We start from the raw sequence: 57,500 nt of genomic DNA, 5'->3' as shown, positions 1-57,500 counted from the left end.
ACCACTACCTACTTGAAAAGAGACACCAGGAACTTGAGTCTACTGTCAACACTTCCGACAGATAATTTATTTAAGATATTCAGAGCCAAAATTGGAAAGTAGATGTTTGTCTTTAACCAATGCTGACAGATGACCTGAGGTCCTCATTTTGATGACATCTCCCAACACCCTAAGTTTGAGCCAAGCTATGCGATTTTTTGAATACCAAATAATCCTGGAAACCACACGCAACCCTGTTTAGGCAATATTGGGCTAGAAGCAGGGCCTCCTACCTGATGGGAATTACACAGTCCTTAGGGTTTCATAATAGGTGAACTCTACCCTCACCTACAAAACCAATCTCCAGGTTGATTACTCTCCTAAGTGTATTCATATAGATATACCATTTTCAATGAGTTTTTTCTATTAATATTATGTACACTTGTCAATCCTATTAACATCTTGTTCTACTGGTCTAGCAATGGAGCTACCATGAATCCAAAGGTTAGCAGTGATAGCTGGATGTATGTAAAAACAAATGACTCAAGTAACATCCATAATGTTACAGGTTTTAAGATTAAGCTCATGCTTCTGCAAATTTTGCATAAAAGTAAAGACACAATCAAATGGTCACAAGAAATTGGGAACCGCTCGTGGACAACAGAATACAAGGAAACTAAGAAATTCTATGCAAGCAAGGTGTAGAAATTGCAAAAATTGTTAATGTTACCCACCCCCCATAGTAGTCAATATGAAGGTTGGTTTTCCAGGAGAAGGTTGAGTTCACCTAATACTATGCCTAATAGCATAGAAATTCAAAAATCATGGTAAGACTTCCCTTTGTCTTTTTCCCTATGTCGCCTCTGGTTTCCCTCGAAGATGTGGTATTCAAAAAAGCACATGATTGGGGTGAAGCTTAGGGTGCCCATAGATTTCACCTGCAACCAAACCTAGGCTCTCCAGTTAATAGGTCAGCACATTACCAATGGTACTACAATACCAATTGATGCAACAAAACTCGTGAAAAAATGATTTTCTTCGGTTTGTGTAAGTCCAACAAGCAATGTGAGAGTCAACAGCTATTCCAAGGAATGGAAATGAGTTGAATTAAAAAAATATAATCTATACTTTATTCATTGTGATAAATAGTACAACCATATTAATTACATTCTTAGACATGATTGCCACAAAAGAATTCATCAATTGAGTCAAGTGGGTTAGCAAGTAAACAGGTATATAGCCTCCTCTTGAAATTCAGGATACAATTCGATTTCCAAGCAGCCAGTTATCCCATTGAATGTTCACATTATAATATAAGTTGAGGACAGTCTACAATGCGTAGTATTCAAATTTGCTTTACCTCAATGGATGTGACATCTTAATTGGTAAGATTCGAGATTAACTTTCGCATGAATCGAAGTCTTAAAGATATATACACTAAATACAGCCATAATTCCATGCCTAATAAAAAAGGCTTGCGGGTATCACATAGGTGATAATAAGCAATAGTGTGAATAGCTCTCTTTTGGAGTTACAAGATAAAATTTTTTTTATAATGTATTCATTTGTCTGGAGATTTGGTGCATATTCACACACACACAAATATGGGACACGTAAGATAAAAACTATATGTTTAACACGTGGGAAATGACCCCATTACTCAACACCATAAGTCACATGACACCGAAAGGAGGCATAGTAAAGTGTTAAATGATACTCATTTGAAATGGGAAAGTTGAACTTTCTTAACATATAAGGAGTTTCACTCAGTTTATTACAGATCTGACTGATATAGGTCTACTAGTTGAGTTTAGTATCAGTATAATTTTCCTAGCATTTTAGCAGTTCCAATTACAGGTATTTTTTATCTAAGACTGCATATAATATGCTGGTTTTTTTCAGCATTAAAATGTAAATAATTACTAACAAATCCCTTTCATAGCCTGTCTTTTGGCAATAAAATATGGATGGCGCAAAAACTTGTTTTTGGGCTACCCCACAATTTAAACATTTAATTTAAACATCTCAGTAAAATATGCTGATTGCATATTTTTACTGGTAATATAACCTGCTTTTATTAAAAACGGATACCATTATCTAATTTTTTATTCATTATCTAAAGTTTCATTAAATAATTTGTGGTTGTTCGAGATTTAAAACTTCAATTTTCCCTTGTTATATCCACAGATACTTGCTATGTGTACAGAAGTGGGTGAAGGTTAATGTTCACCAAACAGGGTAATCTTCAATTGAAGAAAGTGTGGGTACAAACTTGGCCAGCAACTTCATGCATTCTAATATAATTGCACAATATGAATTTAAAAGTATAAATGCTTGAAATTAACATCGTGCTTAGATGTGCTAAAATATGATACCATATATCATCCGTTGATCAGTAACACAAAAACTTGATTAATCAAAATTTATTCAAGCCCAAACTATGTTTAACTTTGGGCATAACATAGCAGTTGTATCAACCGCACAAATTCATTTGCGCCAACAGCGCAACAGGGGAATCAATTCGGGTAATGTGGGAACTAGAAAAAAAAGAAGGCTGAAAGGAAACCACCAAAATACAGATGATAATAGAACCCGCAATAATTTTATCAACTCTACAATATATAGGTCAACGAAACAGTTTGTTCACCACCCTACAAAATAAAGAGTTTGAAACCCATTGAAATATAACTACCACGCTTGGTAATTGATATCGCCTTATTGCAATAAACACCAATTGATTTCAATTTCTACAATCTCTTTAATTTTCATATTCTTTATCTTGCTCACGTTGCATTGGTGTGACGAGGTACTATAAAATCAAAAGAAAGATAACACCGGGGAAACTAGATAAGGGGTAGATAATATATGTTGGGAGATTTTATTTGAAAATACATTATATAAAGATGCCAACCAATAGTAACTCCACAATTAAGGAATAAAAGCGTGTATACACAGTTTCAACTCACTTGATTAAGTTTTCCAACAGCAATCTGATTCCACCACACAATAATAGAAGAAACCCCCAATTGATGAAGCCAGTAAAATTATCAAACCCCGATGACCAAGAAAACAAAGAATCCCTGGGTTTATGGCATCTATAGGAATAACAGAAAATTAATAAGTTAGGGATGAACGAACGAATCTGTGCAAGACTAAATCAGAAATTGGCGATTAAATTACTCACGGTTTATCCGGCTGCGACTTCCTCACGCGAGCTTCTTGTGTTGTTATTTCTTCAGCGCGGGTAACACTTTTGCATCTTCTAAGACGAACTCTATTTTCTTCAGCATAAGTCGACATCCTCAGGCTAATAAGAATTTAAGGCCACTATTTTGTGCCGTCTCTAATCGAATGAAGAAAAAAATAACCCGCCACCCTTGACCTAAGTAATTCTCCATAGACAAACACCACCGCAATGAAACACAAACGCAGCACTGCGTAAGACGTCAGTAGCACATTCTCTAAAGCAAGAGAAATTGCGTCACGTGTGTCTCGGCCGTCTCGGAACTGTTTCTACTCCCGTATCTTTCTGCTTTCACTGAGTTCCAGCCGGTCAGTGGGTAACTTCCCTTTGCGTTTTTTCAATTGAATCACGCTCAAGATCTGCGGTTGGGTAACATGTTATGTAAGCCATGATTCGTCATTTTACTAAAAACTACCAAATTTACAGATTTCACTAATTCTGCAAATTCAAATATTGAATATGTAAGGCTCATAAACACCAAAACAAAATCTCGTAGCGAACAGCGCTTTGACGGCTAACCATAATTCAATTGGCGCGCAAACCAAATGACTCAGGTCTCGCATTTCATTGTGTGGCAAAAGACTTTTCCAAAATTTCACCCTACTTTGAGTTAAATTCTCAAGCAGAAATATCTTTCTTAAAAATTTACCCCGAATGATCTTTAATGAAGGTGAAAGATGATGATTCCTTCTCTGGAAACAAGAGTATGATAATATGTGATATTTACCAATGACATATACCACTCATTTTGAACCCTCCTATTACCGATTTATTTTTTAATTTATCTTGGTTCTTAAATTGAATCATCCCTCATCACTTCATGCACCACTGAAACTGGGCTTACTTAAGTTTTGGTTTTCTGCATGCATGCATGGCCTAAGACTGAACACAAAAATGGTCGCCCAAGAAGCAAAAAGCCTTAACAGGATTTTCAGAGCAGCATATCATATTCCTGATTAATTGAATATATTCAGGCCATTTCACAATTATTTGGTCACCCTGATAACAACATATCTGCAGGCGTACAATTCGAAGTGGATATCAATGAAAAATAATGGGCATTCAATCAAGTTTTGGAGTAATGTTTTTATCCTTGAGAATTCTTGAAATAACCAGTTTTCATCAATTTTAATTAAAATGTTTTAATCAATTTGATTGCATGCTTTGAGGTAAAAATTTCACATTGATTTTAGTCTTCTAGTTGAAAATGTCTCACATCATCTCCCAGTCCCTAAGGTACCAGTTTTAATGGAAACTTGTGATTCTAAGTGATTTACGAACTTTCATAAAAAACTGATTAACATACTTTCAAAGCAGTACAAAGATATAGCAATTACTTGAGCTACAAAATCCGTTAGTATTCTACTTAAAACTGAAGTATCAATGTCTGCAGATCTCTCAATATTATAATGAGACTTAACATTGAAGACAAAATGTCACTGCAAATGTGACAATTGGTTTAGAAGGGAACCAGGGTCTACAGGATATCAAATACCACTATTCTGATATTTTCAAGTCTAAAATGTGTTGTTGTTTCATATTGTATAACAGATAAACATTGCAACTATATGAATGAAAACCTTGGCATAAGTCTATTCAACAACAGTCATCCATGACTCATTTGGTCTACCCTTTCCACTCAAACCTATACTCTAGTCAAATATATGTTAAGTGATTTGATTCTCATTCTCTCAATGAACTCAACCAGTCAAGTAGGAAACTTCTTCCATACTTGTCTAATACTAAGTTTATCTGGAACAGATTTCCTTTCAAACCCATTCCGGTTTCTCTCTCCCATTTTTACCACTGCTGATCACGCAATCCTCCATTTCATTGACATATATAAATGTTTACACTGGCATATCCAAGCTTCACTCTCAGAAAATCTGGACAGGGGTAACTTTTACACATGCACTGATATATTTGCTTCTACAGGAAAACATTCATTTTCTGATATTTAAGCACGCATGCTTACCTACCACATGCTAGCAATAACATTTTTGCTGGTATTCACCGGTTTTTAAATATCTTCTTAAGTCAAAACTCTTCTCTTTATTTATATATTATATCTAAGAGTAATTTTTTACTCTATGATAACACACGAAAAAACAAAAGAAAATTATTACCATCAAAACCAGAATATTTCAACCTCTCTCATGTAGTAAACTCATACAGCACACTACTGTCATCATTCTTTCAAAGTTGACATTTTACTTTCGCTCAAGGATTAAATTGAAATTGTTTTATAACTACAATTTTTACTAAGAAACAAACTTCTTCTGAAATTATTCATTCTCAAAATTTGTATGAATAAAGTAACAATTTTTAACCAACACAGAAATGACTTATGTTATTCAAGATTTTTCTTGGCAACTTCTTTTGCATCAGTAATAAAGGTGATGGAACAACAATACCAAAGTGACAACATGGTGATATATTACATTATAACTTAAATAAGCATTTTTAACCTTATTTCAATGAAAGGGTTCATATATAGAAAGGCTATTGATGGATAAATATCATAGCTTTGAATTTGGACAAAAATAGCAATTTAAATTATAATGAACAAGCCCATTCTCGCAACAATATTTTAAATATAAGAATTCATGAGAATTTTCTGTTGGTGAGCCAATTTGTTTCCCAGAAAAAATATAAAGCCAAAAAGAATCATAAGCTAAAAGAGGGCTGAGCTGCAGGGATCAATCTCTTCAAAATGAAATCATATTGAAATAGCTGTAAAATAAACTTTCGGAAGAATTCCTTTCCAAAGACAAATCTAAAAACACTATCTTCAAGAGACAATTGTGGTTACCATATTCTTTTTCATTAAATTACCATTCCCACCAAATTCTCTCAGTAATTTTTACAAATAAAAAACAGTTATGCATTTTTTCTATTTTTATTAAAAAACTGGCATCACAACTTTACTTTACACAACTTTTCTTTTTACAAAACAACTCATGTACATACGTACATAATTTATACTGGCATGTGGCTTGATTATGATGAAAAATGCACAGCATTTCCTTCATCACTATACGTAGATTTCTGGCCACAGAAACAGGCCATTAACTCATTACTCAAGATCAAGGTAAAACATATACATTCATAAATCAGCTAAACAGTAAATAATTTTAAATACATTTTACAGTTAGCTCATTTATAAAGGAATGTTTACTTGTCATGGTCTGAGCAAATTTTTCCTTCCATGATGGCTGTGCGAAACAATGCAACCTTCTGAACCAGCCAGAAGATATAAATAGCAGACTCTCAGAGGTGACAAGCCAATAAGTATACAATACATGACCTTGACATAAAACACATTTTGAGGGCATAAACCTCAAAATTTATCATAGGCAAATTCCACTATAACAATTATATCTTCAGTTACAAGGCAGAGTACAGTGCAAAAACAGGCTGAATTAATTTGCAAAAATATTATCACTTCAATTTTGATTACAATTTTACTTTGATTTCTGGGTTAGTTACTACTCTAAAATCACATTTATGCTATCTTAATTTAATTTTATACACTATTACAATTTATGCCAAAAAATAATGCTTGGTACTACTTTCATGTGAGCAAATTCATATCAACCATTAATATACAATAAGCAGCAGGAAGGTAGTATTGTATCTGCCCATAATAATAAAATACTTATTAGTCAGTTCATCTTTGGTCTTCCAAAATGATATTTGAACTAATGCACTTCAAAGACAAAAATAAGAACTGAGCAAGAAAGCAAGATTTAAAATCGTAAAACATCATGTAATTAGGGAATAGGAACTATTTACAACAATTTTCAGTGACAAGTTTCACACCATAACACATGAGTGTAAAAATGATACAGTGAGTTTTATTTTAAATAATATTTATTTCGAAATGAAAAATGTTGCAAAACAAATAGTGATTGAATTGGGAAGAAACAGAAGGAATGTTATGCTCAGCTGAGAAGTGTCTTAGTGAAAATTGGTTCCTAATTAATTGCTAATGCTAAAATTTTGGTAGACTTTGCCCTCCACCTGACCCAAGACTATGCAGGTCATCAAATGATTTTTTGGCCGCTGATGTAATGTCATCAATAGAACGACGTGTATTCATCAATAACTCATCAGTACTACGAGCAGCAGAACTTGCAATTCCTTTCACCTCAGAATCCAGCTTGCTGATGACCCATTCTATAGCTTGACGACCCTAAGAAGGCAAAAATGACACATATTATATAGCAATGATAAAAGGCATTTTTCAACATTCATACTAAGTATTTCTACCAGAAATTAGCTCAAATAATTTAGCAACGGGCAAATAATTTAAACAATATCATTTAGAAGTTTTAATCTGCATAAGCAAGTAAATTTATCAAGCAAAACTTAGTGGAACTGCTCAATGATGAAATGAACACACTCACTTTTTGAGTTTTATATTTAAAGTCATATATATGTTCCACTGGCATTGAACATCAAAAATTTTGTTTTAGCTTGAGCTAACATCTGACCAAAGGTCCTCAAAAATATAGGATAACTTTCATAAATCAGACCACACAATGAAGCCTTATGGGATTTTGGTAAATAAAACACTGCCATTATGAAATGTGGCACTTATTAACACTGATGCATAGGGCCATCATCAGATTCAAGGAACATTTGACAAACTTAAGGCTTTATTCCTGATCATTGAAATTTATTAAAACAGACTGAAAACTCTTGTTTTTTAAAAACCTGTTATGACCAAAAGCCTACACATACACACAAAAAAGGCAAAATTATAAGTATCTAAAATGATATTATAACTGATGCACTTTTTGATTTCACATCACAATAAAACAAGGCATAAAAACTCAAAAATGGCTTATCATTGGTGGATACCCTTTCCCTGCATTCCCATTCACTGGAATTCCTCGCCCACCATTCTTCCTTCTTAACAAATCATTTCACTTATTTCTTTCACTCTCAGAACTTAAAGCACTCACCATAAACTGGATATTATAAACTGATATTATACCCTTCCTACTAGGAGAACTCTAGAATTTTTTTACAAGTTGATGTCCAATTTGCTGATTAGAGTATGGCTTGTGAAATTTGTGTCCTTCTGTATCCTATTGACTGCAAGAACCTCTTTCAGTTGATAATAACCACAATAATTGATACAAGGGTTGCTTTGATAGAGCTCACCTTGTACCAAGCACAATGCCATACAAAATTGATGCATTAAGGTAGGGGGACCAGTTCCTCCCTGTGCTACCAGTGGTTTCCCCGTAAGATTTGGTACTCAAAAAAATTAGTATTTTAACCTGTCATACAGCTTGGATGAAGCTGAGGAAACCCAGAGGTGTCCCTGGGAATCAAACCCAGACCATCAAGTCTGTAGCCAAGTTCTCACCCACTGCTCTATAAAGCCTACATCCAGTAATACTCAATGGCTAATTTATCATTGCTGTTATACATTTTCATATCAAAATACGAAGTTTTGAGGAAAAGAGTTTAAAAGAGATGGGGAAATTCTATCCTTCAATTTCCATGTCATATAATTCAAGATTAGGAAGTACACATGATATTTGAAAAAATTTGACAAAAAGATACCTTTCCTGCATTGCATGAAATGCTGTTTGTTAAGAGATCCTCCATGTAATTTGTTAAAGGAACACCTTGAACTGTAACTACTGCTTCTTGTTTCAGCAATGTTCTTTCTGGATCACTTGGATGTGGGGAGTATGTGAGTGTTTCATCCCAGGCAATGTAACGGCAAAAAGTGAGCTAGAAAATAAAGAGAAATATATAGTTTTCATATATATGTTAAAGACATTAGGTATTGTTGAAGACATCAGAAATTAGATGAACATATGAAAAAAGTAATTGATAACTGTACGCACGAAGAAAATCACATAAAAAAATAAACTCGAACACATCTCATTCTCTTATTGGCCAATAATTGTGATGACTTACATACTGTTGGACTGGCATAAAGCAGTGTACAAAAACTCTTATGTAGATTGCATGAAAAGTTTCCAGCTATTAACTCTAGATGTTATCTTCTCAAGCAAAAGATTTTTATTACAATTTACTGCGACAGCATGCAAGCATCATAATATAGAGAATGACCTTAATTATCAGGTAAGTAAATAAAAGCTTTTGCTTTTTATTTTAACATGCATACATATACCTATAGCATTAAATCTGAAAATAACCACTAAATGTCTGAAATAACCTGACCAAGTAAAAATTTAACTTTATAAAACAATAAGGAAACAGATTATCCCTTAAAATCATTACACAAAAATTATTTAATATTTGAAATGACTGCTTTTGGGTATATGATATGCAGTTCAACAGCCTTTCAAAGGCAAAAACAAATTTTATCTACTCAAGCATGATGCAATGAAACTTAAGTTGCATTATAACTTCTGCCAGATACCCATACAATTAATTGACACAGTGAAATACTTATTAACACAACATACATGTATTTAGCCCAGTTTTATGAAAACACACTTCAAAATATTTTTCCTTTATTTTTTTTAAAAAAGGCCTAACTGACCTAAATATTAATGCAAATTCTCTTTAAGATCAATGATCTTAACTATAAACATGAAAATAATTGAGAATTAGTTTTCAAAACTTGCATTCATGTCTATTTATCCAATAAAATAAATATTCTACCCAATGAGATCACCTATTATGACTTTGCTGCATGGTGGATCATTGAGAGTCATTAATTTCTTACTACGAAGTACTAAATAAGAGCGTACAGTTCATATGAAAGTGTGATCATACAAGAAATTCACACATGAACTTACATTTCGTGTCTTTAATGTCATTTGGCGTGATCCTGGATCTACTTCTGAGTGTTCACTGGCATAGCAGACATTGGCAGTGCCTATGAGCTGTTGGAAAAGAGAAAAATTTTACTACATATAAAGCGACTAAAAACTTAAATTTCTATCAATAGTAGGGGCAAGGCTGATGACTAACATATTTTAGTAATTACAATGAAAGAGTAATATTATGTATGATACACTATGTAGTTGGAATTAATGAAAATTTATACCCTGATCAGGTTTGAGAAAGTTCATTTCCTGAATAATAAGTAAATTTAACATCGATAAAAGATGAGTAATTTGGTTCTCAGCTACTTAAAAAAAACTTATGGAAATAAAATTTGGCAAAAAATAAATAAAACTTGGCATCTTATGATTATTACCTTGATTTGTTAACCCTAAGTTCGAAGATTAAGAATATAATAATGTTCTACAGTGGGAATTAAACGGGTGATATGATTTAAATAAATAAGTAAAATAGTTATTGGATCTTTGTCCCAAATTCTCCACCAAGTCTCTTTCTGAAAGAGAGACTAATATGTCGTATGTTGTATCTTAAAATAGTCTGAGAAAAAGTACAAAATCTTTTTAAAGTGAATTTAAAATACTTCCATGAAGCGATACCAGAAGCCATAGAGTATATTAGAGAGAAAAAGACATTTTAACCTAGTTGCAGATTAATGAATGTTTGAAACTGCTTTCTCAAATCCTACTTGGAGATGACAAACTTTTGGTAGTATTAATTTTGGGAGGCCAATACATAAATGCAAAAAAGTATAACAAATATGAATAAAAATATCATACTAAGTTTTTACTAATATAAATATAAATTGTGCTTTTTAACATTTTTATTAACCACTGTTTTCATATTTTATGCTCATTCTCAAGACATTCTACAGAAAATTTGAATGAGGATTACCACAAGACAAATGGATGTGGTAGGAAAGGAGAAGAGTGGGGCAGGGAAGTCTTTTGAGGATTAATGTTGATTGAGAGTCAAACACAAATCAAGGTCTATAGGTGGTCAATAGAGAATTAACTACTGCCAAGGCCTGGTGAACTGTTAAGTGGGAAGGCGGAAAATGGGGCTAAATGTAAAAGAGACCTTGTCATTTTTAATGAAATACTTGTAATGTTACATACTATTCACAAATTCAAGAGGCTGCATTAAAATTGAACTTACTCAGGCCCATACTCAAATGGATATTGTATCGAGCTAATAAATCATGAACAAATGCAGCATTTGCCATGCATCAGCCATCTATTCGACATGGTAAATTCTCAATCAAAGACTATAAGTTTCTACCAGCAAACCTTTTGCATTAATTTATTTGGTTAGACATATTTTAACGACATGCGGTGGCATTACGTCAAGTTAGAGATGTGGTCGATATACATCGGAGCGTACTCTTCTTTGTCTACGGTTAAGATGAGTTCGCTGCACAGCGGGGAAGGGAAGTCTACCTTCGCATGATTCGAATAGCAACGTAGGTCAATAAGTCAAACGTAACTAATGCTACATGACGTTAATTCATACTAAAGGGGCGGGTTCGCAGCTATTTAAAAGGGGCATTAGACACATTCACTATTTGTGCAGTTGTTCATCATTTTGAGCAATACGATTCCCACAGATTTGACGCGGAATCGAAATGATATACGCGACGGATATGTGCCCAAATCGCCACAAAATTTAAAAAAATGTAAACGCTTAACTACATGATTGTGCTATCTGAGCTTTCACGCTAGTATTTGAGTGAGTAAAATTTTTCGTAAGGCAACATCGAAACTAGGGACTAATACTGCCAAAATAAGGAAGTAAATTGTCAACCAGGCGCGCGGTGAGGCATTTTTCCAGAGATCAGAGAGCCATTTAAGTCGCTGATCTCGGTGGCTCAATCACAGAGAAAAATCAAGAAAGGCCGAATGCGATTCTAAGAGGCACGAGGAAGCATCTATGACGCTCGAAAGAGCGGGAAATGAAAATGACCCAAGTCGTCGACGCACCTGGAAATAAAATCAAAAAGCGAGAAACCGGATTGGCGCCACCTGATAAACTCTGAGGACTACTGTTTTGGATAGAGGATCGATAGCAGGAAGGCTGCACGATAAGAATTCAAGATAATAAAACGAAAAAAATTGAGCTTAATCAACGAGGGCATGAGGTTAAAAAGAAAGAGCACGGTATTGTACTGAAAGTCTCGGAAATGGACTAAAACGATATTCCACGTTAAATGATATGACAACTCTCTGGGTATTCTATATTTAATGGTATGCTCACACTCAGGGTTAGACCAAAATCAGGAAACCAACGAAGAACTACAAATACGTCGAAAACTGCGCTTTTAAGCAGGCGTTTAAGGCATAAATTTTCCAATATTGCACTACATTTCGAAAGCAACCTTTCATATAACGTGATCTTAATTCACATCGCAGCTACACGGATGAAGTTGCTAAAAAAATTAAGTTTATAATAAGTTAACCTACCGGTTAAGGTAGGTTTTTGGATGGACATAATTACTAATTAAATAATTTGTGACCCCTAGCAAAACACAACATCCTACTCTACTTCAGATCCCTCTTCAGCTCTGAGTACTTTCTTCCTCCCTTCATCCCGTCCAACATCCCTATCTTGTTCCTTCCCTTTCCTCGTTTGCCTAACATTCTCCCCTCTATTACAGTCTTCAACATCCCACAGCCGGTCAATACCCCCTTCAGCCACTTTTCCTGCCTCCATAGGATTGCTCCCAAAAAACCCCTCTCTTCGCCCACCATACCAAGTACTTCCTCGTTTGATTTCTTCTCTGTCCATTTAACCTTCTCCATTCTTCTCCACACCCACATTTCAAAAGCCTCCAGTCTACGTCTATCCTCCTGCTTCAGTGACCACTTTTCCGCACCGTATATAGCTACGCTCCATATCAAAGTTTTTACGAGTCTTTTCTTAACATCCACACTCAACGTCCCTGTCATAAACTCCCTCCTCTTTGTAAAAGCCTCTTTGCCTGGCGCAATTCTTCTCCTTACGTCCCTATTACTTTGACCGTGTGGGTCCAAAACACTTCCGAGATAGGTAAACTGTTCTACCTGCTCTAATTTTTGCCCTCCTATTTCAAAAAGAATTAAGTAAAGAAGCAAGGAAATTAAGAAAAGAATGTACACGTTCAAGCGTTGATTCACTTCGATAGCCAAATTCTAAAAGTATTTAAGCATTTTAAGTGAGTGACAAGACTAAAATTATCAATAACATGTGTATAAGGCAGGTAGTTAACGTAAACCTAGGATAACCACTGATTCACGTGAGGAGTTACTGCGTCAAACAGGGTTATATAGAAGGACTACTTTATTTTTTTACAGTATAACTAAAATCTTAAGTGTGAGTGACGCATATTAGGGCAACGGAGTAAGACCCACTTGCGACTGGTTATTACATTTCCAATGATAGAATATGAACAACAATACGCCAAAATAAAATGAAGTTTTCACACAGAAGAAAAAAAAGTCGAAAAGGTTTTTGTGAACTGCGACTTGCTTACGGAGCTAACAGCGCACAAAATAATGATTCATGGTAATAAAAACTTTAGGGCCCAAAGTCCACGCCTTTATCTTCTCCGTCTTGAAAAGGGGAGATAAGCGAATTCATGGATTTTGAATGGGGTTAACTTAGGTGCGCCAGAGATCCGGTGCTTAAGTGTTAACACATACGAATTGGGTAGTTTACAATTATCTCACAAAGTGAGACAATTTGAAACTACCCAAAAACGTGATAGGTGGGCAAGGTAATAATAATAATGCATGTTTTTCCCGAGAACATATCGATCGTTGACATGAGGGTAATGACACTTGAAGAAAGTAATACCATACATTAATTCCGGCCCCGGCGGCGGGGTAACGTCCTCGCCTACCAACCCAGAGGTCGCGAGTTCGATTCCAGCCGAAGTGGATTTTCCTACATCAATTTGATGGTTATAAGTAATTATCTTCAAAGTAATGTCTGTAATGTACGGGTTAGGCGGAAGAAGGAACCATAGGTTTCAACCTCGCCCAATTAAGTCAATCAATAAATACATGTTATAAAAATTGCATCAATCATCTTTGTTCAATGTAAAAGCAAAGGTACGGAGGCTGGACTGTTTCACCAATATGAAAAATTACTGTGAGAGTTACCTTATGGCATGGAGAAACATTTTACCTGAAAATACACACACGGGAAGGAATAAAATATCTTGGTCTCGAAATGATCTTACATTGCGTTGGTTGATTACGTAGATCGACACTTGCGAAGCGGGATCAAAATTATTGTAGTACTGAATACATGCTAAAAACTACTTATGAGACTTAGCAAACACGAGGTTTGAAACTCATGAGAGTAATGGATTATCTAGTAAAACAGTCAAATATTTCCAGGAATGACGCAAGAAAAAATATTAATTCCTCGTCAACAATTATCTCCTATTGACGCGATAGAAAGGCCTGCGTGTGCTGATGATCTCCAGAACAGCACTGGCGGGAATAGTTATATTTAGTCTTCATTGGGTCACACTTCAGACGGATGTATAATAGCCAGACGAAAGGTTGTACACGCAGCATTCGTTCCACTGCGAAGTGGTTGCTAAGATTTTCGACCCCGCTCGGGAGGTATTCTAAAATGATGCTGCACCGTTGAAAACTAAATTGAGGAAGGCAACCGGAAATCACCTCAAGTATTTATTCAATGAAAAAATGAGGACAAATATACGATAATGATATTCCCGGAAACTGCAGCATTCGGACTTGTGTCGTGCCCGGCAGCGAGAGCGGTAAGTCTTACGGGGTCGTCATCACACGAAATTATTTCACAGCCAAGTTGAGCAGCCGAACGGAAGAAGAGGACCGCCATCACAGAATAGGGACAAGGAACATTACGTAGATCGATGTCTAAGGCTGGGGGAATCAGAAAAAAGCAAAAGAGGGCAAGATATTAGTTAGAAAGTAAGCAGTAATTACTTAAGAGCAATTGCGGAGTAAAAGAGATCCGTGAGGTGGTATTACACACAAATGTATACAAACTTTGTTTTTATTCAGGCTTATAAACCGACAAGCAGTGAAAAGGAGAAAAATTTATGTCTACGATGAACCGGATGAAATGATTGGGAGTATTCACGAAATAAAGAGAAATAAAGGATTAGAATTCGGAGGCGGGCAAAAAAAGACATGGAATAATATGATCTACGACCTAGCAATGCCCGCGGGGAGAAAAAAATATGAATTTTTGCATGACAAAAAGGACTGGCACATTAACGCCTGCTTTAAAATCACAACTCACTAAGGTACACACGGAAACTGCCGAGTGATTCAGGGAGAGAGAAGATTGTCACGACTAGGCAAAGATTTAAAAACATATTCATCAATTCCCATTGCTTCCCGGGAGCAGATACGGATCCCGATCATACTTCAGTGTTCATTATGTGCCGTGTTAAAAAAGGGGAGGGATACGTAATCAGTATGAGTATCAACATTTGTATGCAAGGATGATAATTCAACATACAACAGCCCGAATGGTCTGAACTCCCATTTCTCGCGCATTTTACAAAGGCAAATGCACCATACCATAAATATTCGGATCGATAACCACCGATCGTTCTGCAGAGATACCCCGTTTCGCAGTTCTCCTTCCCCCTAAATATTATGGCACGAAATAATCCTCAACGACTGTTTCAGTCTCCATATTAAGGTATACACCTTGCTCATCCATGCTCCACCTATCGAGATCCGAATCCTGATACTTGTCACCATTTTTGCTTTTCCAGGTTTTCAACAATCCCCGCGATTAGTATCACACGTATGCTGAAATTGGAGCGAAGGAATCACGTAGTACCAGGTTAAAAATTTCAGAATTAAGCTGCGTTAAACGAGTTTCTAACCAGTTAGGAGATGCGTTCGCCTCCTAACTCGGTATAAACGGTAAAAACTTTGGTCACCTACCGCAGAATTAAGTAGCCGTACTCTCGAACATGCAACCTGGTATCACACAATTTATAAATTCTCATCATTCCATTTACAGCACTCTTTCTAATTTTAATTTAGTTACTCCGTCGACTTCCGTCTATCTCATGACTCATTCACCACTCACCACCTTCAATTACTTACCCCGTACCCTCACTCCCAATTACTTATACCCCCACATTCCCCGGACTTCGACCAAGACCGAGAGGGAAAAAATTTCTTCCTCTCTTTCCCTGGCCTACCCGAAATCCCCTCGGTGCACCCTCATCGCCTTTAACTTTATCACATTCACCGTCCAAGGTCCTTCGTGACCCATGCTCCCTCTTTTTCTCCGCCAGACTTACAAGACAAGGGCAAGGAATCCCAAAAAATCTAATCCCTCCCCCATCACTTCTCCAAGGGCACATGGTCAGCCACTGCTTAATGCTAGCAGTCACGAAGACATCTCAACAGCAAGAAAAATCACAACGCAAAATTCTGGCGTTTAGTCTTTGTGTTTTTCTTATTTTCCCAGTTATCATGTGTACACACGCTGTTTGTACATTCATGTACGCACATTTAGAATGATATCCCCGTAATCCGGCTGGTGATATCATAAAGCTGAATTTGCCTTGGTATCTATTTCGTTGAATGACAACAACCGTATAGTAATTAATTTTATGGTAACCACTATAGCAATATATATAATGGTCAGTCACCTTATTAATTCGAAGGATATGGTAATTTCTCCCTTAAATAATAAGAAGGTTATTCGAAGTTATTTCAATGGCTTCAATTTACATTTTGCTCCCGCAGATTGGGTCTAAATTTTCATCTTCATTATTATTCCGAGTTCAAATCGACCAGAAACTTTTTGTGTACTACGCAGGTTAATAAATTCACTTTATACCGTCAAAACTATGTATTTCTGGAGTTTTTCCGAATATAAATTATGCTTGAAAGAGTTTTCGATAGTATTGGATAATCTAATAATATTTTAGTGCCTACCTTGATTTGAGCAGATATTTTGGGAACAACAAGTTGAAAAACACCCGACTTAGTTATCAGAATTCGCCATCTGCTTATGTACATTATTGATAACCATAAAAGTAGATCAAACTAAATCGTGATACATTAAAAATTGTGAGATGACGGATGAGAAATGCACAGTCCTAATAAAGTGTATGATGCATTGGTAGAGAATTCTACTAACTACGGCGAAAACCGGAACATGCATTTGATTTGGTGTATTTCCAAGAGGCTTGTGCCGTCAACTGGCGAGTCTTAAGTCCTGTCGAACGAAAGAAAACTTCTTATATGTTTTTCACGCATGAAAAAAAACTAGTGTAAATCGCAAAATAGGATTAAATAAGTCTGGAGAATACTGATCGTCACAAGTAAAGCAGGTGACCGAACAAATTACTTTACAGTCAAAAACATTTTAGCACGCATGACAACGGGTCATTCGCCGCAAATACATCTGGAGAAATTGTGCCAGTATATTAGCGGCAGGACTACTCATCAGGAAGGCACTGAAAACTAAAGTCGAGTTAATTCGCTAACCGTGGCACTCAATCTTTACAACGGGCAGTAAATGGTCGAGGTCCGCAGATAAGCCGTAGGATTTTTATAGATAGTCTTCAACTCGAATGGTTTCAATAACGAAGATAATGTTGTAAGTTAACCGCCAGGCTACGTGGATTTAGGCAAAAAAACTTAAAAATTGAATCTATTTTGTAATAACTAAAAATGAGATTCTAAATAACTAATTACCCGTCTTATCCTACAAACACGCCACCATGACAATCGCATTATTTGGAATATCGAGTTATACCCGCAGTCAAAAACCTATATTATTGTTTTAAATAAAAACTGAGTCGATGAATCAGATTGGACATACATTTAGTAAGTTAAAACGCAGATAAATACATAGCATTATTATCGGAAAGCAGACTAGACACAAAAAAAACTTCATAAACAACACGTGAGAACTCAAGTGTCACGGATTGGCAACGTTCTCACCTGAAGATGAGCTAATTACATAAATAGATACATCATGTGCCTCTTGGTAAATGCGACATTTCTCTAGCTGATTGCCGAAGCCTTATTAAATACGATTGTTTGAAAGTACCTTTCCATTAGAGAAACAAATAAACAACTAAAATTGGTATGAACAAAATATTTGCATCAACATAAGCAAATTGGCATTAAGGCGATAAAAACAGAGAAGTTAAAAGACCAATGTTTAACTTATCAACGGGATTCTAAGACTTGAAACCTTTTCAATGATTCCCGCATAGTTCAATTGTTCGTAAGTGGCAAGGGATTTATCACAATTTACCCACAAATTATAAAGTATAAGGTACCACCTACTAACAATTTTCGGCTCCATAACAACGTGCTACTCGAAGGCAGTATATGTGGAAGGTAGTTAGAAGAATAGGAGGAGCACTAGTTAGACGTATCATAAGACACGATAGCTCACTGAATATCAAACTTGAAGGACACAGAGAGGGGATGAATGAAGGAAGCCGGTAATGAAAGACGCGAGCGAAGGTAACCATGGAGGAATAGATCCAAGAAAAGATGACTGAAAAAGTAAAAGGATGACTTAGAGAACTGCCACAAATCATTACTCTGATAGCCCACGATAAAGATTAGTCCACCCACTATGAATTCAACACATTGTGATAATCTGTAAGAGGGTAAACAGAGGGACGCGAAATCCCGATGGAATAATAAAACATCAATAGTTTCGGTACCTACCTTTTTTATTCTTCGAAACTACGCCCATGCCTTACGAAAAACTGCGGGTAAACAATATTACATCGAGTCAGAAGGAGCATTAAAAAATTAAGTAATTGCCATAATCGTAAATCGCAAACCTAGATTATGGCAAGTCTGCATGCATGGTTTCTAATTCGACTAACGAAAGTACGATTATACTTTACGATTAAGCTACCACTCTCAACGTCTCGGCTTACAACAACATTATACATTACCGTATCTCGATATTCTTATCACAGGAAGCCATCCTGCCTAGGAATCAGAGAAATGCAACGATCTCATATTCCATTACGTAATGAAACACTAGACTATTCAACTTAACCGGTAAAGGAAAACTCTCAAATTTCACATAGGGCACTAAGAAAACAACATGTATTAGCAGCAAACTGGCTTCATATACTGATAAACGGTACCCGTAGAAATTAGGATGCATACAGCTAACATGAACAATTATCTATTTCTTTCTTTGAATAGAGGTTTTGAATAACTTATGTTCAATCTCATTGCTCTCACCTGCAATATTTAATTTCGCAAATTGTCACACGAATGCATTTTTTTACGATTTTCATGATAAACACAGCATTCTATCATATTTTTCCTCGCTGAAAAATTAACATCAATATTCCAAGATGGCGACGCTTCAAAAAAATGTCACTGCCCAAAACCGGTTACATTAATAAAACTCAATGTAACCCAATGAGTGAACCTCTTTAAAAATACAACTTTTTTTCACTTTTTGGGTTTGTTTTACTCGTATTAATAAAGCTACGATTTAAAATAAATTCTTGTACAAAATTCGTTCCCTATTAAAAGGAATATGTCACTAGTTATACGTGGGGAGTAGAACAAAGAGCAAATATAATTCGGGGTTTTAATGGATGTCAGACCGAGAGAAAACCTAACGCCCCAAGTCATACTATGGACAGTTTCAATCGCCACAAGATTAAGTTGAAATGTTGCTGATAAGCAGGCATTTAAGCATGGCTGGCTAACAAGGAGGATTTGAATTAAATGGAACGGGCATCACAGCTGGAAGTACATGTCTGGAATGCCACAGAAAGAAACAACAATTTGACAACGGATTTCAGATGCACACAAGTATTGGAGTTACACATTAAAGTTATGATCAATACTTGGTGGCCGGTCTTCCCACGTTATTCCGTTGATACCGCGACCGCTATGACGCAGTAAGATAACGACAACGACACCTATCGCAACCAGCGAAATAATAACAGGCATTTAAAAGCAGTAATCCTAGCATGCCAACATTTCACCAATAACAAGTGATTAAGCAAATAGAAACTGAAAAGTGCCCCAAAAGGAAATAAATGCAATTCTTTACCAAAATTACTTCACGTAATTCAAATAACTGAAAATCGCATTCCAAAAATCATTGCTAGCATATGGATTCGAATGCACTCCATGGAATTAAATATAAATAAATGAAGATCCAGCTGCAAGCCAATACTTTCATGACTAGCCAGCAACAGTTGTGCAATCGAAGGACGTGAAGCCTAAAACTAAGTTATTTCCATTGGTGATGGGGTAACAGTAAGTAGGGGAAGTTTTTAGATCGGGAAAGAGGTATACTACCTTGATCAAAAAGTTCCCGGAATAACCACCGTGTGGCGCTCCCATCGTTCCGATTTGAGTTCTGTTTTTTTTGTTAAATTGGTACATCTGTTGTTGATATTCCCTTTAAATCTTAGTGTCATAACTTGACATTTGCAAAAGTTACGTAGCCAAGAGTACATCTATCTCTGTGTGTGTTGGCGATTTTTTACAATTTCAGAAATGGATTTAAATTTGCAACAACGAACTTGTATTAAATTTTGCGTAAAAAACGGATTTAGTGGCGCACGGACGTTGGAAATGTTGGAAAAGTGTTTCGGCAACGATTCTCTAAAAAAAACGGTCGTTTACCAGTGGCACGAGCGGTTCAGAAGTGGTCGTGAGTCAATCGAAGATGATGAACGCAGTGGCAGACCATCGACATCGAAAGTCGGTGAAAAAATTGATAAAGTAAAAGAAATGTTGGTCAATAACCGCAAATTAACCATCAGAGAAATAGCGGAGGACTTGAACATTGCCTATGGATCCGCCCAAGACATTGTGGTTAATGATTTGGGTTTCCGTCGTGTAGCAGCAAAGTTGGTGCCAAAATACCTCAATTTCATGCAAAAAAGAGACCGTGTTGACGTCGCAAAAGACATGATTTGCGAGGCTGAATCCGATCCCACATTCATCAAAAGGATCATTACTGGAGACGAGACGTGGGTTTATGAGTACGACACGCAATCCAGACATCAGGCAAGTGAATGGCGTTCACCAAATGAGCCGAGACCAAAAAAACCACGTCGTTTTCAGTCAAAAAAGAAGGCAATGCTGACGGTTTTCATGGATTACAACGGTGTAGTGCATCATGAATTTTTTCCAGAAGGCCAGACAGTAAACAAAGAGCGTTTTTGGGCGTTATGAGACGTTTGCGTGAAGCAATTCGCCGAAAGAGACCAGAAATGTGGGCAGAAAACTCGTGGATTTTGCACCATGATAACGCACCGTCGCACAGTGCTATCATTATTCGTAATTTTTTGACGAAAAATGCAACAAATACCATCCAACAGCCACCGAATTCACCTGATTTGGCTCCCTGTGACTTCTTTCTGTTCAATCGAGTTAAAAAACCATTACGGGGAACGCGTTTTAGCAGCCGAGAGGAAGTAATGGAAAAATCGCAGGAAGCACTGATGGACATACCGAAAACCGAATATAAAAAATGTTTCGAGGATTGGATCAAGCGCTGGCATAAGTGTGTTGCAGTCGATGGGGATTACTTTGAAGGGGACAATATAGATTTAGATGAATAAACTTGTATTTTTAATTTTCTGAATAAATTCCGGGAAATTTTTGATCAAGGTAGTATAATCCCCACTAAGGCCACGGAATGCTCACAGAATACATTAAAGCATTCAACACGGCTAATAAGCGTTATGACGTCGAATCGGAATCAAAACAAATGGAATACGATTATGTGATGAAATGATTGGAAATCGAATTAAAATTAACAATATTTGAGTAAATAGAATCGAAATCGCTCATAATCACCAGCATTAACATAGGAATTGCGTATTGTCAGGTGCGACAGGGAGGAATTTGAACTAAGTAAGAACCAAATAGTAGAAGTTTTTTAGTTGCTAAAACATTTTATTGGTCGATGTACTGAACCATTTCCGGGTAGATGATTCAGTACATCGAAACCTAGTCCGTCATAAACTTTTAACAACGGAAAAGTGTTACTGTTTGTCCATTAATGCGTAACTTAGTCCCGGCACAGCCTCTTTCTGTGACTGCCCTCATGACCTTCAATGCTTCGCCTACGTTTTCGTAGCATATGGATGATCTCCTGCCAGAAGTACAAACGTGGGACGTGCGTAACCACACAACGACAATCTGTTACGGGGGACCCAACTGATAACTGAAAAAGTGCATTAGCGGTTGGGTTTCTGACATTTGGTATCAGTTGCCGTCAAACAATAGCGCTACTTTGTTACTGAGACGCTGGCCGACATTAAAGCCAAGTTATCGATTTATTTCCCGACTTGAGCACTTTTCTGGCTTTCTATTATCATCCGAGTTCATTGAGAAATATAATTTTTGCGCAAGCAATTCTTTCACTTTCGCATTATTAATAATTCTGAGATATGAAATGAACAAACAGACTATCGACACAATGCTAGATCAAATGTAAAACATTAGAACGACAGTGCTCCTAAGGACTAGACAAGGGAGAGGCGCACAACCTCTACACGAAAAAATTAAGTCAACATTGAACAAAATCTGTCACGGCCGCAATCAGCATGCAGGCAGTTAAATTCTCCGGGCATGGCCATTTCAGTTGAAAATAATTAATTATGAATAAATATTTACTTCTGTTTCACTAGACTAACACACATTCTTCGACGTGTTCCGGAATTTCTTCCACGAAAGTCGAACAAGATACAAAGAAACCCCATTTGAAAAAAAAATCAGGGAATTTGAATCTTCAAAACCACTGACGCCTCCGTAAATTATGATGACTATTATGTCATTACACCGTCTTCAAAGAAAGTAAGCTCCTAAGGAGCACCGTGAAATATTTCAATAGAGACAGCTAAACCACCTGAAACGAGGGCTTGAACCAATATTTCAGGATATGTGCTGTGCTCCTCAATCAAGACATTTTAAAAATAGACAAGAGTCAGTTCCTTGAAACTCGCGTTCCCACGCACTGGCGGTGGATGCTACGACACTGAATCAATAGCACCGCGTCAAAGCAGACCCACGCCGAGGACGACTACAGGTATTACGGCTTACTTTTTCCTTTTAAATTACAGGCATCTAAACTGAACAGGGCACGGGGTTGAATGTGTCGCGTGACTTTACTTACATAAGCATTCATCCCCACATGATCACATAAAGTCAACTGTTGGCTACCTCACGGGATGAACGGTTAATACTTAAATAATATTACAGCATCATTACGCAAGACCAGAAGAAATGATGATAAGGAATATTTTTTCCATGACCTATTTATTTTAGGGACAGTGAAGTCCGTAAGCTATGACTGTTCGGTAAATTCTGTACACATGCGGCTAATTAATGTACAAAGTAAATTAATATGACGTTCTATTAAATCGTTTGTTTAGGCGTTCTTATGAAAGGTAGATAGGCCAAAAATGAGAAAAAATAGCGCATATTCTGGGTCCTGTTTAGTAATGTTAAGTATATTCTAATGGATTTTTTTTATTTTTAGGTTCATATTTAAGCGAATACAATTAAATATCTCTCCAGATTTAAAACACGTCGCGATCCAATGAGATACTCTGCCCTTCCTCATACATGATGTGGAGACGCTCAGATGGCTGCCTGAGGCTTCCGTAGTGGCTTTGCACGTCATTGATCTACTAAAAACATGACAGCATGGAGTATATCTTGTTACTTAGCTTCAATTATCAGTTCTCAAAGGTCTCTAGTGAAGTGAAAGAGGTAACGTTTCTTTAGCGGGGACCTCAGTGATGACGCATTCTCTTTGTCGCAAAGAAAACAACTTAAACTGGCCTACCGATGAAGTCTTGAAAGAATCAACCAACGAGTTACTCCACGGCATTACGCAATCTCCTTTTAACTCGAGTTGAAACAGAATGGCCACACGTAAGTACCAACAGAAGGAAACAAAGTCACGATTTTTTAAATTTTCATTTATAAATAAATACCCTGCAAGCCACCGCCAGGGTGTGTGGCAGGGGATGAATACACACCGGAATAATTTTACCCGAACATGACCCTACCGCGGTCGAACAATGTTATCGTTCGTGGAAAAAATGACATCTTTAATCTGTTCTACACTTAATCTCTCTAATTTTACCAGCATGACCTATCCTACCGGAGTACGCTGGGGTAACAATACAATTTCAAATTCACTGCTAAAGAAACCTTCCACTTTATGCAAGAGCTTCAATTTAAATGATAAATTATTATTCTATAAAAAACCATTGAAATAGTAATCAACGAGTTCGGCTTGGTAGGCGATGGTAGAGTTCACCCAGTACTAAGCCCTTTACTGCGTGTAAAATTCACACATAAGGGTAGGGGGGCCAGATCCTTTCCCTGTGCCGGTTATGGTTTCCCAGGAAGATCTGGTACCCAAAAAAGTACAAAACTTGGGTGAAACTGAGGGTGCCTCGTGAGGCTTCGGTGGAGCTGCAGGTGCCCAGAGAGGCATTGCCCGGGAATTGACCCCGGGACGGCCGGGGAGTAGCCCAACGCTCTACCCCTGGACTACCGCGACCCACATTGTAATATAGAGCACAAGTCATTTTAAGTAAACCCTAAGTAAGTCCAACAGCGGTGTCTAATAACATTTACGACAGGCCGATATTTCATCACTCGGTTAATGATATCAAACCAATCCATTAAGCCATCACAAATATAAAATCGGCATGATATAATACTACACCGCAACGCGGGCTCTATTACGCGTTATGTTCAAGCTTCGGCCCACATAAGTTTTATCTTCGGTGGAAGTCAAAACGTTTTTTTTAATGACCCGAAAAAGAGAATTCCATTTATTTAACTCCCACTATTACAGATTCAACATACATATATAACATCCCTTGAGTACATAAATACGAAACGGGGGTCAAATTCTGAACTATGACATTAAAATATGTACTTATGACGCATTCGTGCTAAAATATGCGGAATCTTTATCTTAAAAATACATCAGCGAGATTCCACTAAGATACGGCTGCTATCTAGCTATTACAACATTGACAAACTCTTCTTAGTTTTCAAGGGCAAGACTTGGAAGTTGGACTAACACGTGGTAAAGTCGAATTACAATCAACATTAAAAAAGACATGGCTAAAGACGCGGTTGTACTGTTTTAGATAATTTAAATTCTCAGCACCTCACTCCAACATTCATCATCGGCTGATAATTTTCATCGAAATAGGTCATTTAGAAGACAGTAACGAGTAGCCTCAAAACCTCACTCTAATACATTGCACTCGTACCCCTATGAGATCGTTCCGAAAGCTAATCGAAATATTAAGCTAATAAAGCCAATAATGGCTAATACGAATAAACAACCGGATCATTTAGGGTTAAAAAAATTAAATTCATTCGTCTAAAAATTTGGTAATAATTACCTTAACTATACACACTCGATGTAGGAAGCACAGCTTAGCACATGTGTCCTCGAAAACAAGAACTAAAACACAGTATAAATGAGCATTTTCTAAGAAAAAATTCAAACAGACAATTAAATACAACAAAAAAGTTGAGCTTAATTATGAGGACAAATACATTGAAGTTTACTTCTATATATGGTGAATACAGATGAAGAGGGACTTGTGGCAGTGTTGGATGTTGGGTTGAGTTTTGCTAGACGAAACAAAATATTTATTTGGTACTTGTGACCATCAAAAACCTACCTTCACCGGTAGATTGCCTAATAAATAGATGGTGTATAATTACCCGTGACCATACACCCTAGCGGTGGCTCGTAGGGTGCCATGTACGATATGGGTTGAAACGTTTAGATAAAAACAGAATTCACTCGGAGTTCTGAATTCACCAAGACCGAATTATAAATGGTAGGAGGGATCATAAATATGAAATCATTGGTGATATATGGGGTGTGTGTGTATATATATGTGTATATATATATATGTGTATATATATATATATATATATATATATATATATATATATATATATATATATATATATATATATATATATATATGTATATATACACACACACATACACATTTTTCGGTTTGCATGACACACAAAGATGGTTGCATGTTCTTCTTACTCGCACCGAGATTAAATTGCTAAATGTCAATGGTTGAATCCACGGTACACTAAAATTTTATACTAAGTTCCTTTCTACTGAGTTAGTCGGTGAAAAGCATTACATCATTTTAATTATAAAGAATTTTTTTCAAATAATGCCCTAATATTGCTGTAACTCGTCGGTTCTCTCTTTGTCATCTTACAGAAGTTCAAAGTTCAGTATATGAACAACTCCTAAGTCTGCCTTAGTTCACAATCGTAATGAGAAGGGAGGGATGATTAGCCTATAGCTAATCATCTCACACTCTTCTTCCGCAAATATGGAATCCTCATTTCTCAAACTTATCCATTTGGTACACACGATGGGATGGCAAGGGGGTACAAGGGTCATGTTGCGCATCCACAGAATTCCGCGTGGGTCGCTGAAAGCTTACTAAACGAAAGGGGACGCCCAATAAGTCGGTCGTCTCGTATCACCGGAGCCGCTCCATGATATCGGTGAGCACTACAGCCCCCATTAATGATCGTCATCACGAGGGAGTTCTTAAAATATGACAATTTGGAGACTACCCGACCTGGGAGACGACCTATAATCCGAACAGACATCAAAATATCCAGACTATGTGAAACCACTCCGGGCATTTCCCCAAACACGACCGCAATTATACACCACATCCTGTAAACAGATTTCACAAACACCTATTTCGTCGAGGTTTTGTGTAAGCCTGCGGTATATTTTTAGTAAAATGCCGAGCAGTTGTGCCCTGATTAATAATGTTTGTAGACAATAAAGGATAAATATTAACATAGGGATGATATAAAATGTGCTAAATACTGATTCAGCTACCTTGAATATCTGAAATTCAATTTAGAAACGAACTACAAAAAAACTTCATCCCTGAAGTTTCATTAAAACCATAAGCAAATTGAATCTGAGCAGGATCTTTAAGGAACTAGAGAGCGAGGAAATGGGGACCTCTAGCCGTCAAAACTCTAGGACCCAATAGAGAATAATGATGCCATACCTACGAATGCACACCACTTGGATAGCAATCAAGTAAGCATGTCACATGTACACTGAAGCGATAAACGGGGGGTGCAAGAAGAATTGAGGGGCAACGTGAGAAGGTCAAGTCTAGAGTACACGAATGACCTAGACACAGTTAAGGGAAAAAACGAAGGAGAAACAGAGAAAGGCAAGGCACACTCTTGTAAGAGATAGGAGTTCTCTATGGTTGGAAAAGGAGGAAGTAAACATCGGTGATGCAGTTACTTCCTTCTTTCGTTTCGGATGAACTGACATTTTCTTAAGCGCCAACCGGAAACTTGGCGCGAATAGCTTTAAGGCCAGTACGGCAATTGGCAGGAAGACAAAACGATTGGTATTTTCAAACGCGCTATTCAAATAGCATTAGATACACGTTGGATGCAACATAAATAGGGATAATCTGTAAAAAAAAATGCATTGGGACAGTCGCTAATTTTACGCGAATACTAAGAACGGCTTATTTAGCACAACTATTCTCGTTGTCACAAACATTTCAATGCTTGGGAAGGGTTGACGCCCCCCAGACTGGCGGAAGAAAGAACTAATGACATTAAGGTGGCAGCATCCTCCACCAGCACTATATTATATCATCTTAGCGGGGCTAGCATGCGGTAATACTAGAACTAATCCTAGCATTACCGCATCGAAGCCCAGAAAGACGCCACAACTTCCAAGAAGGGCTTCCTTGAAATTAAACGGAGTAGCACCAAAAGAGCAATTCCTACGAAGCCAAGTTCACTGTTGTTATGGTATGATGCAAGAACTGAGGCTCCAATGATTACAAAAAAAGGGATGGCTTTTTTCGAAAATTTATTTGCGTATAAGGTAGCTGATTTTCAGTCGATGAATAACCGCACATGACAATGAATTATTATAGCATTAGACATGATTGTAAAATAAAGCTCCAACTAATACACGTTACGAAATCGTTGCCTCCGAATAAAACGAAAGGCAGCATTGTAATATACATGTATCCACCAAAACAATTATTAATATTACATTTCACGAGGCCGACTGAAGGGCGCCCCCTCCCAATCTCAAACCAATTCCAACCAACCTAAGACTGCGCTCAAGCTTAAAATAACACGCAAGGTCGAACCGACACTGGCAACCGTACATACAAGAATAATGAACGAAATGATTCTGAGTAATAAAGCATTTCCACCCGCATCGAATTTATTTTACAACCACCACCATTATCACGGACACAGCGGATAAAATCACCTCGCGGAAGCGACTGATAGATTACTTATGTAGTTACGCGGAACGAGAAGATTATGCTAAAATGTTTTCATAGTTCATCGAGCACGCATGATTACTGAAACAAAAACAATTATATTAAAAAGAGTAACAGGAATATTCCCCGTTAACTCAGGGAATTTGGAATTCACGAGATTTCGTGAGCCAGAAACGCCTGTAAATGCAAGGGATAATAATTTTGAGAGAACTTTGCGACACGCCATTTACTGAGCCAAAAAAACGCAGGAATGTGGCATTTCAACACCAAGTTAAAAATGGAGGTGGTAGCTCAGAAGTAGGTCGGTCAGCTGAAAGGAACTTACTTTCCCTTTTACAACTCCTTAATGCAACTTCTCACTCCGGAGGAAAAGGATGGCATGGGAGTCTCACACCCGTCAGCGCGAAGGAGAAAGTGCGGAACCATCTCTTTTACAAGTATGTAACGGCAACCCGCACGTAAGGCTGACCAAATACGCGCTTCGGACTGAAAACCAATGGAAATGGCAATTTATTATGAGGGAAAGACTTCCTGGCAGATGAAATTCATTTCCACTTCCCCTCTTTCACTCACGCTGATTTCAGCGGGAAATGAGATGGTGGCAAGGCGAACAAAGGGCGAATCGATTACAGATCCGAGTTTGAGAATAAGGCGTTACATCAAGGGCGAACTAAATCAAGGCTAACCTTGATGAATCGCTCGACTCACCTCTATCAGGCATAAATAGTATTGATACCGCGATACGAGAGGACAGAAAACGCGGACTGCAGTATTAAGATTTTGGCTAAACTAAGGAAGCAAAACCTTGTCAGTGGTGGCGGCCAAGTAATGACAAGAGCACATAACTGAACGTCACGACTCCTAAATTCGTTCCATCGAAACACTTTTCTTCATTCAAGGTCAGCTCACTCTCATCCTGTTATGTAGCAGGCCAGGCGAGTTCTATGGGCTTGAAAACGAAGGTCATTACGGAGAAAGTTGTACCGCCGGAGCCGATTATTCAGATCAACTCTCACCAAATCCTAGCCTCTGTTAGACTATTAAGCTATCAGTACTTTCTGAATGAATAAAAATTGAATGAATCACTCAGACGTCTCCCAAGACGAAAATACATGCCACACAAAACAAAAAGCATGAAAATGTTTGCATTTGAACTCCTGACAATAAAACTCAATGAAGGTGTACTGAGAGGATTTCTCTAGTTCAACCAATGACATATAACTTAACATTTTATGGTTCTATACAGTATGAAAGCTTTGGCATGCATTCATAAAATCTGCCAAGATTAAATGAACAACATTTACAACATAAATTGATACCAAGGAAATCTTCATGATACATCACTTTCATGACAATTTTGGAACCCAAAACAATGACAATGCGTGTAAATCTATAATTATGGAAGGAAGGTCGTAGCATCACATCATGATCAAGTTAGGACTATCAAGAAAAATATGTAGACGACAACACAAGAGAGGAGAGTTACCATCAGAAGTGGACACAGAATACTGTTTAAAAATCTGACGAATGAACAATAATACAGGTACAATGGTGACGACAACTGAATAATAATACCTGTACATAAATCATGACAAGTTTTTAACTAAACATAACAGTTTCAGGCTTAACTTTGTGGAATTCCTTCATGATGAGGGTAGAAAAAGAAACTTTGCAGTTCCACATAAATAAGTGGAAGTGTGTGGAAGTGCAAAGTTTCTTTTTCTACCCTCATCAAATTTTTAACTATGCGAAGAAAACTTTGTCTAAATATCATGATAGTTCATTGCAATAAAACCCATTTTTCATATGATTATCAGCTTTTGTGATGACATATGAGAGTTATGATCTCCATTTAATGATTAATTTATGATTTCCAGTTAATAATCCATTATTAAAAAACAAGTTTTCACAAAATAATGTTTTGCTCAAAATGATGTGCTCACTACCTATTTGTGCTAAATTTCAGTTCATAAGCCCTGAGTTGACTCAGTAATAACAATTAACTGTAATGATAGTCATCTGAGTGGGGAATTATATATTATCTCAGTCAGCTGTAAAGCATCCTTTGCTGCTATCCTTTCTTATCTCCACCTCAGTATACAACCTTATAAATAAATCCTCCCAAAATTCGTACGAATTTTGTTTGAACAGATTTATCATTATTAGAAGGCTTCGTATGAGTATTTTAAAAGATTAATATACTGACAAATATTTAAGAAATGGATCCCACCTTCAATAATAACTCTACATGGCTCCGCACCAAAATGAATACCAATTTGAAATTGACTAGCTGTAGAGCCAACCCTTCATCCATCTCACTATTATATTTAGCTTGAAAATCAATCAACAAACATATGGCAACACATAGTTTTAAGGAGGAGAGGGGTGGAGTGATAGATAGGCACTTCATAGTGCCACTGAGAAAGGTGCTAGAAAACACTAAACTGCTGTATCAAAGAGCTACTAAATAGAAATTTGAATATATGTATTGTTTTCCATTCCATATTAAAAATTTATAGAAAATTAGAATCAAATTAAAATGGATAATCAAGAAGAAAATTTTCAGAAATGAATTAATTCATGTGTTTTGTGTTCAGGGTTAAGTAGGAAATAATTGATTAAGTAATGCATCTTGGGATATCAATTACTAAAAACAAAAGTGGAAGCTATGTGCCAAATTTTGAGTCAGACATTAATTAAGATCTATGGGATTGAAAATCACAAAATACATTATAGCAGCAAAGATTCCCCCTCCAAACTTTTTTCCTTAACAACACTTCACTTTCATTTTTTTCTGTTGGTTCTTGCACCCTTCGCTATAGATACACCATGGATGGATTAGTGAGTGTAAAGATGGATGGAAACAGCATTGACAGAACTGATTCCAAAGTTATGTGATCAAAATATAAAAGATTCAAAGACCAAAAAATATGAACATTCATTTTAAAATAGTCATCAAACAGGAAGTTTAACAAAGAGTTGCTATATTTCTTTGACTCTTAAATGTATATAACCCAAGTGTAGGTCAAAAACATCATGACACACCTTCACATGTTTTGGAGGAGGGGTTTAATACCAAGAGGAGTGACTAATTTCAATTTTTCTTAAAGCTACTCTGTGCTTATGAGTATTAAATATTGGTGGTATTATATCACAAGAAGTTGAAATGGCATCCCCCTTCCCATGGCGACCTTCATGTTTAGTTTTTATGCAGTCCATCTATTGCAAGGCAAGCCAGATGACCAGATGTACCAGATGACAGTGTGAATTGCTGTATTCTTCGTCCATTTAACACGGTAATAACACTGACATTTAATTTACATAGTATAAAATATTTTAAACTATTACTACGGTAATTACTATTTCATTGCCAATAAAATATCATTTATATCGAACGACGTAATGGCCTCCCCGATTTTAGAGCTTCAAAAATAGTAATAACTACTTTTTGCATTGCAAACAAAGTGCATGATACATCTGAAATTACTAAATAGAAAACTATTTCAGCGAGTAAGCAATGCTAGTTAGGGCATCGTCTTAGCTCAGCACGGATATCTTCAACTATATTAACGTGGAACTTCATTTTAAAAAAGGTTTACAGTTCGCTTCACTAGTCTACTCGCCCATTACAGCAAGTTAATAATCTTTAAATTGTCTAATCGGCTTAACGCCGGAATCATATTATACTCACTGACTGGGCCCACTTTGGAAAACCCCATTTTGAGCTGACAAGCCGATGAGTGAGAAGAACACCATCCTCCACCTTTCGCTCAACTACATCGGTTCCAATGACAGCTGGATTCATTGGATTGGGATACTTCCTCCAAGCAGCTTGAACCACAGTTTCCCATGGATGGCTATTAAATAAAAATGGTTATACGTGAGAATATCCTCAAAACGTTGTTGTATAATAAAAGAGAATTCAACAAGGGTGAAATATAGAGACATTAGAAAAATTGCCATTAAACTCATAAATTATACACATTTGTGCTGAAGACCTTGGCATTACCAATTTACAACATAGTGCAATGTGACACATACAGTCATTTGCAATTATTAATATAACTTTTTACGATATTGAAGTACAGGCGAAGTGAAACCTAGGCATCCGAGTAATGCAAAAGTGACTGATATAAGTAAACACAAATGAAAGCTAATTATTTCAACGTCTGCATATATAACCGGGTAAACATTGAAATGTGTAAACAAAAATTTAACCAAATGTAATCATTGATTCTTAGAAAAGATAACTACCAGAATAATGGATAAAGCAAAACAGAATGTTGATCTAGTTGCCAAGTAGACAAATTAGGAAATCCCAAATAATTTACCACTTCGAGCCACAAATCATAATGTTTCATTGGAAAGGTGTTATTGCTTACTTGAATATGTGCTCCGACGTCCAAATCTTCATGATTTACACTGTTTCCGAAAAATTAGCTTGCTCCCGCGTAACCAACTCACACTCCCCGTTTGAGGGCTTAAAACAGAGAATGATTTCCTCTCACGATCTTCTTTTGATGGTGGAATATAGAATGAGTGACGCACTTAAAATGACAAAAGAAACGACAGAAGCCCATGAAAGATATAAGGCGGTATTATGAAGTCTACACGGAGTAAAAAGGTAAATGGTAAAACAATGCGGAAGGAAGTAAAAAAATTGAGCTGTTTATTATATTGCTGCATTATATGGGCATCGATATATTGTAATAATGCCATTGCAAGTAAAGTATTAAAGTGCTAATGGCACGTATAATTCCGCTTAAAGAAAGTTATATACAATTAACATGGTAAGTCGATTCCGCCCTGCGCATTTTTAAAGTAAATTTTAAATAAAAACACGTTCAACCCAAAAATTTTCTCTAGATCTATTTTTTTATGCTAGAGTCATTGTGCTATCTTCACACTCGATGAGAAATCGGCGATTGTGATAATAATAATCATTTATGAAGAATGAATTTTTATTATTATGATAAGGTAATCCATCAGTTAAGGTAGGTGGACATGGACAAAACTACCAAATAAATATTTTGTCTTTCCTTACAAAACACAACCCAACATCCTATTCAACAAAAAGTCCTTCATCTCTGTATACTTACTTCCTTTCACCCTTAATTCAATTCCACATTGCTATTCTATTCCTGCCCGTTCCTCGTTTGCCTAATATTCACCCATATATTACAGTCTTCAACATCTCACTTCCGATCAATATTCCCTTCATCCATTTTTCCTATCTTCTTACGATTCCTCCCATCGATCCTCTCTCCTCGCCCACCATACCTGACTCTTCCTCATTTGTTTTCTTTTCGGTCCATTTCACCTTCTCTACACCCATATTTGAAAAGCCTTAAATTTATGAATATCCTTCGGCTTCAGCGACTGTTTCCGCGCCGTCCATAGCTACGCTCCATATCAAAGTTTTGGCAAGCCTTTTCTTAACTTCCTTACACAACGTTCCGGTCATAAATTCCCTTCCCCTTGTGAAAGCATCTTTGCCTAGTGCAATTCTTCTCCCTAAGTCCCCACTACTTTGACCATTTTGGTTCAGAACACTTTCGAGATTTGTAAACTGTTCCACCTGCTCTCGTTTTTGCCTTCCTATTTTAATGTTTAGCTTAGCCTTTGTCTTTCTAGAAAATCGCATAAACTTTCAGTTATGTTGATTCCATCCCATATCTATTGCACTGAATTTCCAATTCACTCAGCAATACTCACAACCCCTTGGCTAACTGAAAAACTAGAGCTTGGTCATCAGCAAACCAAACTTGATTTTACAAATTGCTCTCCGACTATCATTCCTACCTCTACAGTTCTTCCAATGCCTCTTCAATCTAGGAAATTTCTCATTTATATAGTACCCCATCTAAAATCACTTTTATTTTGGTTATGAATCATAAAATTTGCAGTATGTTGGAATGTGAAAAATTTGAAATCACTGTGCCATTTTTCATCATAAAAACTGGGTACAACTTGTAGTTCTTGTATTATTGTGAATTAACAAAACTCAATATTTTAACTGAATTGAATTTTTGATAATATTAAGTCATGAAGTAATAAAATGCTTGGTGATTTACGCAGCAGACTAATCACTCCCATAGAAATGCTCTCCAAGATATATCTGAGTCGAAGCAGTGCTTTTGAAAGATTTAATCCTAAGGTTCTTTGGCAGTAGTAGTGCAGATAGCTGCTTCCTAATTTTCTGTGTCGTAGGTATTCACGTGCTCTTCATTCTCTCTAACCCTTTGATGCCTCTCAATATACCTATTCTTTTCTTCACTCTTTCCTAACCAGCAAGATCACTTCTCTCCCTCTCAGGGACATTCCATTGCCTTAAAATATATGATGGTGGTCTGAAAAGTTTCCTACCCAACAAAGATACAAGACATTTTTTCTGAAATTTTCTGAGGTTGGAAACTTTTCAGACCACCCTCGTATACTCCATTAAGGTTTAAAGTTTTCGTCAAATTTCTTCTGGCTATTTTCTAACTTCCCCTCCCATATTTAACAATTCTTCATTTGTATTGCATATTATCCAGCTTATTTTCTCCATTCTTCCTCATATCACCATCTCCAAAGACATGCCAAACCAAATGCATAGTAACCAATTCTGAACAGAGGACAATGAGCAAACTTTTGTCTTATCTTTGGATAATTAATATCATATTTTAAATATTATTTTTATTTCTAATTTTACCAGGAAAAAAAAATTAAGTGATCTTTGTAGTAATCCCTAGCAGAATTAAACTTTGGCACCTTATATCCTCTAAAAACACCATGATAATAAAATTGGATGAATATTATACAAATAGAGATCACAATTTTAACTTCTGAATGTTTCTGAGAAAAATTTTGAAATTCTCATGATTCTCTTCAGTAATCCTTTGCTACATTGTTCTTTAGTTCCTGCATGCTGAAGAATAAATTCTGCAAGAGTTATTTGGAATGTTGGATGAAAAGGATGATAATTTGAGATAATATTACAGCAGAGTGCAGGAAGGGATGAGACAAGGGAAAACAGAGGAATAGCTTATTTTAACCCTAGAATTACCAAAATGTCAGTTTTACTTGCACTATCCAGGACCTAGCTATTAATTGTAGATTATTGATCCTTGTGTGACAGTGCGATTCCATGACCGCTCTCAATTTCAAAGAACTGTGGGAGAATCCACAACAGTTCTACGAAGTTACAAGTAGAAAAGTTTGTATTATTGAGGTTGGCGGAAAATATCTTGAAAGTATTTTTTCATGACTTATGCACACACAGTTCTAATAAAGTAAATAACATGAAAATTGTTTTTTATGACCAAGTGCAAACATATGTAAATAAAATCCTTGCATACAAAAATTTCAAGTATGACTTTCCATTACACCTAAAGCAGAATTTCCAGTTTCTGCATGATTGTAAGGTTTTCGTTTCCTCTAACCTTATAAACATCTATATTAAAATGAAGTAATATGTAACAGTCATTAGTTATGATGTTTATTTACATGATTTGAAAACCTGCTCCTATTGAAATTAAATTTAAAACACTTCGCTTTTCCACATAAAAAACTTTTATTTACGACCTAGGTTTCGTTATGGTATAACATCATCTTTGACCTGATGATGTTATTCCATAACGAAACCTAGGTCCTAAATAAAAGTTTTTTTTGTGGAAAAGCAAAGTGTTTTAAATTTAATTTCAATATGAAGAATTTCCACCAAGTGATGCAAGAAACTGTTTTATTTAACCTGTTCCTAGCCGAATGTTTTATATTTTCCATTGTTTTTTTTAAGATTGCCGTGCTGGAAAATAGGTATTAATAATAATAATGCATTTATTGGTCCAGATATTTGGTGCATATTCGCCCAGACACAAGTATTGGATATGTTAGATATAAACTTCACAATTTTTGAAAAAATAAAATTCGTATCATATGCATATACATACATATAAGTACAAACAAGTACACTACTTTATTTACATATTATTTAGTTAAGTCAGAATTGATGTGCAGTGAAAATTCCAGAAAAGCATTTACAGGATAGAACACATTATTTTTTAATAGGATGAGCAGCTTTTTCTTGAAAACAGGTACTTTTGTTTCATATTTGATTTCATGGGGAGATTTATTTAAGGTACTTTCCTAATTAGCCTAGTAATCATTTTTTTAAATGACTAACAAATGTCTCAACAACTAATTCTTTAGCAATAATCTATTTTTTTCTAAGCAAGAGAGAGTTCACATAGTTCAAGGTTTCATTGTGATTGAAAATTATGGAAATTTTATGTGGAAAATGCCATTGTAATTTAAAATGTCTTTAAACCATCTGAATGCCTTGTTGTGCCTTTTCACAGGTCCTTGGTTCAATATTAAAATTTCTGATATGTACAAATTCCTGTAACAATTGAAAAAATTCAGCAGTTAGCTAAGCAAAAACCATTTTAGCAAAATTTACTAATAGTTTTACCGCTTTAAAATTCTCAGAATTATTTTGGAATATAGTGCTAGTTATGATATGAGGCAAATTGTTATTTAGAAAATGAAAACCATTTTCTCAGTGTGAGCAGTTATCTAACATTTTTTAGACTCAATTTTGGTTCCTTAAAACAGTGAAATGAAATGGAGGATAAGTTTCATGATGAATTTAGGAGTTGTTTTTTTAGGTTCCCCACATTTTTCATATGCATTAGTAGTATTAAGAGGAGACGACCGACAATCAAGGTCATTTGCACCATTAGGGAGGGACAGGAAAGGATGAAGGGTGGAGAGAAAGCCGGTATCGACATTAGCCTACTCTTAACGAAAGGGGCCAAGGGATCCGCAGCTTAATGTCCCATCCGGCAGAAGGCTTAGTCACTCAAAGTGCTCTCCACAAAGCTCCTCAAGTAGGGATCGAGATACCACTGAAAAATATTCGATGCCACCGAGATTTGATCCTGAGCCCTCTGGGCTTGCCACTGCACCATCTTAATCCCCCTTGTTCTATGCACTCACCATTTATCGGGATAATATAATGCTATCATAGATATAAGGTCTTGCTATAGTCAGAAGAGGTATTTGGAAGGGGCTAAATTGCTATGGGCATATTTCAGCATGCTGTGCACTTAATTGTGGTTCAACCTGTTATTGACTGAATATTGTCATATTTCCTTTCCTTATTTATCTTACAATCAGGAATTAATAAAACACTTAGTTGGTTTTGCATGGTTAACACTAGGAATGCAAGTGGTACATATTTGTAACTACATCCATAGTCACTCCTTTGGAGCAATTTTCTCCACCAGCTAAAGTAGCAATCAAAATAATGCATTCATGGATGCATCACCATAATAATGCCTATCAATTGACTATTTTAACTCATTGTGCAATTCATTGATTGATATAATATATTTGCTAAGCTCCTTTATTAGGAATGTTTACATTGAACCATTTGCACAACACGTGTATACATTTTCATATTTTACTATGTGTAACACATTTACATATGAGCAGATTTATACAAATTCCTGCTATTTTGAGAACAGAATATATTAATGAAAAATTATACCTATGAGTTCTACTTGCTGATTTTTCAAAATTAAAAATAATCAGCTGTACATCTGGCAAAGTGTTTTTGGTAAACCATGGTTTTTCTGCATGCTCTACACAGTATCTAACTGCCTCTATGATATGATGAAAATTTAAATGGGATGTTTAGCCATTTTACACCACCTTTTGATGTTACTATCCATGATCTTTAATATGAATTCATGTTGATGGGTGTGCATGTGATTCAAATTTTGTCAAATTTCTAGGAGTATCCATCAAATTATGGTCCTATTAGTGCAGCTAAGTAAATGGTGTGATATTTCTGGGATATTTTTGGTCTGTATGTTGGAACACTTTTGTATTATTTGACATTGCCTAAAATCTTTCATTTTGTGTAATTGGCAGAATATTAAAAAAAAAACAAGAAGCAGTATTTTGAAGTCTAGTTATAGTGACTCTTTTAACTACATCAGAATATGAGGTGTTTTTATTACCTGTTGATGTTTTGAATGTGTATATATTTTTTGAAAAATCTGTGCATGTCTACCCAAAACCAATAATGTGTACTGTATTAATTAAAACTGTACGCTTTTTACAAAAAGGAAAGGTGGTACATAGGTCTCTTTGAAGCACCTCATCATTTGGTGATCAAAGTTTGTCATCTTCTACCTCTAATGATGTTCAACTTGAACAAAACCTAGGTTGTAAGAAATACATCTTATGTGGGAATACTAAGCTATGCCTTTTATTTCAATTCCAAAAAATGTTTTAATGAATGCCTTATGCTTACAGTTTTTTAAATTGGTCACTTTTTCTTCATTTTAACAGTGCACTTTTATATTTGACCAATTGCTTCAAAATTCTCTGTAACATTGCATGAATCTTAGGACTTAATGTAGCAAAATGTCTTGCAGAACATATGGGTTGTGTGATGGTTGATACAACTGAATTTCGCATAAATGAATGAGTGATTGTTCAGTGAATGTGTATGCATTCATAATTTTGATAATATGTATTTTTATGTATCACAAATGTCTTGAAATACTATTCCATGCGGGATTTCTTGCTTTGTACATATATAGTGTGTAATTATTCAGCACCTTCAAATGTCCATTTTGTGTGCAATGAAACAGTTTCAACTACGTTAGAAGATTGACACTCATGCCTAAGAAGGTGCATCAATTTTGATACAAACCACCATATACACAGTAATCAACCCTGGGGTTAGTTTGGTGGGCGCTAGTAGAGTTCACCCAGTACTAAGCCCTACGGCACATGAAATTCACACATCAGGATAGGAGGGTCCAGCTCCTTTCCCTGTGCTGGCTATGGTTTCTCAGGAAGACCTGGTACCTACAAATTCACAAAGCTTGGGTGGAGCTGAGGGTGCCCAGGGATCGGACCTGGGCGCTCTACCCCTGGACTACAGTGGCCCATTGTTTAATTATAATGGATTATTAATTAAACTATGCACAATTGGATAGAGGTATGGAAAAGATATCTTTATTTAGAATTAAGGACCCATATTTTTCCTCATGCATCATTCATATCAAAAGAGTTATAATGACAGTTGTGACAGTATTTAATCAATATAATGATTCAAATGTCCCATTAGTTTTTTCTACCAAATTTTATCTGGGACCAAAATGCATTTGAAGTGTATAATATATACAATAGTTGAACAATAAGTTCAGACATTTGTAATCATGTGAAAACATTCAATAATGAGCCAATGGTTTTAATGGTATGCTTGTTCAAAGACGCCTTTTTAAATTAATTAATGCTACAACGCTTCATGGTCTTTGAAGGTAAAACATGAATATAAGATGCTCGAGAAACATTTTTTACTATTTAAATAATGCTTCTGAATGATAACATGAAAATAGCACATTTTATGTATTTTGAATTAGAATATACATAACAGGAGCTATGTGTTGAAATGAACAAAAGACATGCCGAATATGACATAGGTATCGGTAAAAGAAATGAATAATTGCATTGATAAAATAGAGAAGTTCAGCGAAGTTCTTACGAGATACTTTTCTGAAGAACCAATGCTGCTAATTTCACCTCACCTATTTTTACTCAACCGTTTTGGTTATTTTCATTTCATAATATTATCGTTCAACGCACTCCTCGGCTCAAATTCAATGATTTTTAAACGCACGGTGAAGATAACAGTTGTAAACAAACTGCTGCCTTACTGAAAAAGTAGCACGACAGGGTACCCGGCCGGAGAGCAATCGACCCGTTATCGTGGTATCACTCCTACCGAAACTGGTTCGTAATCGCTTTGGACCGCGGGACTCGCCTCCAGCGAAGTATTACAGCCCTGCAGAGTCACACTGATAATTGCTCCCGCCTTGGAGACTAATTTCGAACGGTGTCTAACCGCCGGACAGTTGAACTCGACCGGCGGTTAGATTCGCGATCAATTGTTATAACATGACAGTCGTAGTTCGATATTAATTATTTTCGACTTAAGGGTTGTTACCGCATTCAAAACATGGAAACAAATAATTTAACGCAAATATTTCCTTTTTTGACGTCAAATGATAAAGATGGATCTAGTGGGAAGGTAAATTTGCTTATTAGCGGTGTGTGGCGTATATTTGATAATGATAACATATTTAATTGAGTTAATGAATTAGTATGATCAAATATACTTATAGTGCAGAATGTACATTTGCATGGTTGAATAACTTAAGGCATGGAAATATGTATTATTTTGCTGTGTTGCTGAATATTTACTTCGAATTCGCTTAAATAATGCCAAATAGTATTCATAAATCAATATAATATTCATTTAATGTAAAAATTCAAAAAAGTGATAAATGTATTGAATGCAGCTTAAGGTTTCAATGTTATTTTTTCAATCATCATTCATGGGATGGCCGAATTCCCAAAATTCCCAAAAAAATGAATAGATATCTACTTACAAATCTTTTACAAGTCTTATAATTTATATTAATCTGGGCCATACAATCTAAACATGTTCAACCATCATATTTAAAAAAGACAGTTGGAATTATTTATACCATTCAAATAATTTCGTTATTTGATCAACTAAAGTGAACCGATACAGAAAAGCCCTAGAGTATGCAGGTTTTCAGCAGTTACTTATTACCCTACCGGACCCAGGTAACCACCTTCTTTGGTGTTTAAGGGCACCAGGGTACAATATTTGAAATAGTGTATTTGTTTATTTATTTTAGAATTACTTTGCAATTAGGCGATTTTCCTGGTGGCAACGGTCATGTTTGGTCAAAGATAACTCTTACAATGTAAAATACATAAATACACGCACTAGAAAAACAGATAAGAGACAAAATATTCCTACACACAATGACACTTCCACGTCACATAAAAACAACTTCCCCATCACATACAAAATGCCATCCACATGCAAACAGTATTTTCAAACTACAATGAAGTTTATTACCCAGTGGCTGCTTTACATTTATACTTAAAACTTCTACAATTGGATGGAATGGACTCAAACAAACCTCCAGGCAGCTGGTTCCAATCAATAATAGTTCTATTTAAAAAAGAGTATTTTTTCTTATTTCTTATTTTATTTTTTAGTTTTCTATCACCGTCGAGTGTCATATCTTAAAACATATAACCTGTTCTCCACTGCACATCAATTCTGACTGAACCAATCAATATGAAAATATAGTTGTATATTGGTGTTTGCATCATGCATGTATAATATTGTATTGATTGATGCATGCATATATATTGTGTTTTTTCTAAAATTGTGATATTTATATCTAGCATTTCCTATACTTGTGTATGTGTTAATATGCAACAAATATCTGGACAAATAAATGCAATAAATTATTATTATGCTATTACAGGTAGTTATGGATTTGTGTTAGCCATTGGTAATAAGAAATGCCAATATTTCGCTCAGATATTTTGCCTCAAACGCTACTTAGCGGGTTATGTTCTAGACACAATATTGTTTTAAATTTTGTCTTTAAATTAACATGAAACCGAAGACCTAAAAAAAGATAATTTCATTAAGGTATCAGTATGTAGTTTTCACTCTCTCCTGTTGGTTTCTTTATCCAAAATTCTTGTTGTCATTACTCATTGGATTGCATTGTTCAGCTTTCCATGATAATTTTATTTTCATTCTCATACTATGTCATGCTCTGAGATAAATGAATAGTTGTAATATTCCAAGTCAATTGTAATGACCTGATTCTAGTAATATCCCTATGTAATCAAAATGAATTTCCACTGTCCTCTTTGCAAAATTGTTCTTTCATTTGAGAAAGCTTTCATAAGCTATTCATTCTATTGCCTGTTTGGATCATTTTCTATGAGGAGAGAAAGGTTTTGTTTCATTCAACATACAATGGTCATGGTTGCCATTTTTGTAATCTCTTATTTTTCATACATTTTCCATTTTGAAAACCTTGGTATAATAATTACTGGGTGATAGCTGCTTGTCAGTGTCGTCGTACAACCATTCTACCCTGTCCATTAACCTGCCTATTTTTCATGAGATATATTTCCACTCTGTACCAAGAACTATTGACAGTCCATGTTGTCAATGCCTAGTATACATCAAACCAGCTCTAATCAATATTATTTTGAATTTCCATCAATTTAATTTTAACTTTAGGAAATAAGATTGACAATTTAATGGAAAATTAAGTAGAACAACAGAATCAGAATAAGCTCTAATGTGTACTTGGTTGCAATTTTTGCTTTAACTAACCATTAAATTCTATTTATCCATCATTGTAAAATATCATGCCTAGTGTTCATACCTTGCTGAGTATATTTAAATATCTAGCAATGATTTGACCAAGATGTAGAGCCCATGGAAAAATGATGTGAAGTATTGAACTAAGTCTTTGATGCCATAAGTTTTGGAAATGGGAGACTTCACAGAATGTGAGGGCAAAAGGGGCTCTCTTGGAATTTTTGCATGTGCAAAGTAACTATAAATCCATTGACTAAGATCATTACCAGAAATCTCCAATGAAGTATCTTCTCTAGTATAACCCTCCTTATATTTGTTCCTCTATTAATAGTTACACATTGTGTGGCTGGCAATTTATAGTTTCTGAGGATATTTTTTTCTTTTATGCTGAAAAATTTATAATTTTAGTATTCTTAACTATCAAGGAAGTCTTGTTGTTTTGTTATTTTGTTGAATTTTAAAATAATTCATTATTTTGTATGATTTCCCATTAAAACACCATTTTGAATATTAGGAGTAAGAAATGCAGTAATTATTTAAAAAAGTATAATTTTATGATAAAACTATATTCCAAGGGTTTTCTACTTAAGTAAATATGTATAGTAATTATAAATAACATAAAGAGAAATTCATATCTCATGGTGAAGAGATGCGACAAACTGTTAAAAGAAAGAATTGGAAGAGGTGAAAACAGGAGGGGCTGAGTAGTTTTGGGTTGAACACATGACTGGCTTTGTGAGATTCATTACAAAGTTCCATGCATGTACCCTCTCCTTGTCACTTATACCTTTCACAGTCCTCTTCTGTCTCAGTATATTATCATGATGTCCTTTGGAGTCTTTTTCCATGCAGCAATTAAAAAAAACGGATATATTGTACACACAGCTGTGAACCCAGTCCCTTCCTTTCTTCCTATGCATTTGACCTGCAAATTTAATTACCATTTTTTCCTAAAATATTGAATTACACTTTATCAAGAATTAATGGCAGTGTATACGTTGGATGGATCAGGACCGTGATATTCATATGTTCATGCATGTAATGTTTAAAAAAATAGGTTCACAGTTATGTAGGAAATCAAGTTGGAAGATTGATTGTTCATAATCTCTTCCCTTATATGGGATAATAAGTTTCCCTTCATCTCTGCATGTTTCTGTTTGATGACCATAGGAAATTTCATATAAATAAATGCAGAATTTGAAATATGAGTGTTGTGCAGCCAAACCATGACCAGGTATCTGTTTTATTTAGGGGTTTTTTTTCTGCTAATGATGTATTTCTATCAAGTCCAGCTTTTTTTATTACTATAAGATTTCATACATAGTGTAAGGAAATACTTTTGATTTTTTGTACCATTGTGTCTAACTTTAACAGGTGACTCCTTCAGATTTTATAAAAGAAATGAGCCGTTCCACAGCAGAAAGAGCGGAGCTATTGTTACATCATGGAAGTTTTGTTAAAAAATTTATCAAGAAAAACTTCCCTTATGCATTCAAGCCTTCAATGCCCCTTGTTGTTTTTCAAAGTTTTACTCCAAAAAATATGTATGTTGTTTGTATAAGTATGCTAAATACGGACAAGGTGGGTAATAATCATTTATTTTTTTCATTGCAATGACATGTGTTTTCAATATGTTCTCAATGGAGGTGAACATGTCCCCTCTGCTTTGGATATGTCACACACCCACTCTTGGTGTTAGTATGGTGGGTCACTATGCTATTCATTTAAGTGCACACAAAGGTGCTGAATGGCACTAATGAGAAGATTATCATACTAACAGATTTACAGCAAAGAAAAATGAACTGAAAGCCAGGATTTAGTTAGACCCACTTTACAAGTCTATCTCACAAAAAGATAAAAATTAGGAGCCTTTTTAATTTTGCGTGTGCTCAGATAGCATGTGCAGAATGAGTAATCCAGGTGATCATGATTTTCCAAGAGAATAGTTATGACCTTCTTGGCACTCTTATCAGAGAGTAGGAGATTTAGTTTATAATACTCTAAATTTGATGTTAGTGATGAGATTCTGTAAGAATTGTCTAAATATTAGAACTGAATATTCTCAAACATTTTCTTGCCCTAACAGTTAATCATTAGTATGAGTATATGGTATTTTAAAGTGATATTTTCTAATAGTTCATTGCTAGCAGCCTATTGCAGTCATGCAAGCTGCAAGAAAATAAAGGTAATCCACAGTTCTGACAGTCATATCCTCTTGTATGAGTCTTGATAGCTTTTATTGTATTGCTACATACGAGGGTCATCCGGAAAGTAGTACCCGTTCGTGCCGCATGAAGTGCTGATGACGCGAGTAGCCGCTGGACGAGGTCAGATAGCTTCAGTGGCTTGTCTGCCTTCTCTGAGCCAAGTTGCGTGACGCTAGCATTGCCTGTGTTGTTTCTGTGATTGTTTACAATGTTTAAAAAAATTGAGAACGCCGCCAGTTGTGAAGTGAGGGCAGTGATTAAATTCCTCAATGCAAGAAACGTTCGCCCATGTGATATTCATCGCCAATTAAAGGAGGTGTATGGAGACAATGTAATGGACGAGTCGTCTGTTCGGCGGTGGTGTCGCAACTTCAACATGGGGAGGGGGAACACACACGACGATGAGCGTTCGGAGAGACCGTCTGTCATTACAGACCAACTGGTGAGCTCAGTTGACGAATTCGTGAGGAACGATCGGCGCGTCACAATTGATGACATCTGTGAGCATTTTCCCAATGTTTCTCGAACAATTGTTCATGAAATTGTTAAACACCATCTGCATTATGCAAAAATTTGTGCAAGATGGGTCCCTCGCGTATCTCAATGAGCTGGCGGCGAAGGACTATGCAGCAGGAATACAGAAACTTGTCACACGTTATGACAAATGCCTTAATTTGCTTGGAGATTATGTTGAGAAGTAGTTTAAAGTATCCTCTTTCAAATAAAATTTTTTATGTTTGTTAATATTTACTTTTGTGTCTTTATTTCACGAACGGGTACTACTTTCCGGATGACCCTCGTATTTTCATCTCTGCTACCCCTAGGTTTAAAATGCCAAAGTTTTATTGATTAATTTTAATAATATTTATTTATTATTATTTTTAATAAATACTTGTTAGTGATGAAATAAGTAGGTTTGCTGAAATTTATGCAACTAAAATAATTTGTACATTTTATGAACCAATGGTGGAAGTTAGACTCTTTAGGACAATTTAAAATACTTAATAGGTATAATGATGAGTGTAGAAAAAGAAACTGTGCTCTTCAATGCAAAGGTTTAATACTTCAAACGACCATGGTTTCAATGCTGCACATCATCATCTGATGATGATGATGCTCAGCATCAAAATTGTGGTCAAGTGAAGTATTAAATCTTTATGTGGAAGTGCAAAGTTTCTTTTTCTACCCTCATCATGAAGGAATTACACGAAGTTAAGCCTGCAACTGTTATATTTAATAGCTGTATTCTAATGATTTACTTTCTTGAACATATCAATCCCAACTATTCACCTGAATATTTATTTATCAGCCACTATATAACCACTGGGGATAGTATTGTGGTACTTGACTACCACTTGTAGGATAGAGTTGGACTACTGATTGGAGGGCTCTACTTTTTCTTATTCCCAGAACTTCTAAAGCCAATACAGGGTTGGAGATTTGGCAACTAAAATTACATCATATAAGTAGCGGAAGAATGGTTTGCAATACAATCTACTGCGTTCTATATCAATGGCCTTCAATAGGTCAAGAAACACTAGGAGAAATGTGTAATGTGTAACTAGATGGCGACTGTAAAAAAGTCTTAAGAATAGCAAATAGAAATTAAGTTTCTATCTCAATTATTGTTAATAATTATTCGATCTTCATGATACCCTCTTGTTTAACCACTAATCCTTCTTGATACTTAATTTCATATAAGACTTGACTATTCAGTGTGTTTTCTTCCTCCCTTCTAATTTAATGTGCTCTAACAAAATTTATCTTCCTCATACCATTTGCTATTCCCCCTGCCTTTCTTCATTTTCCTAAATTCCATTCCAACTTCCATCAATTATCAACTTCTTCCTGTATGTAATAAGTATTTCAATATATTGAAATGTAATGAAATCATTGACTTTGTAATTCCACACACTTTTGTGTGAAAAGTGTGTGGAATCACAAAGTCAATTATTTCATTACATTTCAATATGTTATGCAAATTCTACAAAGTTACGCCTGAGACAACAAATTAAAAAAAAAAAGTATTTCAATAGTCTGCTGATCTCTTTAGAATACCTTGGTAGAGATATTCGTGTCAGAAGCTGCTTTCTAATGAAAATCAGTGAATTACTTTTTTGATAATGTCGCGTAGGTTTCACAATATAACTTCCTAAGCATGCACCATGATTATCATGGTTTTATCAGCTGGTTAATCTTCTATTAACAATGTTTTAATTTGTCTCATTATTAGGTAACTAGATATCTGACGATGACCTGTGAAAAGTCACCATACTTCTCTGTTTGCTACAGTTCTCAAGCAATGATTAAAGTTGCTCCAGGGATGTCAGAAAAGTTTGCAATTAGGTTCATTCCATTGGAAAAGAAGGATTATTATCATAAAGTTACATTTCATTGTGAAAATGGAAATTTTGATATTCCTCTAATTGGTTTGTTTTTGGATACCTTAGGTGATTAATTTTGTATCAGAATGTGTTTCCAAAAAATATTGAAAGTAATAAATTCCTGTCTTTCTTTTAGCCATTGGACCCAGACCTTTACTTGATTTACCAGATGTTATTGAATTAAGTGAATGCCCAGTCAACATGCCAACAACACATTTTATCTGTATTTTCAACACTGGTGAAGTAGATGCTGTCTTCACTCTTTTGGCTGTAAGGTATTATCATGGTAACCCTCATTACACTTTAAAGTTACAGAAAAATACTGACCTATTAGGACTAGCCTGTACCCATTTGCAAAAAAATACTAGTTTCTACTAAATCACACTTGATTATATTAAGTTTAGTAAACCATTTGATACTATTTTTCAAGCTTGCTCTCCTTCAAGTTGGAAATGCTCACTATTGCTCTATTCAAACTATAAGTTCTCTAACATTGTCTTAAATGTCTATCTTAGGGCCAGCCCTATTACTAATTTTCATGGCTGAATTTTTTACTTCCATCTCCAAGAGTCAGTCTTTGTCATATACTGATGACATATCAGGTATAATAATATCAAACAGCACAAGCTATGATAGTATTTGTGTAAAAATTCTATATTCCTTATATCTCATTTATTATTATTCCTAATCACCTAAATACTCATCATTTATTTATTTATTTTTTTATTTAGCGACTTTATTGGGTGAGGTTAAGACTTATAGTCCCTTCTTCCACCTAACCCTTATATTACAGACATTACATTGAAGACAATTACATACAACCAAGCCTTAGATGGGCAGGCAATCAGTCATATCATTATGCAGTAATATAATCATAAAATACCTAACTAAATTGTTTTCATAAACTATCATGGTACTCAGCTATTAACTATCATCAATTATCTCATAACACATAACCTGTTCTCTAGTCTCAATATGGATTCAGAAAAACCAGGTCCCCTACATCAACTAGATATTGCATGCTGAGTCAAATACTTTCAGGTTTGAATAAGAGAACTGCAATGCTGGGATTATTTATTGATTTTGCTAAAGATTTTGACTGTGTGATCATCAGCTACTGTTGTATCAACAGAAGCATTTTGGTATTTGAGGTGCATCCTACAAATGGATACAATCATATCTAAGTTAATGGCATCAGCATGTGGAGCTCTCAAGAAATAGCTCCAAATTTGTTTCTCCCGGTGGAGAAGTAATGTTGGGTGTTCCTCAGGGTTCTATACTTGGCCCTATTTTATTTTCAATTTATATAAATTATCTACCAGGTAGGCCTTAGGCCATTGAGTGAATAGACCCAATATCGTATGCTGACGATACAAATATTATTGTGACATCCTCCTCAGCGGACAGTTTGACCGAAAAAGCAGCTGAAATAGCAAAGATTGTCAGTGAATGGTGTCTTCTTCACTTCCTAAAACCCAATATAAATAAGTCCAGCCTGTTTATTTCACTAATAAAAACAAATTTTCCACTGCAATCTCAGTAGATGCATCAAGTGTAAGCATTCCCCAAAATTCCAGCACCCAATTAATGGGAATTATCCTGTATACAAACATGTCTTGGGAGGAACACATTTTCACATTACATAGAAAGTTAAATTCCCTATGCTTCATCATAAGAAATATTAGACATTCTGTAAATTTAGAGGTCCTTCTATTCATTTGTTATTGGGAATTATATTCTCATGGTATTTTTAGTATCTTCTTCTGGGGTTCCTCTCCACATATGGGTATAATTTTCAAAATCCAAAAGGAGATTATACGTATTATGAGCAATGTTGCTTGTGATACACCATGTAAGCCTCTCTTCCAAAGACTTGGTTTTTCACCAGTACCCTGCATGTATATATATGTATAATATATTTCTCAGTATAGGTCAAACTGCTATTACCATAGTCACTATACAAGGACCTGCAATGACCTACACCTGCCATTTGTCAGAACATACAACACTGCTCATGGGCCCAAAGCAATTGGCTTAGGGTTATTCAATAACATCCCCAAAATCAAATATGAAACAAAAGTACCTGTTTTCAAGAAAAAGCAGTTCATCCTATTAAAAACTATTGTGTTATATTCTGGTAAATGCTTTTCTGGAATTTCCACTGCACATCAGTGCTGACTTAACCAAATAGTATGTAAATACAGTATTATATTGGTATGTATGCATATGTTTATTCTAAAATTGTGAAATCCATGTAAAACATGTCCTATACTTGTGTATGTGTGGATATGCACCAGATAACTGAACAAATCAATGCATTATTATTAACATAGCCTGCTAAAATTGAAGCAATACAAGAAAATGGGAGGAGCTATCCCAGTTGATATTGTATAATGATAATGAATCTCTTGCTGGGATTGATGGATAATCTATCCAGTTGGGTTCTGTAAAATTCTCTAATTTACTAATTATGTGGCACATTATTTGTATTAATCATAAACATGTATACTGTGTTCAACGTGATGGCAATTGTTACACCTGTTATGATATGTGTGTTTTAGTTATGCAGCCTTTGGAAGTAAAGCCATATTATTTTCATTAGCTGCTTCCAAACTTCTGTGTAGTCATGTTCACCTTCTAATATATTTAGCTCATTTCCATTATTCGTATCAATATGTATCATGAAAATTCTCAAAACATCCCCTCAAAAAGTCTCCAATCATACCTTCATCTCAAATGATATTACTACTCATCATCTTTATTGTTCTACTCCTGTGCTGTTTCTACCAAAATGGCTTTTCTAAAATAGTTGTAATATTTGAATTAGTCAAAAAGAGCATATCTGTCTATATTTAATGTGCAAATTAATTCTTGAATTGTTCTTCAGTGCATAGGTATTTTTGAATTTGAATTATTTTATTATGTTTTGTTCTTTAGTCCATTTAAGGTTCACCCTAAGCATGCATGTTTGAAAACTGGTGAAAACCTGCAAGTTACTGTGACATTTAACTCTGCAAAAGCTGGCATTTATCAAGAATTCATCAAGGTTATTTTTCAAAATGGTAAAATGTATTTATCTCACTTTGCTAATGATATTGATTTGGTCCTAATACTTCCCTTTTGTTTTGTTCCTCCCTTATATATAAGACACTCAAAGCTACTTAAATATGTCCAAAATAGATTTCTTCACATGGCATTGTATAAGTTTGGCTTCAACAAATTTCTAATAAGCGATGATCGAATCCAAACAAAATTTATCATGCCCTTGGATATACAAAGAAAAGTTGCCAATTTAATGTTTTTATGTCACTTCTATGTTAACCCAAGTTTAACAAATTTAAAGAAAATCTCTTGTGACCATATTAAATTATCACCAATCATTCAAAAGGAAAAATGTAAATAGTCTAAATAAAAAGTCATAATAACCTTCTGTTGCAAGGGCTTATTTCCTTCAGTTGGCTGAGGAGAGCCACCTTGAGGCCAAAATACCTGTATCCAACACACATGTTTGTCCTCCCTGGTTCATTGCTATCCCTTGACTTTGCTCTGTTTGAGTAATACTCTCCCAGCATTTTGGCCCTCTTCGATTGTGTGAGTGTGTTTATGAGTTTGTCTGCTCTGTGTTTGTCCCTGGTTCAGAATCAATTTCCATAAAGAGCCATGGATAGTGTGTGTGGTCATTACCCAGGCATCATTAGTAAAGTCTCTTTAGTGAAGGGTCCCATTTTGGGTTGAGTCTGTAGTTGGTCACGGGCGAGGAAGTAGCATTCCTGCATACCTCTACTGAAGAGTATTCTGGTTGAGAGGTTTTGGTTGATTACTGTCACGGAATTCCTTCTCCTACAAATCATCACAGCAATTTGTATTTTTCCTTTTGGCGAGTAGTGCTAATTTATTAAGGCTATAGGAGATTTTCTTTAAATTTGTGATCTCGCGAGGCCGAAGAGCTGAAGTTTCCTAGATTTTAACTCAAGTTTATTGCCCAATACTTTTGGAAAAGTAAAGTTTACTATACCTATATATAAAAGAGATATGGGATGTGTTAGTCCAGAGGTAGAGCATTGGACTACTGACCATAAGGTGCTGGATTGATTCCCAGGCATGCCTCTGGACACCCTCTGCTTTACCCAAGCTGTGTGATTGTTAGGACACCAGAACTTCATTGGGAAACCATAGGCAGCACAGGGAGAGGAAAAGCTCCCCTACATCAAGGGATAGTTTAGTTCCCGTGCATTCATAAAATCTACTTTTGAAAAATATTATTAAAAATTATTGTTAGACTTACTGTCATTTTTATAATTATGTGGTGTTTTCTGAGTAATTATCAACATTATAACCATTAATTAACATTAAAAAAGTAATGCTAAGGAAAATTATTAAAAACATAGTAACAGTAATCGTTCATTGGCCAAGATGGATTTGCAGAAGTGGCAAATCTTATTTGGCCTAGCTTCAAAAGTTGAGTAGTGGTATTATTTTAATGGGCCTACCTTTTAGATTGTATTGACAGCATCTGCATTGACAAAATCAATACAAATTTTTGCATCATAAAGTCACTGAAAACATGATGAACTTAAGTAACAATTAAAAAGAAACTTAAATGACTGATTTTAAAATATCTATGGCAGTACTTTTAAATTCCAGAAGCTAATCACTTTTCCTGGTAATTGTGGAGCTATATGAAGTGATACGACATCTTAATAATATCATTAAAAATTTATGACACATATATCATTTGTACTTATCAAATAAATTGCACCAACAATCATGCCGATAGGGATATTTTTAGGGTGGTTGCAACTCAGAATAAACATAATAAATTTAGAAAGAATCTTTCTCTTGCAATGTAGTGAGTTTAGTGAAATTTAACGAAACATCCTAATATTATTTACATCTAGGAGAAGAGCTGCACTGTAGGATAAGTGCCATTGCCAAGAACTCTTTGGTTACCATGAGCAATAAAAGACTTGAATTTGAAGATACTTATATGGGCTTATCTCGTAAAAATGTAGTTTCAATCCATAATAACAGCCCACATGTTGTCCACTTTATGTGGATGAAGTTGTCTTCAATTGAAGAAGATAAAGCAGCAGCTGCCAGGTATTTATTACTTAAGCAACACATTGTCTAAAATATTCATTAGAAAATATTATGCAGGTATGGTATCTGTGAAATTCGCTTTGTGTCTAAACGTGGCAATAATTTAATATCCACTGATCACAAAATGTTGGAGTATTGCTATCCTGTATATTTAATAGCAGATTTCAATGCAGAAAAATTCAAAATGTAGACCCAGCAAGTGGATTGTTGGGGATGATAAAATATCTGGCGTTCAAAATTTTTCCTCAATGGAACACTTAGAAATAGGAGACTGTAGAAATAGGAAACCAATTGATTTCTGAGTTAGAACATACCACCTATTTGGGTTTAGAAATAGACAACAAGTTAAGCTGGAGGTTTCAAATGGAAAAATGTAGTAAAAAATTATGTTCAGCCCTATTCCTTTTTAAAAATCTTGCCAACTATTGTAATACAGGTATATTAATCCCAGTATACCATGGTATATTTAAGTCAATAGCTCAATATGGCATTGTCTGCTGGGGGAGTTCAGCACATGGAAACATCAATAGAATACTCTTACTTCAAAAATGGGTATTAAGGGTTATATTTAAACTAAATGCAAGAAAATCCTGCAGGGAGTATTTCAGATGTCAAAAAATCATAACCATTCCCTGTATCTATATGTATAATGTGATTTTTTATGCCTGCACCAAAACCCCTTCACTGGTCAGGAATAGGGATGTTCACAAGTACAACACCAGGGCTAAGGATAATCTTCATAATGGCCGTTGCAGAGTAATAGTACTACAAAAAATCCCTGAAGTTTCTGGAAGACTGCTGTTTAATTTACTTCCTGAAGAGTTGAAACAAATACTCACCCAAGAAAATAAATTTAAAAAAATGTTGAAAAATTTCTTTGCAAATAATGCTTTTTATAGTGTCCAAGAGTACACAGAAAGAACCAATGTAGGGAAATCTGTTTTTAAATCTTTAATACTCATATATTTTATGTACATAGTCCAGGGGGTAGAGCGTTAGACTGTTGACTGGAGGGTCCCGGGTTCGATTCCTGGGCGAAGCACTCTGGGCACCTGCAGCTCCACCCAAGCTATGTGTGATTTTTTGGGTACCAGATCTTCCTGGGAAACCATAACCGGCACAGGGAAAGGAACTGGCCTGATGTGTGAATTTCACACGCCGTATAGGGCTTAGTACTGGGTGAACTCTACCATCACCTACTAAACCGACCTTCGGGTTGATTACTGTGTTTATGGTTTTTTTTATTATTATTCCTATGAATTTGTATATATGTTTATGGAATTATAAATGTAATTCAATCTTAACGAAGCGCATACAATTATGTATTCTTCTATGGTGAATAAATCCATCTAACTTTCTTCTGGCTCAAATGAGCAAAGAATTTAAGATATTCTACAGGATAAATCTGTATTAATTAAATTTTCTGATTTGGATATATGACCATTATATGATGCATAATCTATTGGTAGTTGCCTCTATCAGGCTATGGCTTAGAACTTAAAAGTTTTGATGAAATTTTCCATGAAGTGATGATACAAGTTAAATATCCTCAAAAGCAAAATTCTGGTCTGGGAAATTTTGACTTAAAATTTCTTGTAATTTGTAATCAAACAGTTAAATGTTTCAATGTATTACTCTCTGAATTAAGGGTGCATTATATCCTTATTTGAAAGGGAGAATTGATGTACCTATTCACTCAGTTTTCCTGGGGCTCAATGTGACTTAAATGTACAAGGAATCTTCTCTGTAAGAGATTACCAACTACTACTGATATTTACAAAATTTGGGTATCTGATTCAGGATGGAGTTATTGAAATTATAGGTGAATAAAAATTTAGAGGTTCTTACTTTTACTTACTTACACTCCCCACAATGTTTGGTTTTTGAGGTGTATAGAAGTAGAACAAAAGTCATGATTTTGCTGTGAGTATCTTCAAATCCATTGCACTACATATTTGCTTTATCAGAACATTTGGATTAAGGTTTGGCAAATTATAAAAAATGTTCCATCTCTCCTGGTGCCAAATATCTCATGAAATAATGTACTCTAAGTGAAAGTCTTGACTTTTGACCTAACTACAATCTGATACATGTTATAATTAATGTACAGGATTTATTTTCCTATAAATGCATGTCTAGTGCATAGCATATTTTACATGTAGTTATTTAGGCTATAGGGTTGAATAACTTTCTATAAAATTTGTTTTAATGTCTGAAATTAAATACTGTTCTTTGATTTGATAATGAGCTTAGAAATTTTCTTATATTTATGAAAATAAAATAACATGTACAAAAAAACAGTGTATGTAAGTTTTGCTCTGGTAACTTATGCAATCATAGCAGATGATCAATGACGGAAATGACATGTCATTCAAAATTTTTGCTTAGAATTTTATAATTTTCATTCTTTTTGGTGTCCTTCCCAAGATGAATCCGTCATCCTGCTCACAGTGTCCTAGGGCTGTCCCCTGCTATCATCTGATTAATTCAAATTGAATTTCATGAATTTGACTTTTAATTCTCAAGTGAAAACATAGACTTCTATCATTTTCAAATAAATTAAGAATTTTAAATAAACTGGACAGTTATCAGTTGATTTGTTAATCTTTTCAAGGAGAACAGAAGTATTGCATACAAACTCTGGTGATGGTGACTCTAGGTCTGGCCAAGAAGTTGCCACTGAAGTTAATGGAAACCATGAATCCAATAACTATTTTACCTTTGGTGATCCTGTGAACTGTATTGATGATCATGAGTTGCTCTTTCATGATCCCTACTTCTCATTTTTGCCAATGGTGAGAGCAGTATGATTAATAATTTTTCAAGCTGGTTTACTGATATGTTAACATCACATGGATGTTTACTTGTGTTACTCATAATTAGAAAGAATGTCAATAATTAATAATACATCTTTGAGCCTCAGGGCTATATTTGTGTCTTAGGTATTGTCATTATTAACCTTTAGGCAGTAAAACTTAGTTACTTATTTTGTAACTTACTTAATTTGAAATATAGTGTAATTCAATGAGTTCATGACCAAAAGCAGAGGATTTTGTATGTGTTTTAATATGGTATGGAAATATATACATATAGAAATATTATTGTGATGAAAATAAAACCTTGGATCTACAAGGGTTAAACAAAAAGTATTGTGATGTACCGCTGTTCAGTTGTTTGCTGCATTTTGTGCTTACGTCAATTCACTCAATAGGGGTCCCCTAAAAAAACAACCTAGTCGGAATAAATGCTCACAGGCAATTGGCGCTTGTTGAAGATCATGCATGTTGTGAGCATGCTGCCATGTACAGTCACGTCAGGAAAAAATTGTTTCCGATGCTTTCATTACGGACCTTGCATTCCCTTGACCAGAAAAAATTGTTTATTTTTAAATCCCTCTCCAAAAAATAGCATGATTATGCATTTTATAAGTTGTAACTTTTTTAATATATGCTATAAAGCCATTTAATGTTTGCTCTTCATTCATCACTGGAGCAAATCTAGTTCTCTTAAAGCATAGAACATCTTTCTTTTAAGTAGTATTCTACTTGAAATAATAACATGGGTTGTACATTCAGGGGTAATAATGAGGTAAAATGTGTTAACTTTGAATTTCTGGACCACTTGGAGCGTATGCAATTGATGTTCAAATATATGTTTCATTTGCCAAAGACATGAAAATATCCTTTCAAAAGCTAGGTTTTTCAAAAACTTTCCTATGGTACAGTGTACTTCTCTTCAGGTAATAATTTGAAGCAGTGATTCTCACACATATAGCGTGGAGGTATATTCCCAAGTTGCTATATGAGTAGTGAAATTCGCAGAGTGATTCTAAACTGACAAGGTCAATCTTGGGGCACTCTGTTGAGTATGTTTTTGAAACATAGGACACGGGGAGAATAATGTGGAAGTTTGAAAAAAGCTAAGGGAAGCATAAAATAAAAGTCCTAGAGGCACTTGGATTTGAAACTTAAGAATAAGATTTACAGCCATATTCATTTTCTTTGCTCTTAGAAATTAGTATTCTGTATTATTATTAATGTTATAAAATACTTTTGTTTTATTATCTATTTAAAAACAGAAAGGTGACATCTGGCCAGGTAGTTCAATAGACGTGCAAGTAATTTTTATGCCTAATGTTGGACCAAAAAATTATGAATGTGTGGCTTACTGTAAAACTTCTGGATGTGAGTATAGGCATAAACTTGTGCTAAAGGGAAGTGGTTTGGGACCTAAAATTGATGTTTCCCTCCAGCACCTTGATATTGGGGGAATTTATGCAACAGTAAAACACTCATATGAGGTAAAGTTATTTTTCTATATGCATGTATTACATTATTCTGGTTTTGTCAATTATTACTCTGTGTGCATCAATTGTAAATGGTAATGGATTAATGTCATTATATTCTGATATGTGACTTCTTAAGGAATACAAGTATCCTGCCTATGCTAGTAAAATTTTCGATACTAGCTTTTACATTGATGGTTCTACAGATACATAGCTGCATATAATTGTATGAAAATCTTTGAGCAGTTGCTATAGTTCTATTATAATATCTCCTCTTGCACAGTCTTCAACATCCCATCACCGTATTGTTATTAAAATATGGACTTTGTAATTCAGCACACATTTGTGAAAGTGTGTGAAATTACAAAGTCAATAATTTCATTTCAATATGTTATGCAAATTCCATAAAGTTACGCCGGAGATAACAAATCCCATCACCAATCAAAATTCTATGAATCCATCTTTCTTACCCCCTTGGTATATCTCTGAACAATTCCCTGTCCTCCCTTGCCATGCCTATCACTTCCTCATTTGTTTCCCTTTCTGCCCACTTCACCTTTTTCGTCCTTCTCCACATCCACATCTCAAAAGCCTCTAATCTATGCTTGTCATTTGCTTTAATGACAATTTTACTGAGCTATACAAAAATATGCAAAAGAAATATGTGAATTAGTATGTATTTTATAATAAGCTTCTTCATAATTTATGTTCTTCATTTTTTTATTGCAGCTATTTTCATACATCATTGTGGAAATGCATTGTAGATTGTTATGTGAACATCCAATCAAAAAATTAATTCCCAATTAAATTTATGGTAGATTTATGGCCTTCTATTTGAAACAATTTCTGATTGCATCAATAGCTATTTTCTGTGAGCTA

The 57,500-nt window shown here is 35.3% G+C and overlaps 3 protein-coding genes across 3 annotated transcripts in view; 1 reads left to right on the top strand and 2 right to left on the bottom strand.

Moving 5' to 3' along the window:
- Positions 1–3,592, bottom strand: part of mdy (diacylglycerol O-acyltransferase) — a 25,372-nt gene extending 21,780 nt beyond the window's left edge. The window contains exons 1-2 of the mRNA XM_071592269.1: positions 3,164–3,592; positions 2,946–3,074 (exon numbers count right to left, since the gene is read on the bottom strand). Coding sequence (XP_071448370.1) covers positions 2,946–3,074; positions 3,164–3,279 — 245 coding nt within the window. The 5' untranslated portion in view covers positions 3,280–3,592. The remainder of the gene's footprint in view (positions 1–2,945; positions 3,075–3,163) is intronic.
- A 2,522-nt stretch (positions 3,593–6,114) lies between these two features.
- On the bottom strand, positions 6,115–32,932 carry slmo (PRELI domain containing slowmo). Its single transcript, XM_071592362.1, has 5 exons — positions 32,795–32,932; positions 32,104–32,269; positions 10,018–10,104; positions 8,804–8,977; positions 6,115–7,418 (listed from the first exon to the last, which is right to left on the bottom strand). The coding sequence occupies exons 1-5, from the start codon at positions 32,824–32,826 to the stop codon at positions 7,218–7,220; spliced, it is 660 nt and encodes a 219-aa protein (XP_071448463.1). The 5' UTR covers positions 32,827–32,932; the 3' UTR covers positions 6,115–7,217.
- A 14,171-nt stretch (positions 32,933–47,103) lies between these two features.
- Positions 47,104–57,500, top strand: part of LOC139694120 (hydrocephalus-inducing protein-like) — a 95,847-nt gene continuing 85,450 nt past the window's right edge. Inside the window, exons 1-4 of the mRNA XM_071592550.1 lie at positions 47,104–47,281; positions 47,373–47,522; positions 52,135–52,336; positions 54,951–55,131. Of these exons, the coding sequence (XP_071448651.1) occupies positions 47,104–47,281; positions 47,373–47,522; positions 52,135–52,336; positions 54,951–55,131 (711 nt within the window). The remainder of the gene's footprint in view (positions 47,282–47,372; positions 47,523–52,134; positions 52,337–54,950; positions 55,132–57,500) is intronic.

The sequence above is a fragment of the Hetaerina americana genome, unplaced genomic scaffold, assembly GCF_022747635.1.
Source record: "Hetaerina americana unplaced genomic scaffold, ioHetAmer1.1.p SCAF_5, whole genome shotgun sequence".
NCBI lineage: Eukaryota > Metazoa > Arthropoda > Insecta > Odonata > Calopterygidae > Hetaerina > Hetaerina americana.
The sequence above is the reverse complement of the archived record's forward strand: the minus strand, read 5'-3'. Positions and strand labels throughout refer to the sequence as shown.

Excerpts from the sequence above, each read along its gene's own strand:
- slmo (XM_071592362.1), bottom strand. The coding sequence starts at position 32,826 with ATGAAGATTTGGACGTCGGAGCACATATTCAA. Across the intron at positions 32,270-32,794 it reads ACGTCGGAGCACATATTCAA|CCATCCATGGGAAACTGTGG; the intron begins GTAAGCAATAAC and ends TTTATTTAATAG. Across the intron at positions 7,419-8,803 it reads TTTCATGCAATGCAGGAAAG|GGTCGTCAAGCTATAGAATG; the intron begins GTATCTTTTTGT and ends TTGCCTTCTTAG.